The sequence below is a fragment of the Parasteatoda tepidariorum genome, chromosome 1 (assembly GCF_982258835.1).
Source record: "Parasteatoda tepidariorum strain Cologne lab strain chromosome 1, Ptep-v5.0, whole genome shotgun sequence".
NCBI classification, from domain to species: Eukaryota; Metazoa; Arthropoda; class Arachnida; order Araneae; family Theridiidae; genus Parasteatoda; species Parasteatoda tepidariorum.
The window spans coordinates 136,833,631-136,905,719 of NC_141755.1; the positions used below are offsets into that span (position 1 = coordinate 136,833,631).

The 72,089-nt window shown below is 29.3% G+C and overlaps 2 protein-coding genes across 12 annotated transcripts in view; both read left to right on the top strand.

Moving 5' to 3' along the window:
• The window catches only part of LOC147817063 (uncharacterized), a 17,282-nt gene extending 9,875 nt beyond the window's left edge, over positions 1–7,407 (top strand). Inside the window, exon 6 of the mRNA XM_087157739.1 lies at positions 6,489–7,407. Within this exon, the coding sequence (XP_087013865.1) occupies positions 6,489–7,259 (771 nt within the window). The 3' untranslated portion in view covers positions 7,260–7,407. The remainder of the gene's footprint in view (positions 1–6,488) is intronic.
• Positions 7,408–30,257: 22,850 nt separating this feature from the next.
• LOC147817064 (serine/threonine-protein kinase mig-15-like) lies at positions 30,258–57,320 on the top strand. Of its 11 annotated transcripts, XR_015430089.1 has the most exons (10): positions 30,262–30,570; positions 31,387–31,493; positions 32,710–32,912; positions 35,144–35,322; positions 37,803–38,014; positions 39,615–39,678; positions 41,427–41,677; positions 48,121–48,199; positions 50,516–50,596; positions 56,754–57,320. XR_015430089.1 is itself a non-coding variant. In XM_087154323.1 (8 exons), the coding sequence occupies exons 5-8, from the start codon at positions 37,838–37,840 to the stop codon at positions 56,789–56,791; spliced, it is 375 nt and encodes a 124-aa protein (XP_087010449.1). In that variant the 5' UTR covers positions 30,258–30,570; positions 31,387–31,493; positions 32,710–32,912; positions 35,144–35,441; positions 37,803–37,837; the 3' UTR covers positions 56,792–57,320. The 11 variants fall into 11 exon arrangements, 5 of the variants coding, with proteins under 5 accessions (XP_087010449.1, XP_087010452.1, XP_087010448.1 ...); XR_015430094.1 differs by lacking the exon at positions 48,121–48,199 and having other exon boundaries at positions 39,571–39,678; XR_015430092.1 differs by lacking the exon at positions 50,516–50,596.
• Positions 57,321–72,089: the final 14,769 nt, after the last annotated feature.

Here is a 72,089-nt window from a genome sequence, read left to right on the forward strand (position 1 = left end):
TCTGCCGTTCACTTACAATCGCTTTGCTGTAAGAGCCAATGCGTTCTTGCTTTCGTTTGAATTTTCGTAATTAAATCCAACTATGTCAGATGGTCAAAAACTATGCGTATAAAAAATTGCTCCCTAATATCACTTAATAAAAATGGGGGTTTAATACAGGCCCGGACTGGGATCTAAAATCAGCCCGCGGAATTTACAGATATTGGCCCTCTACTTCACATAAACACCGCGTGCGCGAAGTGTACGCGGCTCCTAATGTATCACTTTTAGGCATTTTTTACTTATAAATTCTCATGAACGTAAGTTCATTTATCGAAGTAAGAAAGTAGACAAAAATTGCTTAATAATCCTTCATAGAATATATTTCAGTTTAAAATACATGGTTCTTATGAGGAAACATAGATTGATAAAATCAAAAAGAAGGTGAAAGATGAAGAGTAAATAAAAATATTTATTATACTACACATGCATGAATGCTTTATGTAAATTTTTTTTTAAAAATAGATTTAATGCTTCTTCGAAAGTCATTAAATTAAAATTTAATTTAATGACTTTTGAAGAAGCTCACTATTTTTTTCCAATTTATTTATTATGTCGTCGCTATCTAATGTCATTAATCGATCTTTTTCTATTGCCATTACCATGAGAGCATTCATATTATCCGAAGAAAAAGTACTCCTCATTTGATTTTTAATTACTTTAAATGGGGAGAATGATCTTTTACAAGCCACCTGACTTATTGACAATGTTAGTAAAAATTTTGATGATAGACCAATTAAATTATAAGAATTGGTCAATAAATTGAATCTCTGTAATATCTTGTAGCAACAAATAACACAATTTTTGCACGCACTGCGTGTCTCACATTTTAGACTTACTTCTTCTGTTTCCAAAGTAAAGTCGTTATCATCTTCATTTGAATGATCTTCTCTGATTATTTTATAATCTTCTAAGTCTGAATTTTTCAGTTTTTCCCAATGTGAAGCTAAATTTCTTAGTTCAATCCGCAAATTTTCACCTATAGCTGCTTCGTCAAATTTTAGCAAGAGTTTGCTTAACTCATTTAGTTCGCCAGATTGAAGCTTGTTAAAACGTATTTCAGGGAAATGTTTCGGAACTAGATTGGGCCATTTTCCATTTTCGGGAAACCGGCGTTCCATTGACGCTACAACTGTACTGAAAATAATGTTATGGACGTTTATCTTAAATACAGTGGTTTCCTCATCAAAAACTGCTTCATTCGACGCTGTCTCACCCGGCATCAATTTTCTTTTCTTCAATCTTTTTTGTGGAAACTTCAGTTTCTTCAAATTCCTTATTTGCGCGAATAATAAAATCATGTGTAACTTTTTGTACACCTTCAAAATCTCTCAAAATTTTTTTAGTTCTTAATACGTTTGTGATACCATTCCAAAAGCTTTTAAGATTTCTAAACCGGAGGTTTGCAAATATTGGGAGAGCGGTGTAGTTAATTAAAATATTCTTGAGAATATTTTGGCGGTGATTACTGTTTCATATTTGCAAAATAATTCTAAAAATATTTTTGCCTTTGCAAGGATATCTGGCTTGAAATTTAAATTTTGTTGTATAGTTTCTAAACTTGTAATCAATGTGACATATAACGGCTTTATAGTTGAATCTCAGTTTGAAAATGAACCAAACATTTTCTTTAATGCAGAATCTTTGGACCACCAACGTGTTTCTCCAATAGTTGCAAGACTTTTTTATTTCCGTGATTGTTACTTTGTTCCTAGATGTTCATACGTTGGTAGGATTAACAGAAAAATACTGCGACGCAATTTAGTAATCTGAGAAACGATGCACTTTCAATTAGTGCCTTCGTGGTATCTCCTAAAACTAAATTTAAGACATGTGCATAACACCAAACATGAATTTGACCAGGGGACTCTTTTGAAAGCCATGAAGAAAATCCTTTATATTCATCTTGCATATTTGCAGCCCCGTCAGTTGAATTACCGATGCACTTTGTTATATCTGTATTACAAGACTTTAAAACTTAATCCACTAAAGAAAACCTATTCTGTCCTGTTGAAGATTTACACTCTACAACAGCGAGAAGTCTTTCATATACACGATCGTCTTTCACATATCGTACTATAATTGAGCATTGATCTTTGCATGAAATATCCTGTGTTGTATCTGCTTGTAAAGAAAACAAACCAGCTGCTTGTACTTCCATATTAATATTCCGTGTTATAAGTTGCCCAATTAATTGAATAATTTTGTTAATGGTGAATTTGGACAGAAACGTTAACAAAGACCCTCCGTTTTTACTTTTTTGTGACTCGTGAAGGTCTTTACTGCTCTCAATACAATCTTTCAAATGGGCTTTTAAAGTAATATCATATTTGCTAAGATGAACAACAAATTCCAAAAAGTTTCCATGATCAACGGACATGTCTTCCAGAGTATAGGCAGGCAGCTTCTAGCTTATCGCCTCTGTAACTTAATCCTCATTTCCCAATAAATTTAATAATATCTGGTATTCGTTGCAAGATTTCGCTTCTTTTCCGTACTTGTACTCGATGTAAAGACATTTGATTGCAGAATAGGAAATTATCAAGATTTTCTTTATCTCTTAAAAAATATGCTTCAGCACAATTATGGTGTGAAACACTTCGCTCATGTTCATCGACTATGTCATGAACATGCCTTCTATCTTCCATGCCTCGTAAAAACGGAAATGAACCAACCCAAGGTGAAGCAAACACTAAACATACTGAACAAAACAAAGCATTTTGTTTGTCGCTATATGTCAACCATTTCCTATAAGAATCATCTTTCCGATACATTGCCTTTTTTAACACAGGGTCACTGACGTCTTGTTTCGGATGATACTTAAAAAATAAATCGAGTTGATTCTTTTCAGTATGTATAAAATAATTAAACGAGGGAATTAAATTGCTGTCTTGCTCAGTTTGTAGTTCGATTATAGCAAGATCAGAGGCGTTACTCTTAATGTGCTTTTGGTCAATTTCTGATTTTTGATCATCCACCTGTTGCTCAATTTCTGATTTATGATCATTTTCCTGTTGTTCAATTTCTGATCATTTTCCTGTTGTTCTTGATCTCGATATGAACTATATTAGCAACTTCTTCAGCTGCCGCCACTGTTTCCTCCACTGCATCATTTGATGTAGAGGAGTGCGATTGCGGACATGCAAAGATCAGTTTAACACATTTTTGAACTTCTAAAAGATTCTGCTTCTCCAATCATTCTGCTCCTCCTTTTACTTTGCGCTTCTTGTTTTTATCCATTACTCGGTCACCAAACTCAAGACTAAAGTGAACTTTGATTTAAAAGCCGCTCCTCAGAGTGTTGATCAAATTTGACGCCTTCTTTTGTTATGTAGGAACTGAAATCCAAAAGGCTAAAAAAGTTACATAAATTCTTAAGATCATTTCGGTAAGAATGTTTGATAAAGATATTTAGAAAATTTAAAATGTCCGCAACTCAGGAATTCACATTCCCAACTTTATTTTGATATAGACTAGAGACCCCTATTTAAATACTTGTGATGTTCATGTCCCTCTCAACGTCGCAGGAAAATTTTAAAGAAAGTACAATTTAAGAATATGATTTTTATGTATTTTAATACAGAATTCTAACTAAATTGAAAAGACTTTTATATTTCTCTTGTATAAAATAACAGACATTTATCTTTAGCAGTTTACAAGATTAAGAGCCCATTAAGAATAGCTGTTTCATAAAAATTCCTTAATTTTCCAATCAAAATATGAAAAAATATTGTATAAATATATGCAATATGTATTAGTCAATTTGCTATGCAAACAAATATCAACTTTATTACTATTTTTACTAGAAGACAATGAAGTGTTTAGTATATTCAAATATTATTCAAATAGGTATGCTATTGAATTATCAGGTTAAACCAGTTTTTACTTTTAATGTTTTAGTAGGGTACAAATTCGACAATAGGCCCCCATAACCCCTTCGTCATTATAGACCCCCTTTAAAAGTCCTTAGACCTATTGGGGATCGATACCGATCCTGTGGGAAATCCCTGGAACTTAATACCTATATAATATAGAAATAAAAATTAAAAATAGGTACTTACCAAGTGGAATTTAAGAAACACACAAAAGCAAATAATACATTATATCAAAAGTCTAGTGAAGAGTCACACTGTAGAAAATTCTACTGGATAAAATAAAAGTTCACGTTTGTGCAGCAAAAAAAATAATAAAGAGAATCTTACACAGCACTAAAGACTCACAGTCGGGTATTTATTTATTCGATTTTATCATGTGTCAACAACGACATCTAACAGGATCTCCAGGAACTAATTTAATATTAAGTTATAAAATACAGTGTGATTCAGACCATGCGTGCCACCCATTTTTTTCGAGAATGGAGCGAATAATCGATTTGAAATAAGAAATCTAATAACTAAATCGACCCCAAGGAATTCAATAGTGACATTGTTAATTCCCGCAAGTAGCCAGAAGTACCGGAATTCGAACACAACTTTGATTTTTTAAATAGAAACCTAAATCTTATTCGGCATTATTGGAGAGAGTTTTTGAAAAGTAATAACTTTTACTTAAAATATTTATTAATATCTCTTACTATTTTCCAAGATAATAGATAAGGAAAAATACATATTAAATAGATTTTGACATATTCACTAAAAAAAAATTTTTATCGTCATAATGTCTAATAGCTTCATTAAAACACATTTGTGCTTTTCTTCCCATGTTTTATAAAAATTGAAGCGATTTTGACAATTCAAGTTAATTATTTTTGTTTAAAAATTATGAATTGAAGTAAATAATCCGAATTTTTTCGTATCTATTATCTTGAAACAGTAAGAGATATAAAAAAAAATTTCAAGTAAAAGTTACTTTTTTTCAAAAACCCTCTCCAATGATGCCAAATAAGATATAGGTTTCCAATTAAAAAATCAAAATTGTGTTCAAATTCCGGTACTTCCGGGAATTAACAATATCACTATTGAATTCCAATTTGTCGATTTAGTTATTAGATTTTTTATTTCAAATCGATTATTTGCTCCATTCTCGAAAAAATGGGTGGCACGCATGGTCTGAATCACACTGTATATTAAAACAATATTATTACTACATATATATGTTATTTAACATTATTATTATTTGCGCAATATTATTTGAAATTCATGCAATGTATAAATTTTTTCTTCGCTCTGGTGGCTCGGCCCAACCTGCCCACAGGGTATTTGCCAGATCTGCCTATTGGCCAGTCCGGGCCTGGTTTAATATAACGTATTTTTATAATGTTAAATTTCAATGGTACCCACTGAAACATTGTTAATAGTTTACGAAATTTTCTAGCTCTGAATATTTAAGATTTTTTAGTTCAATAAAAAAAGTGTGTGCTATTGCTTATTAAATAATGCGTTATAAATACAAAATTACTTCGTTTTTTTTTATTTAACCATATTAATCTTAATTTTAATGTATACTTCAAATTCATTTCGAAGACTTATTTTCATCTTAAGTGAAAGAAATGTTGGATCAATTTTTTATGTAGAATAATAAGTAGTTTTAGATTTTAAAATGTAGGAAAGCTTAAGTTATTGATAATTTTTATTTATTTATTCTAGCGTGAATTCAAAGCATGTAATTGTCTTCAGCCTTTTAAAAAAACTTGTGATCCCAGCAAAACTTTCAATTCATTCTTTCAACAACAAAAAATTTGAAGTTAAAAGAAAAAAATTTATTAACTAGATTTTATTAACTTTATTTTAATTGCCTTAATCTATGCTGTAAGAGTATTTGAAATCAAGCATATGCATTCACTTAGTTCTTTATTACAGAAACAGAAATTAAATTTTACAAATGCATATAAGAATAATTTTTCGCCATACCAAAGTTCCTATTTACTCAAAGAATAAAAATATTGAGAAAAAATTTCAACACATCAACAAAATTATCAACATTTTAATTATTTTAATTATGATAAAGAATGTGATATATATAGAATGTAAGATAATATAGATGTAAAGAGCTGCATAATCATTTCTTCAGATATTTTAGTGATAAATAACAACGTTTGAAATTTTAAAACCTTTCTTTCATTTTGCACACACTCTCAAAACCGTAAATTTAATTCACAAACTTTTCACTTATAATTTACAACATTACTTACAAATTTAAATTTTCATACGATATACGTTATACGTGATATCAAAACTAAAAGAGCGTTGAAATAGCCTTAGCGGATGGAGACGACACGTTTCCATTCGGCACATGTGACGTCATAACCAATCAGGGATCGTTTTTGATTGCATCACTCACGGAGGCCTTCTGGGGCAATTTAAATGTTTAATAACTAAATAAATTAACATTTGCCGGAAAAAAAAATCAGATTTTCGGTTTTAGGAGAGAATTTCCAATAAGTTAGGTATGAAAATAAAATAAAAATATGATGTGCTGTAATTGTTATTTATGATTGGTTTCTTTTTCAGGCGGCATTCTACGCCTCATTGGCTGGCCCCTCGGGAGCTGGCTCTTCTGGAGCTGGCCCTTCAGGGGGCCCGGTACACATGAGGGATATTTCGACGCAGAGAAGCTCCGTCACTCCCGCTCATGGCGGTGGACAAAGGTCATCTCTCTTGCGGACGCCGCAGAGGTTGTCTCTGCCTCTTGCAGACAGGGGGAATCTTTGTGATGCCTGCAGAGTGGACCTTTCCGTCATACGGGAGCTTGATGAGAGTCTTTCTCCTGGACGACATGCATCTCTCGATGACCTGCGCGAGAGGCTAAACACCTCTCGTCGTAACGAGGCAGCTGCCCTTGAACGAGCTGAAAGGGCAGAGCGGGAAGTTGAGTATTTGAGAAACCAGCTGGCTCTGGGTGTGGGAGGAGTCGGGGTTGACGATGGTGCGGTAAGTGATGGACCTGGTGGGAGAAGTGGTCAAGATGAAGTGAGGCAGGTGAGCGAGCCAGATTCAGTTCGTGGCTCAAGTCCCAGCCCTTCGTCTTCTCCATCTTCACCTGCCAGCAGTTCACCTTCTGCACCTGTCCCTCGAACTCCAACACCACCTCCCCGCAGACGTCCTAGGAATCCTAGGAGTACCCAGCTTGCCATGCTGTTATCCGATTTCTCGTACTCGGCCCCGCCGTCTCAAGGTCAGTTGGACGATGCACGTCCGGTGTCTGCCAGACTGCGACGTCCAAATCCCTCTGTGGTTTACCGTGAGCCAAGGCTGCGCCCACTCCGCCGCCGGAACAGGTGAGTCTTTTTTTTTTCCATTTTAAAAACTCCAAATAGTAAAATTAAACTTTTTTTAATGAGGGTGCTGAATCATAAATTACTTACATTTTAATTACTTAAATTAACTATTTTTTTTTTCATTTTCATTTTTACCTTTGTCAAAATTCTAAGCAAACATTTTTTTTTAATCAAATGAACATTTTTTAATTGTTTAGTAAAAAACCTGACTGATTTAAAATGCAATATAAGTTTTTTAGGAAATATTCTTGTTTACTAGGTATTTGATTTCTCGCTTATACAAAAAATATTCTTAGAAATCAAAATTTAATTTTTTGAGTGATTAAAATGTAAGTAAATTTATGTAAATTATTTTTCTCACATTTAATTCAAAATTAATATTATGATTAACTTATAAATTTAACGATTCTTTATTGTGTCAATCAGGAGGAAACCATCAGACAGTATGATAAGGAGCTTAATTTTTACATGCAGTTTAGTCAGTGGTAGTTATAAAAAATTTTTGCATTTAAATTTTTACATTTTTTAGCTTAAGAATTACTATGAAAAAATGTTTGATTAAAAAAAAATTTAAAGTTTATTGATTTTCTTTTAAAAGACCTAGATTCAGCACCTTCAATAGTGAACTTTTTAGGCATTTATTGGTTTCCGTTTTTTTTAAGAAAAGGAAATATTAGAAACAGTTTTATAAGTTTTTTCTATAATTGTCTCCATTTAGTATTTAGCATCAGATATATGAGCAGCGAATTTATTTGTATTAAACAAAAGTGTTTTAAAGAATCCTTACAAATGCCCTCAAAAGAAATTGAATTATTGAAATTATTGACCATTTTCAGATGTCACGTAATTTATTTCACTCACACAAGATCCCTATTTAGCTTTTTTGAAGTATGTTGAACAGTCTTACTTTCCTTAAGTTTATTCCTTCATGGAATTTTTTACTACGAAGCATTGTTTTATATTTATTATGTTCTCGTTTGTTTACATTGTTTTATGTTAATCTATCTTTTTAAAGTATTCATCTCGTGAACATTTTAAGAAAAAATATAACGTAAAAAATAAGTTAATATCAGATTTTTCTGAATTAGAAATCTAATATTTTAAAACAGAAAACGACTAAATACATAAGTGTAGAATCAGTAAATGTACATTTTTTTTGTCCAAAACTAAAATCAAGATTTAAAAAAAATTGATTTAGACAGTTGTTCACTACTACTGTTATTTATTTCACTTTTGGTACTTTATGTAAAAAAAAGAAGAAAAAAAAAACATGTTTCCAACATTGTTTATTCTCACAAAGAATATTTCATGAAATAATGAATTTTGGAAAAATGTGGTCTCCAGATGGAAACGAAGCTTTGCACGAAGTTTTTGTTTTATTCCAGTTCCTTACATCTATGTAAAAAAGCAAAGAAAAACTTATGAAAATGAAAAAAAAAATTTTGGCTCATTAAATATAAAACCTAATTTTTACAAGCTCTTGCTAAAGAGAGAGGGGAAAAATAAGTTGATAACGTAACACATTCAAAATGGCTGGTATTGAACATACGCTTAAAATAATAGATTCAGATTATTATTAAAATCGAGGGGCTTAATAAAACAGGATTGCATTAACTGAATGAAATCTCTTGATCAAATATTGGCATTCACTATTTCTATATGAATTTTTTTGTCAACATTTACCGATTTTTAATTGCAATAAATTTTTTTATTCTAAATTCGCTTTTACAAATTACATGCTTTTTCTGGATAATACTTATTCTCACGGATTTAAAAAGAACTTCATAAATGAAAAATTTTTTTATTACTTTTGATATCCATTTAATATTTTTAAATGTATTTCAGCCAGTCAAATTGTTTTTAAACAATCTTGTTTTAAGGAGATAAAGGGCAAGGAAATGTTATTTTAATTTTTTTTTAAAAAAAATAATTCTAAGAAAGAATAGATTTTTGAATTTAACATTATTTTTCAGTTGCGTCAATCTTTTAAAATGGTAACAGAAACTATGTAAAGGTTAAGTACCGTTATACTTTACAGTTAGATAAATATTCTAAAATATATTTTCCTTATTACCAGATGTTGAATTGTAATGAAAAACTGATTCAAGGACAACCATAAAACTTTAAATGCTATTTTATATATTTCAATATAATATATTTAATTAAATTGAAATATATTTCAGTACACTTAATATTCCTTTCAGAAGCAGTCATGTAAATTAACACATTCATTTAGCTTGTTAAAAAAATGCATAGCATTAAAAAGAAAAATGCTCTGAGTGAAACAAAAAAAAAGTTTCACTCAACAAAAAAGAAAAGAAAAAAATTAACTAAATTATTTTTGTCATAATATAATTTTCTCCTTTTTTTGAAAAAGAAAAAAAATATTTGGAGGACTCTAGTCCTTTAAATAATGTAACTCTTTTTCAGTTTTGTTACAAAAATTGTTAGACGAAATAAAACGTCTGTATTGATGAATGTGATAATTTCTTCCGTAGACTCTAGAATTTTTTTTAAATTTTCTCTTTCTATAATTTTAATTTTTCTTCAGAATATTTTTAAATAGTTTGCATTTAGCTTCAGAAAGAAAATTTTTCTAAACATTGCACAATTTTGCAACAAAAATTATTTACTTATTTCATTATTTTTTTTAATACATGACTTGCAAACAATGTCATTTTAATAAATGGCTTTTGACTGCTGTATAATGTACATATGTTATATGAGAACAAAATGTTAATTGTTAATTGTGTTTATTGAGCTATCAAGTTTTTAAAATATTGTATTTGCCATAGCCTTTTTTGCTATCTCTAAGAATGGCTTCTCTAACTTAATTTCAAGAATTTTGTCTTATTTTGTTAATATTTATTGTTCGATAGAAAAATTAAAAGTTTCCATTTTTATCTAAATGTTCACTGGAGGAGGTCAGAAGATAACAGGGATTGAATTTGGTTCGAGATCAGGTAATGTTGGTGGTTCGCCTGGATCTCTTTCATAACTTATATATGAACATTTCATATAAGCTGCCCAGTTGATTGATGAACTGTTGATTGAATGATAAATATCAATTTATCATTGTCATTTGGTCTTTGAAAGAAACATTTTAGGCGAAGTTTGTGGCCCTGGAATGGAAAGTAGCGTATGGCAAAATTTTTTTAACAGTTATCTCTACAAAACTTTTAAAGAGCCCTGCATCGCTCAAATCATTAAAGCATGCCATATGAGATGGCTTGGAAACCTGAAAAGATTAGATGACTCCAACCTTGCAAAGAGGCTACTTGTCAACCCTTTGGCACCAGGAAAAGAGCCAGCCAGGAGGTGGCTGAGTTACAAAGAAAAACACACTTGGTGTGCTAGCTGACAGAAACTAGACAGAACTGGCAGAAATAGTGTTAACTGACAGAAACTGTGTTAACTGACAGAAACTGTGTTAACTGACAGAAACAGTGGTCTCAGATGAAAAGTGATGACGGAGCTGACCAGGATGGCCCTGGTCTCTTCTGGGCTGTAGTGGCGATGAAGAAAAATTGATCGATTCTTCAATTACCATGAGATTGCACAGGTTCATTCCTGTAAAATAAAGCATGAGACATTACCATCGAGTGAATTACGATTCATGATGTAAAAAACAGGAAGATAAGACTTGCCAAGGTGGAAGATAAGACCTGCCAGGTGGTGGCTGAGTTTTAAAGAAAAACCCACATGGTGTGCTAGCTCACAGAAACTAGACAGAAACAGTGTTAACTGACAGAAACAGTGGTCTCAGATGGAGAGTGATGACGGAGCTAACCAGGACGGCCCTGGTTTCTTCTAGGCTGCAGTGCCGATGAAGAAAAATTGATCGATTCTTCAATTACCATGAGATTGCACAGGTTCATTCCTGTAAAATAAAGCATGAGACATTGCCATGGAGTGAATTACGATTCATGATGTAAAAAACAGGAAGATAAGACTTGCCAAGGATCTTATTAATGTGAGCCTCCTCTGCCTAATAAAAACAGCAGCAAATGAATGGTGAACTGAACCATTACTTTTTAAGAATACTTTTTTCTCATGACAAATCTGTGGCTGTTAACTTTTTTTTTACTTTAACGATTCCTCCTCATCTCAATTCTGGATAGATTTGATTGAACTATTAATGATAGCTAAAATTTTATAGTACTCTTAAAATCTACTCAATATTACATTTTGTGTGATGCATTTTTTATTGAAATCTCTGTGTATAGAATTACCAGTTTGCAAAAAAAAGAATTATGAAAAAAAAAAAGAAAAAAAAAGGATTGAATGAAATAAAATAAATTGAAAAAAAAAAGAAAAAAAAAAGAAAAACTTTAAAAAAATTATATATATATGTATATATATATATATATATTAAAAAAAATAATATATATACTTAAAAAAAAATGAAAAAAAAATGCAAAAAAAAAAAATAAAAATGCAAAAAAAAAAAAAAAAAAATGAAAAAAAGAAAAAAATAATGCAAACTGGATATAATTGTTTTTCTTTTCAAATTATGTTACAATTAATTTTATATTGTCTTACCTTCAAGCTTCTAACTCTATAGTTTGAAGCTTCGAATTGTCTAAGCTTCTAATTGTTTGCAAATAACTTCAAATGTATATTCTTGTTCTCATAAAAAAATGTGATGTTTGCAAGTCATTGAGAGTTTCAGAATTTTTTTTAACTCTCAATTCATTAATAATGCATTAATTTAAGTTGAATTAACGGTTTGCAAATTGCAGAACAACAGTTTTAAAGATTTTTTTTTCATGAAGATTCATAAATTTATTTCATTGAATCATAAATATTAAATTTCCTTTTTCCTTTCTCTATAAAAAAATTTTTTTTCTTCATTTTTTTTAAAAAATCAATTAATTTTACTCAAATATGTATTATATAAGAAAAAATGCTCTTAGAAAATAATCAAAGTAGGAATAAGCAACATGTTACTTTATTTTTCATCACCATTAAAATATAAATTTTTAATTTCTGTAAACATTTAATTTCTAATAAAAAAAATTATGAATTATAATATATATTTTGAATTTCAATTTCAAATACTGCTTATATAGACTGGATAAAACTGAATATTAACCCTTAACTGTCCAAAAATATTTCAAGCTTACTCTTCTCCACCAATTGCGGAGATAAAAATTTTATTGTTAAAATTTGTTTTTAATTATTATTGTAAAGATAAATTGTAATATTAATTATGCAAATTCTTATACTTATAAAAATATTTAAAAGTAATAAGGAGTTGTAAAGATTTTGAAGTAATTTTTACCACCAAATTAGTATCTTTGTCCCAGTTGCCATTCCACTTAGAGAGCTGTCCGTTAAGGGTTAATTGGTTTCACATCTAAAATTTAATTATTTAATTCTTTATTATTTTGTAAATTTTGTTATCTAATTTTGAAAATATTAATTGCAATTATTTATAATTTTTTTACAGAATTATGAGTTTCAGGTTTATCATTTTAAATCATTAATACTTGTACTGAAATATATTTCGTAAAAAGAATATTATGAAGCATGAAATCAAGACATTTGAATACTAAAAAAATGTCTGCGAATATTATATGGTCTATGAATAAAAAAATGCATAAGAATTATTAGAATCTTTGAATCAGTTTAATTTTTCAACATTTGTTGTTAGTTAATCAGATAGAATATTTTTAGTTAGCTGGTGAAAATGCAGCTGAATGGTTAGTAAAAGTAAATACTGGTTAAACTGTTAGGAAAGTTTCAACTTTCATAGTTGAGTTTTTTCTTAAAAATTATAAGTGCTTAACCTTTTAAAAGTGGACGTTATCTTTCTTTTTTTCAAAAGTTTTAAGGTTCGAAAGTTCGAATGACAATTTATCATTTTAACTTATTAGTGAGATTCAGCAACTAAATTATGTTAAATTTTAGTAATTTTTATTTTTCTAAGACTTTGAAATGCTCGTCATGTGTTTTTGTTTTATAGATTTTATAAATATATTTGAATATATTTATAAAATCTGAAGGCATCTTATTAACTTTTATTTGTTTGAAAAATTTGATTTTTGTTATTATGGTTATGGTTGAAATACACAAGTATATAAAAAAATATTAAATGCTATATCTATGATTTAAATTCATAAAATCTTCATTCATTGTTATATCACTGATTTGAATCAGGCTTCAGTAAACACTGATTCCTGCAGATTGAGTCAATTTTTCCAGTGAGACTATTCAATCCACTATAAAATCAAATTCGAGATTTTAAATTACTAATCAAATTAGTTAGTGAATGTCAAAATTGACCATGAGTAATTCTCACGGCTTGAATAAAAACTTTAAGTGTGCTCCGATTCAACAACACAAGCCAACTATGTTGAAAAATAGATATTTGCATGGCTTTTTTTTTAATAGAAGATTCTGAATTAAAGATTGACAAATTGTGTCAGAATTACTTAGAAGAAAGAGCGAGAAAGAAAGAGTTTTAAATTTTTTGTGTAACATCATACTTTCTTGTGCAAAGCATTTATTCAGCGTGTTATTAAATTTCCCTAATCTGCACTTGAACTGATTTCTGAGATAGCTTCTATGAGACGTTTCTCTTTCGGTTCGTTTACTGAAATCCTCTTAATTATGACCATGGACTTGCTGGTATAGCTAATTAATTTCATGAATTTGGGTTATATATTTATTTACAATAAATCACAAAAATATACATGAACGGTAGAATATAATTTTCCGGAGCGCTACTGTTCCCTTCTAGTTCATACATTCTCTCTCATAGTTCAGCTAATACTAACTAAAAATCCTCTTTCTCACAAGAAAAAGTCCTTCTCTCCAACCCCAATGTAGGGGACGGCACTTCCCTTTCCTTCTGACCCTTAGGTCAGGGGTCAATCAGGATCCTGACACCTCCCCTCATCTAGTTGGACCTACTTTCCTGGTCGTACGAGTGAAACCTAAAAACAATGCTAGCCCATCCCTGCACCAAAAAAACAATAAGACGCACACATTTCCGCGCGCAAAAGAGATTGGCCTCATCGTACATCAATAAACACCAAAATTACACTAAGTACACTTAACAAACTAATAAATACAAAATCAAAACATAGTATAAAAGCACCTAACATTTTTACAATCAAAACATTAAAATCACTTTTATCGGGCCAAAAATAAAATATCCATGACAAAATCTCTTTATCACATTCCATAAAAATAAAATCCTTAAAGTCATTTCCAAAATCCCTACCAAAAAAAAAAAAAATAGTAATTAGCATACAAAATTAAACGTCCAAACTGCCCAAACGTCCACTCTTTCATGTGCATCGACCTAATCCCCTCGAACAAATCACTTTCCGTAATACTCCCTCTATGATTTCATAAGTGGCTAGCTAACTCTTTTGCTCTATTTTTCCTTTCAGAACCTTCTCACTCCACCCTTCACCTCCTTTCCTTCAAATCCAAAATCAAACTTTCGGGACTCCAGCCTCTCCGCTGATTCTCCGGCGCCTAAACATCCCACCGATTCATTTAAATTGACAAAAGGTTTAAAATCCTGGGTTTAACTTTCCTCATCCTGTTAACCGCTCAATCCCCAGTATAGTACATCTTATCCACTCTTGATCATATTCCCGTTCTCGTTTTAACCATTCCAGTTCACGTATCCTTCTATGCAACTCCCGTTTCCTACCTTCTCTTAATTCTCGTTCCTGCTCTTTTTTCCTCTTTATTCTATCCTCGCTTTCCCTATCTTCTTTTAATTTTTGTTTCTCACTTTCCCTATCTTCCGTTAATTTTCTTGTTCCCCGTTTCCTATCGTCTATTAATTTTTGTAATTCCTTCATACTAACCTCATGCTCCCGTTTCTGTTTCCGTTTCCACTCCTCTTTAATTCCCCTCAAAACCTCTTTAGTATATTGCTCATCGTAATCCGAACTCCCGGTGATCACTGCTTTTAACTCAACAAGCTTGACGTTCTCGGGACCCGTTAGCCCCAGCTCCTCAGCTAGAGCTATCAGATCTTCCTTTTTCTAATACTAACCAAAAATTCTTTTTCTAATACTAACTAATACTAACTAAAAATCCTTTTTCTAATACTAGCTAATACTAACTAAAAATCCTTTTTCTAATACTAGCTAATACTAACTAAAAATCCTCTTTCTCACAAGTCCTTCGTTCCACCCCCAATGTAGGGGACGACACTGTCCCCTTCCTTCTGACCCTCAGGTCTGGGGTCAATCAAATGCGTGGGAGAGGAATCAGGATCCTGACAGCTTCTAATATAGAAAATAGAAAAAACAATTCAGAAACATGTTTTTTTTTCGTAAAAAAAATATTTATGAAGCAGCATTTGTGCATCCGAAGTGAGTCAGTAATGTTTTTACTTAAACGCAAAAGATATCAATTTAGTATTGAACGATTATTTCTTTCAAAAGAAATATCTTCTTAAAGTAAATAAAAAACAATATTTTTTTAACTGAATACTGAAAAATACTTCTGTAACTAGCAAAGCTTTTAATACAAAGATCAGTTGTAGATATTTCTATGAATAAAAATTGTGATAACTTTCAGTTCTCGAACTTTCACAAATATAATTTCATAATTTCAAATTAAAGTGAAAATGTTTGAAAATTGATGTAATTTTATCTAGCAAAACACGTAGTTTAGATCATCACACGGAGAGATACTTTCATATAATTGTCGAATAAGCCACTTCAAAACTAGAGAGTTTACCTTTATACAGAATAAAAAGGAATTTCAGAACCAAGTATTGAAATCCCAAACTTTAGTTAATTGATCGTATTGCACGCGTTACCTACGCTGACATAAAATGAATCGAAATGAAGGCTGTTCAACCTTTGCTTGATTTGAATGTAAAAATCCGAGTTTGTTTTTTTTTATCTTCAGTTTGTAATAAAAAAGAAAAGCATTGTACTTTCAACGATTTTACATGTTTTAAATGCAAAGTTGAAACAAAATTATAAAAAAAGTGAATTGCGTTTTTAAATTACAAATTCTTTGATTTATTTAAGAAACTAACTTAATTTAAAGAATTTATTAATTATGTTTTATATAAATTTTTTTTAAAAAAAACCTTTAAAATACCAATATTTCTTTCATATAAAGAAGTGTAAACCAATCTACAAATATTTAATTATTTTTTTTAATAATTAATATTTCTATGTAAATTGTCCAGGTGTATTTTTTACAGTTTATAGACCTCAACAATTTTAAAATAATATTAAATCTTCATATTAAATGCTTAGAAAATTGAAAATCCGCGTACTTAATATTTAAAATAAATTATTTATATTCAATATAAGTTAGAACTATTGAACTCAATATTTATAATGAATTTAATGTTTTTTGAATTAGCTTTTTCTTAATGGAGACAATTATATATTTTATTTTTGAAATTATATTAGATATTTTGTTGTGTGAGAAGTAATTCTAAAAATTACTTATTAAATTTATATTTAAATTTTAGTTTATGTTCCTAACTGTCTCACTTGCTACACGTCTTGAGGATTTCCTTTAGAAATATTTAGGTTTTGGAAACTTAAAAAAAAGATTGTATTTTTCAATCTCATAACGAAAGTGCCAACTTGTATTTATTTTTGAATTTTCATATACCCACTGAATTTTTTATATTCAATCAAATAGTATATATAAAAAAAGTTCTTTTCAAGAAAGACTGAAACCAGAGGGGCCAACTATTGCATTTATCCTTAATAATTATAATTTCACAGTCAAAATTTCGATTTAATGGTTGAATAATAAAAATTTACTTTTTTAGAATCTCAGTAATAATCAGTGTAAAATACGTTTTATTCAATATAATAATTATAGTCTAATAGTAAATTAATATAATTATAGTGTATAATAATAATTATAGTGTCTTGTAGAATAGTAAATTAATGTAAATTTTTATTATTTAAAGAGTTAACTATAATATAGACTTTAAAATTGCGCAAATTTGCATTCCTTAAACGCTAACTACATACTTTATTGAATTATCATACTTCTGATTGAATGTTGGCACCTCTGGTATTTTTTTAAGAATTGAATTAATTGGTATTTTTTTAAGAAAGAATTGAGCTATTTGGAGTTTTTAAAATTTCTACATTTGTTATTTATTTATGTTTATAGTTAATAATTTGACTTGAAAGCATACAGAAAAAGTAAATTGCTGAAAAATTGAAATGTCAAAAAAAAAATATGGTAACCAGCAATTTAAGAAAAAAATAAATAAAAAAAAAAAAAAATAAAAAAAATAAAATAAAATAAAATGAAAAAAAAAATTTAAAAAAAAAATAATAAAAAAAAAAATTTCTTAGAATTTTAGTTTTGCAATTATTTTGGTGAAAATACCGATAAAGGAAATTTCACAAATTATAATTCAATATTTCGAACAGGCTAGTTCATGGCCAGTTAATCCATCCTAAAAATTCCTTGGCTCAACCTTGAAATGTTTGATTCCAAAAATTTTATTTTTATATAATTTTTAGAAGAAGATAAATCTCTTCTAGACCATATAAGAAAATCTCAATTTTCCCCTTTACCATTAGTGACTACTTTATTATTTCCACAAAAGATTTTTTTTTCTCGCATGTTAATTCCCGGAGCTGGGAATGAAAGTTAAGGCATGCGTTGCAAATTAAAATTATCTTCATATTCTCCACACAAGCCGTTTGGTTTTACCCTCGAAAAGTTGCATTTTCTTAGAATTTACTTCTTTTCATTGTTTTCGTCCCAGAATCCATAGTGAGAATGGTTTATTTGCTTAAAATCTCGCTTTTTTTTTTTTTTTTTTTTTTTTTTGGCCTACATTGAAAATTTTTTCTTAAACTTAATTTAAAATCTTTTTCTTTAAATTAATATCATAAAAATGGATTTTACATTTTGTGTAAACTAACGAAAATATAATTTTGCAATGAATAAATAATGAAACTATCAATATGATATGTAATCTTATTTTTTCTCCAATAATGTATCTTCCAAAAAAATTTTATTTGAAGAAATTTACTTTAAAAGGAGAGGTACTGAATTTAAAACCTGGATTTATTCTTTTATAAATTAGAGAGCACAAAGTCCTGCTCGCTACCAGTCATCAATCTCGGTACTGCTTTCGAAGTCCCTTTTAGCTTGCTTTCCTTTGTTAAGTGCCTTAAGAATTTATTCTTCCATATTTTGATATAATTACGAAGCTACTACCGATAACGAAACTAAAAGTCAGGATGCTAGATTGAATAGTTATGAGTTCACAAATATGCATTCTGGAATAGTTAATATTAAAATATCTGGTCTCCTACAAAGGCTGTAAAAAAATGTTCAAAAATTGTTAATTTAAAACAAAAGCAATAATTTAACAAATTAATACCTCTGGGGGCACTGGATGGGACATCGATCGCTCTGTGATTCAGGTCAAAATTACAATCTGTGGATATACGAATGGGTCCGCCTAATAAACGGGTGTGACGTATGGGTGTGGCAGAAGACGAATTCTAGGCCACTGGAAAACAAGAACAATCGCAATCATCTGCCTAAACAGGCAAACCAGAGAGAGAGAGAGATGGCACTATAAAGAAAATGAAACGCATTTTCAAAAATAGGAAATAAAATAGAAATCATATCGGTTTACGTTGTGAATGCATTATTTTCCTGAGAAAACACTTGATACCAAGAGACTGTCGAAGATTATATTTTAGGACGGTTTCCAATATTTGTAAGCTAAGGAATCCTAACTGATTGAGCTTATTGTGGCAATTTTATTTTTTTAAGTTTCAGTTCGGGAGTTTAATAATAATAATAATAATAAATATTTTTCCGCGAATCTACTAACCGAAAAAAAGACTATTATTTCGAAAAGATTTAATGTGTAGAATAAGACATTTTGAGTTGTTAATTTGTTCTGAAAATAAATAATTAAAATCATGAATTAAAGTTTATACTGGAAAATGGTTAACAGAAATATCCTGATAAAACGTCTTGGGGTCGGCGTCTATACATTAGCATTTGAGTTTTAAATTATTGAAAATTAGCATTATTACTATCTTAAATAGATACCAAGTTTGACCAAATAAGCCAATTGACACCAAATCAGGGTTTTAAGTTGCAGCCTTCGTATTCTTATAAAAGCTGACTCTTATCAGAGAGAAAATGGTCACTAAACTTTACAATTTACAAATGCATAAAATGTCCCTTTTTGCAGGGGCGTAAGCGATAAGCTTTCCTAAAATTTAAGAAGCTTAAAAAATTATGTGACAAACATTAATTATCGAAGCAATAAAAAATAAGAACTCTCTTGAATAAAAATTCTCTTGAATTCTCAATTGTGCGTGAGTTCGAACCCCGCCTGCCGAAGACTCCCCGTGTAGTAAATGGTGACTGATGCACGTTAAATCTGTCGAGTCACAAAGTCCTCCATGTTCCTATAACAAATCAATACCTCTGGGGGTACTGAATCGGAGATGGATCGTTCTCTGATTCAGATCAAAATTACGATCTGTGGATGAATGAATGGGTCCGCCCTATAAACGGGTGTGACGTATGGGTGTGACAGAAGTCGAATTCTTGGCCATTGAGGGCGTCACTGGAAAACAAGACCCCTCTGCCTTAACAGGCATACGAGAGAGAGAAATACTTTACTTACTTGTTCTATTCAATACTCAAGAAAACTTCTCTTTTCTACAAATGTAAGTTTTCTTCCTTCTCCATTCGCTAAGGAAAAATAGGAAATAAAATTTCAATTATTTCACAGAGTTCAATATTCATATCTTTTTGCTTAATTTTTCTATTCTAGAAAAAAAAATTAAAATAACATGTTTTTGATATTTTTTTTAACGATACTTTATTATTTTTCAGAGAAATTCACTTTTTTATGATAATTTTTTCTCTCAAATCGATGAAGATAGTTTTGTTTTAATTTGATCAAACAAAGAGTTCTGAATTTTCTGGAATTGAGAATTTTATAAATTTCTGAAGATATTTAACCTCTATATAATAAACGTCGTAGAGTTGTACAAAACTAATGCTTTATGGAGAATTCATTATAAGTCTAACTCTTTAATATTTATAATCATCACTAAATACCAGTGTTAAAGCTATTAGCTAAATAAACTAAATAACGAATAAGTTAATGAAGTTATATCTAGTAACTAAAAAAATACAATAAAAATGCAGTAAATCAAATTCCCATTTAAATAACTACTATTAAGTACTACTGAAATTGTTTTTACAAAAGAAATTTTTAAAAAAATCGATTAATTCAAGCAATAAGTAATATTAAAAAATAATGATAAATAAGAATTCATAATATTGTAGACAGAAAAAATTATTGAATGGATAAACCAGAAGAAAAAAAAGAATTATAGTGAAAATCTTCTTGAATTAAACTCATTGTTTCGTTGATAAGTAAGTAATATACCGCTAGGAAGCAGTATCATTAACGATGATTTTACTACTATTCAAATTGTGTCTTCAATTCACAAAATTGGTTTTTATTATTTTAAGGGAAAAACATTCTTAAGGTGTACTTCTAATATATAAGTAGCCTTGCACTATTGAACCCAATCCAGAAAGAAAGGAAACTCCTGGATCCTTCGTGGGGGACATTTTGTTGAAATTAACTCACATTTGAGTTACAGAGTGGAAAACCACGAAAACCTCTCACGATTAGCCTAACTGCTAGGGGACTCTAACCCATGATCCATCTACCGCTGAGGGTATTTCACTTCAGCGCTGTGGTTTGTGTGAGCCGGATGCGTATCGACTAGCCCTCGCTGGTATTCGAATCACCTCATTTTGAGTCGAGCACTCTATCCTCTTATGTGCGGCAATTTTGTTTTATAATCATCGTTGAAAAGCCGACCCAATTTTGATTTACGAGTACTAATTTTCAACTCCATAGACTTGTAATTTTATACCTAGTCTCGAAGACACGGGAACTGCGGGATAAAATATTGGGAAGAATTTGCTTTAATGTAGGACTCATCGATGGAACTAATCCCAAATTTACTTTACATGAGGAGAAAAACTACCACGGTTAGCCCGATGGCAAAGGGACTTTAACCCATGAACTGAAGATACTCTAAGTTAGCACTGTGGTCGGTGCCAGCTGGGTGAGGAATTCGTATCAATCCGATATCGCTTGGATTCGAACTCGTTTTACTTCATTGGAAAGCGACGACGCATCGGGTCCATGAGGCAGCAATTGATGATTTCTCATATTCCTGATAATGTCTGTCGAGTACTTTCAATCAAGTCTTAAAGCGTTTGTACAGCAAGGAATGTGCCTTCAACTTATTATCAAAACTGATAGAGTGTTTTAGAGACCTATCAAACCTCAAAATGAACCAAAACTGGAGAGGATCGAAGCAATTTTATAATAAACTGTAAAAAAAATGGCGTTGTAAATTCTGTAAAGTAACATACTTCGTAGGGTTAAGTCGCAAGCCTTGAAAATTGAAGCTTATTTTTGAAACATGTCGACTGTTATTTTCAGTCTGTATATTTTCTGAAGAGAATGAAGTTTTTTTAATCAAATATATTTCCGTTTTAGTTTATTTAATCATAATAAAGTTGTATTTATAGTTATTAGAATGCATTTTCTATAATATTTGTAGAAATGAATTTCAGGAATAAGGTGGCTGGTTCCTGTCTGTCAGGAATCAGGTAAATGTTCGATTATAAATTTATTTATTTACTATTCATTCAATTCTTCAATAAATGTATTTATACAAATAGAATGCCGTAAAAGAAAGTAGCTCTACGAAGGAGGAAGGGAAGAAATTTAATTTCTGCAAACCTTTATGAAGATTTAAAGAAGCTAGTATATTATTTTTCAGATAAGAAAATATATTTTTCATAGATGATAACAAAGGACGATTCTTTCTGTGTGTTATACATAAAATAATATGAGGCAATTTGCGGCATCACGATAAGGATAAAGTAAAATTTCTTGTAAAAAGAGTTGTAAAAATGTATTAAAATTAATTTTTTTTAATGTGATGACGTTTTGCTGAATAATTTTTGAAATCATTTTCCTTTCAATGTCGGTTTATATTCTTGGTTATGTTATGTATATAAGGGGCATTCAAATGAAACCTGGTGACTAGTGTAAAGTAGCGATTTTATTATCTCACAAATGTAGTTATGCACAGTACACATACTCAAAAATAGTCGCCAAAACTGGCACACATTTATCCCATTGCGACACTAGCTGGTCTATTCCATCTTTGAAGAAGCTAGTAGGCTGCTGTCGGATCCAGGCCTGGACCCAGTCACACACGTCGTCGTCCGTTGTGAATTGATATCCTTGAATAGCTTGTTTTAGAGGTCCGAAAACATGAAAGACACACGGTGAAAGGTCTGGCCAGTACGGTGGATGTTCCAGCGTTTCCCACCGAAACTCGTTGTTCCTGCTTACTCGCCTGCATGTTCCGTCGCGCACGATAACTTGTTATAATATTGATTTTAGATAAATAATAAGCAGCCAATGTGTAAGCATCTAATAATTTGTTTCTAACAATTAAAATTTTTGAGTAAAAGCTGAACACACTTAAAAACAATATTGAGTCTTCCCGATGAAATTATGAATCATATGAAAAACTATGAAGGTAAAATTGGTTATTTAAATTCAATAAATAAAAAAAAACTATAGAATATAAACTATTGATTTCATTTTATTTCTGGAGTGTTTTTATAATGGAGACAGTTGTGTAGATGTTTTAATGCTATATATTTTGTTTTCTGAGCAATTTTAAAATATTTCTTATTTTTGCTATTTCAAATTTGTATCAAAACAGTGAAAAACTTGCTACGTATTTTTAAATTCCAGTTTTTATCCTATTATTGATTTTTCATCTCATTTGCTTTGTGATCTAAAAATCTTCTTTCTAAATAATAAGGAAAAGAGGAAGAAAAATTCTTTCGAAAATGTCATTTAAAGCATTTCAAACAGTTGAAGTATTTTAAAAAGTTATATATATTAAAAAGATGATCTGGAATTACAAACATCTCGATAAATTACGACTGCTTTTTTTTACGATATTTCTTCAATGCTTTATTTATTGTACAATTTCACAACTGTCTTCCCCTTTAGTAATAAATTTCTTGAAACTGGTAACTTAGTGTAATATTATATTATTCCATTGTAAAAGGTAAAGCTAGGAGCGAAAGAATATTAATACTATTCCAGTAGTTTTACAACAGAATTCTTTCATTTAATGAGCACAATTTGATTGTTCAGATATAAAGCTATTTTAATTTATTTTACTAAAATCTCTGACAGTTCTATGAACTACTTTTAAATGAAACTATTTCTGAGAAGCTTCGCCAACAAACCTACGTTTTTTTCTCTCTCTAAAAACGATTAGTGTTTAAACAAAAAGACTATATAATTACAAAATAGGAGATAGTCGTCTGTTACTTAGAAGACTATTTCATTTTAAGAGTTAATTTTTTCTGCTTTTTTGACTTTTTGTTAGAATAATTTTTTTACTCAAGTCTTACACTTCTATAATGTTTTAATTGCAATCAAAATTAAATCCTTTTCCAGCTTTATGCTGCTGAAATCCTTTTATAGCTTGCTCATAGCTTTACCTTACTCTTGAATTTAATTAGTTTTATACATGACAAACATGTTCATGACAAACCGGATCATAAATAATTATTATTCATTTAAATTTAAGTTTAGAATCCTGGGCTATTTTCAATTTCTTTTTATTTAGAAAATAAACTTTTTTTGTTCAGCTGTTTTTGTACACGATTGTATGATAAATTCTTACTGCTGATTGCACATGCTGGTGATTGTATGAACTGGTGATTGTATACAAGTGATATACTCAGAAGTGTCAAACATTTCGAGTTTTCCATGATTATTATTGTTTTATATTGAAAATTTAGTAACAAAAATTGCAGTTTTTGACAATTTCGTAACAATCTCTTTCTGTATGACAGCACTTAATGCTTTGCTAACTTACTATTATTTTTAATTAAGTAATACTTTAATGATTAATAAAACCTTCAAAAGGATGATTTCATTCACTAATGTTGTAAATTGTTTCGTAATTTGGCATCTTTACATAAGTGTTACTTATTTTATTCAATAGTAAATTAATGCATAATTTAATTTATTTTATATATCTATATCGAATTAAAGAATAAATACACTTTAAATGTGAGTAAATTTAAATTTCATAAAGGCTGACATGTATATATTTCTGTTATGGTTTTTCTGATAAATGATAGCGAGATTGGAAAGTTCATAAGTCTGTATACTGATGGTAACTGATTTTATAATGGAATTTAGATTAAAAACTGTATTTTTGACTTGTAAATAACAAAAAAATTTTAATTTTCACTTTAGGCTACAGTAGACTTCCAATTGAAAATTATTCTTAGTTGATTCTGACTCATTTTAAATAAATATTAAATAAATATAAAATTAATGATTTAAAATAGTTTAATTAATATATCCGTAAATACATCCATAGAGTTCCTTTTATATAAATAATATATTGCACAAATAAATTTCTTGATAAAACTTTAAAAAACAATGCATTTAAAAAAAAATTTTAAAAATTGAAAATTTTAATTACAGAAACATTTATTAAGATATTTTAAGAGAAATGCTGACAACCTATTATGATTTTGTTCAAATGTTTCAATTTTTATATTTAGTTCATAGTTAAAGATAATTATTTTGGATTGCCTGCTGTAGCCTGAATTTGTATGTTTTTCTAATATGTTTTTATACTTTAAAATTTGAAAATATCGAATAATTTTAATTTGTGTCAAAAGTTTTGTCATTGTCCATTTAATAAAATGATATTGTTTGATTAAAAAAATGATTCCTTCTTGTTTGTTTATAGTGCGATGTCTTTATTTTCGAAGCTCAGTGGATTCATACTCAGAAACTATAGTAGACACTAGCCCGATTCAGAAATTAATGTAATGCCTAATTTAAATAACGACGTAAAATAACAATTGAGGAAACTTTAAGAAAATAACCGGAATATGCGTTACACGCAAAGGGAAACCACTAAGACGATGTGCTCTATGACTTTCAACTTTTGTTGGATGAAATACTCAATTAGACTCAATTTTTGAAATAAGGTAAAAAAAATACTTTTTTAATGGCTACACGAGTAATTAAAAGTAGAAGAATAACAAAAAGAGTCAAATAATGGGACAACTTTATGAAACCAATTGTGAGTTATCTACGTTAACCAAAGTCTTTTTAAACAATGGACTGTTCCGTCATATCAGTTTTAGAATATTTGTAAAAGATGATAAGAATAAAAGTGACAATCAATGGGAAAAATCTTTTGTGCCGAATCATTATCGAGAACAATTAAAGCAAAGGTGCCTTGAAATCAATAAAAAGCAATCGGATTTGCAGCTGAAATACAATTACTCACACTGGGCATCGCGTTTCAGTCTTATTTGACAAAAGAGTTTTCGATGATTTATTCATACCTTTTGCTCTAATCAATCTTCATAACGTTTTCCTCAGTTGTCATTTTGTATGTAAGTTCTAATATCCTGAACGCGTGCGATTTCCCAAAAAGTAAATCTTAGAAATTTCATTTTAAATCAATGTAAAAGCAAAGTATTTTCTTGATATAGCATAGTGAAAGATATTAAGGACAAACTAATATCTCATTTATAAATACATCAACGTTACAATTGATAATAAATAAGTTGTTTTATGTAATACTAATTCTCACAGAACAGAATTACATCCCTAGTGACGATTTTCCCCCTGCTCCATGAAACCCAACTGCAGTTAGGTTAAATACTGGCTTAACTTGTGATCCCATGAAAACATGCAATATAGGTCCAAGAATGGCCTATATAGAACCTATATTGTCTGTTGTTGCCTTTAATTCAAGGGGTGGGATTGTTCTTGTTTTCCAGTTGACCCATTTATGGCCAAGAATTCGACTTCTGCAACACTCATACGTCACACCCATTTATAAGGTGGAACCATTCTTCCATCCATCCAATCATTCATTGACTGATCGTAATTTTGACCTGAATCAGAGAACGATCAATCCCCAATTCAGTACCACCAGAGATATAATTTGTTATGGTAGAATGAAGGATTTTGTAAAACGAAAGATTTAATGTGCACCAGTTACCATTTATTACACAGGGAGTCTTCGGCCGGTAGGATTCGAATTCCCGTTCCCACGAACGGAAGTCCAGCGCTCTGCCAACCAAGCTATCCCGGCCTGATGCCTATATTAGCTAAATAATGCATGCAAAATATTAGGTGAATCTGACAATTCTATGTAGGCCGATATTCGTAGCAAGGTGACTGAAAAAAAATCGAGTCAATCGGAGCCAAGATAATGTTGGTCCAATAATTTCCAAGTTATTTTGCTACTAGGGATGGTCCAGTTAAAGTGTACCATTTTTATTTTGATAAGGAGTATTTTAGCACTGGTAGATAATTTTTAAAAATCTGCTACATGAACATTTAAAATATGCTTATGTAAGAATAAGACAATAATTACAATTACAGTAATCTCCCTAAAAATTAAAAAGGGTAGTGTGACAAAAAAAGAGCACCTTCAAAGGACATTAATCTTGCAAATTATCATTTCAATCATATTTAGCTAGCAATAACAATTATATTTATCTGCACATTAACTTCTAGTCTGAAAATAATTTGCAGTAAGTTATTGTATTCTGAAGCTACTTCAATCTCTTTTCTTATAATATACATTTCCTGGCCAAACTATTAGACGCACTCTAAGATTCTATGTAAAATATTAATCATCAGATGATACTAAACAGCTTTATTGTTTTTACGGGACTAAAACCCGTTTGCACTTGTTTACGTCAGTGTATCCATTGGTTAAATTAGGCGATATATAGCGCAAATTGAACGATTCTATAAATTAGACGATATATTAGATAAATATAGAATATTTATTACATCAGGTATTATATAAGTATATTATAATAAATATACGAAATTATGTAGTATAAGTATACTATAATAAATATATTATAAGTATATTATAATAAATATACGCACTGTAGTTTTTTAATAATTACATATTTTCCACGAGTTTATAGGCAATATTTTTGTATTTAAACATACATGTAATGGGTTTTTATTCAGGAGATTTTCTATAAACTTCCTATTTATATTTATTTTTTAACGTATTACAACATTAACCAATTGATACACGAACATAAACAAATGCAAATCGGCTTTAGTCACATAAAAACAATGAAGCTGTATAGTATCACTTGATAATTAAGATTTTACATAGAACCTTATAGTGAGTTTAATAATTTGTGAGACAAATCACATAAAAGTATCAATGTGACTTTAGTAACACAACGATGTGAAAGGGATCCCATGTGACTTTAAAGGTAACAAATTTGCGACAACGTTTCTCATTGACTTTAGTCCTAGTTATGTATGGTTGTGACTGCAAAGTGTCAGTAATTAAGTAGCCACTGAGGTCTCTTATGAGATGTCGCAAAATAAAGTAACACCAAAGTCACATTAAGACCTATTAGGAGTAGTATAAAGCGGTTATTTAGTGTGACTTTGACTACTGTAACAGTTTTTGACTTTATTGTGACGTCACTCTGACAGTCTGTGCTATCTGGGCACTCACATAAGCATATATATATATATATATAATATTTTAGTATCATAATTTGGAATTAAAATGCGGCTTGGACGAACAAGAATAGTTATGTTTAAAATTACCAGTGACGGGGATATACTTTATTCCTTCAATAACTTACGTAAGCCTGCATTTATCACTCTTTACTTCTGTACTTAAACAATAAGGGCAGAGAGCTTTAAGAATTTTTAATTTCTTCGTGTGGTTTTGCGTATATTATCTTAAATACCTCGTGAAAGTGATGACTCTATGCTAGCAAACGTATTAATCAATAACAATGTTTTTCGTAAATGAAATATCGTATTTTCGATATTCTGCCCGAGCCACATAATGCGGTGATTGTACACTGTGTCACCACAGTATCCGCATGTCTTACTTTCCCCTACCCCCATAATTATAATAATATACAGTTATGAGTTATAGATACTCCTTAATTGCGGCTTGAATAAAAATAGTGGAATTGTTGCCAGTCGCATTTTTACCATAACGACGAAGGAAGTAAATGTGACCTTGAATCCCCAATTTTAACTACAAGAGAGGACCCAAAATCGGATATAAAATAAAATTACAAGAGAGGACTAGGATGGCCTAGTTCGTAGTGTAGTAAATAGTGACTGATGAACGATAAATCTGTCAGATCACAAAGTCCTCCATGTTCCCATAACAAATCAATACCTCTAGGGGTACTGATCCAGGAGCTCTCTTGTCTTCTGGATTGTGATCAAAATTACAAGGATAAAGAATTGAACATTGGTAATCGAAACCCAGAATTAGGTCGGCTGTTCAAAGACGATCATGAAATAAAAATGATAGTATTGAGCAGTGGTGGGTCAGGGGATAGAGAGCTCGCCTCCCGATCACGTAAACCTGGTAGGATACAATGGCTGGTCGATACGAATTCCGCACCCGGCTCTCACCAACCACAGTGCTGATATCCTCAGTAAAATATCCTCAGTGGTAGATGGATCATGGGTTAAAGTCCCATTGCCGTCAGACTAACCGAGATAGGTTTTCGTGGTTTTCCACTCCAATGTTACGCAAATGTGGGATAGCTGCACCAAAGAGTTCTCTACGAAAGCACATTTCTCTCAAAACCTGATCCAGGAAGTTTCCTTGTTTTCTAGATTATGTCCAAAATCCCTAATTTGGATTAACCCTAAATTGGATCGACTGTTCAAGTGAAGGTTATAAAGGGAATTTACAAGGATTATAGATGAGAGATAATTATGAATTCTTAGAGCAGATAACTAAGGCAGATAATTCCAGAACACTTAGAGCAGATAACTAAAAAAATGGTTTTTAGTATTAGATTAGCAATTTTTATTATCAATTGAATACTGATAACGTTTCAAAAACGATAATCAAAGGTAATATCTTAGCAACTAATATTTTTCTGGGAATCGGCGAAAATTTTATTTCAGTCAAAATTGTTTACGAGTTGTTTATGAAAATTGGAGTTATATTCGAACATTTGAACTATCAACTCCACTGCAATTTAGGCAGGGAAAGATTTCTGTACAGTGATCTGTAGCCGAATAATTGCCAAGTCTTGGCAGCTTCCGGGCAGAGGGCAGCGAGAAACCAAAAGAAATGTCCCAGAAATAAACCTACTCGAAATTTAAATCTTGCAGCCAATTCCGGGAAAACATCTACATGTTTTTTTTTTATTTTTTTGAAATTTTCCTGTTGAAAATCAATTTGGTGCCACTGCAATTGTAGTTGGCGTGTCAGATCACATTACGGTAGTATCGCTTTTAACAGAGAAGGACGTCACTTAATAATATCCAGGGTTTTCGTGTTCACTGTATAATAAAAAATATATACCAGGTTGTTGTTGTAGTTCATTTTACGTCGCACAATGGGCTATTGGCGACTGTCTGGGAAACATCTCTGAGGATGACCCGAAGACATACCATCACAATTTCGATCCTCTGCAGAGGGCATGGCACCCCCGCTACGGTAGCCCGATGACCTGCACTCAAAGTCGAGCACTTTACGGTGGAACAGTTTAACGAGAGGACCAATACCGCACACCTTCGGTCCCTACGCAGACTGATCCAAGTGGTCACCCACCCGCACACTGACCGCAACCAGTGATGCTTGATTTCGGCTATCTGCTGGGAACCGTGTCTTTACGATCCGTTCATTGTGGGACTTATATATACCAGGAAATAGGAATATTTGGAATAAAATCCAGGGTAAAAGTGGGATTCGACAAGCTACCTCTTCGCTTAGAATGGAATAAAGCGATATATTCTTATTTCTGCTCCCTTTCAAGATGTTTACTTAATAGTTTGCTGCGCGCTTTTATTTTACCCCTTATAAAATTTGAGTTCCAAGGAAAACTAAAAACGTCATAGAAAACAAGTAAGCTAAAAGCGTAAAAATATTTTCGCACAATCTTTGGAAATTGGTTTTAAACCAATACTTTATTTTTACCATTTAAATTTGCTATTAGTTTGGATTTTTAAATTAAAGAATTCAATTAAAATAGAAATGCATTTTTTTAATAGTATCCCCTACCTATTTCAGGGTGCACAATCTTTTTTAAATTCACGGCTACTTGTATTTCTGGTTAACTAATGAAAGTTCGCATGCTCGAGTATTTAGGCATGTTGACGACATTTATTGTAATTTTTATATAAATAATATTGTTTTTGACACTAAATTCTTCACGTGAGTTGACTTAGTTACATATTTGCATATTATTTGGCTGCTTCTTTTGCTTGATCTGTTGAATGTGCCTTGTGAATGAATAAATTTAACTGAATTGTAATTTCCCTGTTAATGTTAATTTGTGTGGAAGTTCTGCTGTTTGTTCTGTTGAATGTGCCTTTTGAATGAATCGTAACTGATGTGAAAGCCCTTGTGCCTGTTCTGCTCGATGTTCCTTGTAGATGAATTGTTGAAGTTGAATTATTATCATTCAATTAAACAAAAAATCCATTTATATAACATTCTAGAAAAAGTAAATTTTAGAGATTTTATAATCATTTAGAAGAAACTGGTATTACAATAGAAAAAAAAGATCAATGTTTATTTAAATATTATTAATCCCATCGTCTTAAAAGTAGTCGGCGTACCCCCAAAATGATCCCTAAGGTGACTCATGGATCCCTAAGGGGTCCATGAACCACAGGTTAAGAAACCCTGTTCTAGACCTCAAAACTACTCTAGTTTGTTTTCCGTCTGGGGTCCACATGACAGCAACAGTTCTTTTGTCTCCAGTCATTATTTCTAAAATAATAAATACAAGTAGTATTCAAATTAATTTAAAGACAACTGCTAACTAAAAGCAGTGCAGCAAATTTGAAATACCAGTTTCTTCTAAATGATTATAAAATCTCTAAAATTTCCTTTTTCTAGAATGTTATATAAATGACTTGAGAATTGGTATGAAATTTACATTTTTAAAAAATCCTCGGATTGTTATTTTCATGTTGGTAACTGTGCCTATTTATGCACTTAATTTAAAATGTTTTTTCTTTCCAGATGACAAAAATATTGAACATCTTTTTGGAGGTTGAGATTACAAATATAAAAAAATTGATGGTGGTATCACTGGTAGTCAAAAACAAAACAGATTATCTGATTTGATGGTTAGTTATTATTTTAACTACCTTTCTATTTTTAAAATTTTCTATCTTTGCATTGCATTTAAAAAAATTATTTTTTCTTCAAAATACACAAACTTAAATGATTTAATATAATGTCTACTTTATTACACATTGCTAACCTTTTTACATTTCTTTTTTAATGCAATAATGTATCATTTTATTTAACATTAATTTTATGCATTGTTTATCATTTTAATGCAGTATTGTTTCGTGTACTAAATATTTCTAGTTATTTAAAGTATTTATCCAGAGAATGATATATAAGTTTCAAGTTTATTTGTGAAAATTAAAAATAATATTATCCTCAGAACTATAAGAAAGACAAATCTTGTCAGGGATCTGTCCAGGCCGAATTTACTACCGTTTAGCGGTACCTTCACAAATTCAACTTTAGAAAAAACGGTTGTTTCACAAATTCAATTTTAGGAAAAACGGTAGTTTCACAAAATATTTTTTCTTAAAATTTCATTTTTGTATCTCTTAAGAAACGATAAATCCATATTTTTGTGTTGATTTTTAAATATAAATTTTAATTTTTCACAAATTATGTCTAAATTTTCACAAAATAGCTACCTCTCAGAAAAACCTAGACAGACCCCTGCTTGTTTAATAGAGTAGCACTTAAATAGAGTAGCAGATAGCTCTTAGGGAACAGTTTTAGTAGTCATTTTTGTTACTGTCAGTTGTTTTGAGGATGTCAAATTTTTGTGGCATGGTTTGTTACTCTAATTCATGTATTAACAATTTTAAAAAAAATACATAATATTACTTGTATTCCTAGCTGAAAAAAATGCTATTTGTTTGCAATAAAGAGTGTTCTAAAAGTCACCCAATCTTTGAGTTTTATGTCATTTGATTAATAAAATGCGGATATTGAAAATAAAATGCCAGTGTTTAGACTATTAAAATTTCAAATGCGCTATCACACATGCAATTCTAGGTTGGTTTTTTGTTGGTTGTTTTTAAAATCACAATTTTTGATTTAAAACTTGTGTTTTCAATTAAAATTATTTCCTGCTTGAATTATGGAACACACTGTAGTAAAACAGTATTACTCTTGTAATAGCAATAAAATCTGCATAAACGTGTAGCTGACTAGAAGCATATTTGCTATACTTTAAATTCCAGAGATTTTAAATTTTCTCTCCTTTTTAATTGTGTTTAGTTCTGAAAACTAAAGCTCTTTTGTTATTTGCAGTGATAGGGAGCCAACGGATCGGAGTTCATCAAGCGAGCTGTGATCGAGGTCCTGGACTCAAAGCTCTCCTGGTAATATAGGGATGACCGCTAGCACGTTCTATGGGTGTTGTACCTGACCTCTTGCAGCAGCATGCTTCGAACACATCTGATCATCAGTCTTCACCACAGCATAGGCTTCAAGACTCAACAATATCAGATGAGGTATTACTTGTGATTTTTATAACTGTTGTGTTACTAGAATTGTAGTAAGACTTAATTATTGTGAACGAGTTGTTTTTTTTTGTTTGTTTTTTTGAACTTTTAGCTTTTTTAAGATTACTGTGTGTGAAACCATCACAATGAAAGCTATCAAAAACCTTAAGAATTGCTTTTATGTATTGGTATAACATTAATATTGATATTTTAAATAGCTAAACTTATGAGAAAAAGTGTATTAAAAAATTCCTCTTTTGTTACAGTTAAGAATTCAAATTATATAAAACAAAATTTTCACCATTATTATGCACTATTATCTAAAATAACCAGTGTATATAAATAAACTTTAAGTATTGACCATAGTATAATAAACAAAAGTTCTTCTGAAAACTCTTTTTATAAAATTACTGACTAAAATTTATATTTTAACACAGATTTTTTAAATTAAAATAAGAGTTAATTTTGAACTATAATCTCAATTTAAACATAATTGTTAACTATATTACTATATTTAAGTGTGTATATAATTTAAACTTTAAAATGCATGCATGAGTTAATATTTAATATAATATATATATATATGGTGACTAATAAAGCTCTTGCTGTCTTTGCTTTGCTATTGAGTGAAAAGTAAATTAGTGTGTAAAGTGGACAAAAATCCTGTCGGTTCAGAGTAGGAATATTAGTTGTTATAAAAGCAGGTACACCATACACTGCTTATCACTAGCTGCATGAAAACTCCGAATATGTCAAGTGTCAGGGGGTAGTGCTGTGAATAAGCATACTGTATGGCATTGGTTTCAAAAATTAAGGTCTATTTAGAAGGAATCTGGATCCATTAACAAACCCTTAACAAAATATTTTAACTTAAAAGTGGACCCTTCACAGATTTGTTTATCTTCATTATTGTTTTGCTAATAGAATGAACCTTTCCCAGGAAGCGGGAGGGGGGGGGGGGAGAAAGACAAATGCAAAGGAACTAAGTATAGACTAAATACCAAATATTTGTGTGTTGCATTTCTAATTTAGTAGCAGCAATAGCTGTTTATTTTTGAAAATTTAATTTGTTTTTATTATTATTTTACAGTGTTGAGCATAATCTTGTATCCATTTACAATTTAAAAACTCATTGTAAAGAATTTTTGCAATAACATGACCCTATTTGCACAAATTCACAAAAGCAGGACCCTGGTTGAAAGAATGTGACTTAACGTTTATTTTTTATTCACAAATTACGATTAATTTTTTCACAATTTTACAAAAACGGACCTTTCACAAAATGTCTGGACAGACCCCTGGAAACATCTAGTTGGTTTGTTACTTGATACATTTATTGCACTTAAAATATTCTTATTTGTTTTTAAAGCATAATTTTTTTTCCTTCTGTTTCCCCATTTCTTTAATGTCACCCCTGCAAAATATTAGTTAGAATTAAGAAATTCCTTTTTTCCTATTGTGACTTGTATAGCTGGTTCATTCAATATGTATTTTAAGTAAGATATTCTGGTGACTGAAACATTAATGGTTTTTAAAGTTAATTATCAGAAAATATACCCACATGTGCTATTAATATGTGATTTTTTTTTAATAAAATATTCGCTTAAATTTTATGTGTTTCTATTTGAGAGAGTTATGCTTTTTTAAGTAGGAATTATGATAATTTTTTTTGTTTGTTTTTAGAATTTATAAATAACATATTTTAAATGGAACAACATAATATAATATTCCAGTTTTAAGTCTCATTAAAATTTTTGTGTATGGTTATCTTTTTTAATAGTAATTAGTTAGGTTATTGGAAAGAGAAATTACCAAGTTTTTAGCATTCACTATAACATATGTAACTACATATACATTCATTACATAACTTTTGCTGAAAATATTTAGTTTTTATTTTAACTGAAATGAAAAGTAATATTACTTATGTATAAATTTGACTTTCGCTTTAAATATTCTAAAGAAATCAGTATAATAAAAGTATCTTAATTTTCATTGCAGATATATCAGGAAGTAAGTGTTAAAAATTTTTTTATATGCTATTGCAGTTGCACTAAATGTTAAAATAAAATCACCACTTTTTTTAAAATAAGTATTGGCTTTGTTTTTGTGCTAATTTTAAATAATACAGCATAAATTAATATTTATAGTTTCTTGATGCTTGCTTTTTGTATTGCTTTATTGTCTGTTTACCTCTTAGTTTTATTTTTCTAATTGAATAACTTTATTCTTTTATGTAACAGTATAGGCAAGCTGTTGGAAAGGTCCCTCCTCAACTACAACACAAACAGCGCTCTTTTCTCACATTTGGGTTTGGTGATGGTACTGGTCCCTTTCCATCTCCAAGGAGAGAGAGCCATGTTAGTGTCAATGTTACACCATCATCGCACGAGTCATCTGATGACACTCCAGAAATAAGAAAGTACGATTCAACTCTGATATTCTATGTGCTGCCTTATGGAGTGAGAATCGAGCACTTTTTTTTAAAAATATTTTCTCCGTCTCTTTTTTGATACTCGATTATTTAGCAAAGTAAATTATGTAAATATTATTCCTGAAACCTAAATTCTGCTACTTATTAGTTCTTATTTTACTCCTCATAATGTGTTCATTTCCAGGGATGAGATTTTTCCGCTTTTTAGCGGATTTCCGCTTTTTTTACTTTTGTATCTCGAATATCCGCCTTTTTATTAAAAACTGCGATTATCTAAAAGTTTCACTTTAAAAAAAAAATTTTTTAAGTAAATATTTTGCCTTTTCGAAAAATTTAGCCGTTGAATTATTGTATTTATTTCTGATTTTCAAAGATAAACAGAAAATTCAACCTACATATCTGTCAATCCTTCCACATTTTTACATTTGTGCTATTTTCGCCACTTTTAAGCGCAGAAGATACGATTTTCCTCATTTTTACCCGCCCGCCAGATGGTTCGTATTTTCATAATTCAAACGTCGCTGCTTCAAACAAGCTTTTTAAAAGTCTCAAGCCCGGAATTTGCTAACATTTCGATTCTTATTCACTAAATTTGAATATACTACAATATAATTCGTATTTACGAGATTTAAAAATCCAATATCACTATATGTATTTACACGTTTTTAAAAACATATGTAACGATTCGTATTCACTGGAGTTTAAAATCAATTATCGCGATTCTTGTAAGAAGTAGGGTTTTTTTTAAATTAGTTGCTATAAATGTGACTGTTTTTCTATCAACAATTATTAGTATATGTAGACATATTCAAAACTTGCATTCTGTGCTTGCAAAGTAGAATGTGACAGAGGCAGGTAAAGAAAGAGAAAATAGGATTTGTGAAAAGATGTTTGAAGATGGGCTAACGACTAAATTAATCACCAATCTGTTTCCCCTCATTCACAAGCTGCATTACGAGAAATTTGACCTTGTTAAAGGATTTTCTGCTTGTTTTGTAAAACCTAAAGCATTTGCAGCAAATTAAGCAAAAAAAAAAAAAAAAAAAGATTTAGCAAACAAAAGCAATTACTTAAAAAATTATTAAATTTTTTGTGGAAAAAAAAGTTTATTAACTCAGCACCAAAATTTAAGAAATAATAATGCTGCTGTTATTTATGATATAAAATGCGAAATTCTTATCATATGAAAAATAATTATCTAAACAGTTGCTGATTATCATGTAATTTTTTCAAACTAAAATAGCAATTTTTTTTGTTTGTTATCTTAAATTGTCAGGAATTTATTATTAAGCGATTGCACACGCGTAAAATTTACTCACGTGGAAATTCAGCTTTTTTGTCTTTTGGCCAATCTCATCCCTGCATTTCCTTTTGAAAACAAAATCCTTTTTCTCAAACATCAAAAGCTTTTATCCAAATTACCTGATTTAGTTTTAGTGCTAGATTAGTGATAAAATCAGGTGTGAGTTTTTTTAAAAAACCGTGATACATTTAGAACAAGACTGAATACATTATAGCCCTTTATATTGACATAAGTTTGTATGTATTTGCATATTTTAACTGCTGGCTTTTTTACAAAGAAAAAGACTATAATTGTTTTAAAAATTTTTGGATGGCATTGTTTTGTATATTTTAAAAACTAGGCTTTTAACCATTGATATTTTTCATATAGATTTTATGAGTTTAACTTCGTTAATAATTTCATTATTATTTTCATTAATAGTTATCAAATTAAATTGTTTTATTTTAAAATATGATTGTTATTTCAACCTTCTTAAATAAATGAGTTCACTTACAACTAAATAATTTCACTTCAAGCAGCGGATCTTGCCTTTTCAAGGTAATTTACCAGGCGATGATCGTTTCTGCTGCTCGCAAAAGAAATCAAAATAAATAAATAAAAAACTGTAAAAACATGCCATTTGTTTGAAAGTCAAGCATTCAATAGTGAAATATTTTTTTTAATAATTCTAAAGTCTTTGATGGTGTTTATTTTTAGTGTGAAAAGTAAACAGTAAACCTTACGTTATTAATTTATTAATAAATTATCACTCATTATTATTGCAACACGATGTTTAAATGTTTTATTGTGTATCCTTCTAAGTTTTCTCATGGGTAACGAACAAGGACATTAAATTTTTAATATGGCATAATAAAATTATAAATTATTTTGTAGAAAAAAATTAATTAGTAATTTGCTGATATTAATTGGAATTAAAGCAGGTTAACATTTATTAAAATAGATTAAAAGCTGGTTTAAACTCATTGCATTGTGTAATTTACTTATTTATTTGTTAGTGCTACTAACTGTGACTTAAGCATTAGGTGGAATTTTTACATTGCTGATAGCAATATTTTATCACACTGTTGCTCGGAATTATCATTTTTTGTATTAATTTCTTTTTGAACTTAATTTTGTAGCTAAAATTTATTTTATTGTTTTTTTAATATAAACTGTTGTTACTTAGGAGTAAATCTACTGATTGGTACAGAGAATGGACTCATGCTTCTTGACCGTAGTGGTCAAGGTAAGGTGTATCAGTTAATATCGAGGAGAAAATTTCGGCAAATGGAAGTCCTAGATGGCCAAAATATTCTTGTCACAGTGTCTGGCGAAAAATGTAGAGTACACATATATTACCTCTCTTGGCTGAGGAGCAAAATATTGAGAACTGATGGAGTGAGTATTAGCTAGTGTCTTATCAGTTTAACACATATTCAAGTTCAGGATTGTTTTTTTATATATTCCTTACAGTTATATTTTAGTTATTAATGAATTATTTTTTATTAGCTTATAGGGAAACTGAAATAGCTTTTAATGCATGTTTTATGATTCAGCTTTTGATTTTAATCAATGTAATTAATTTTTATTTGATTTCATTTATTTTTTATTATTAACGGTAACCAAATATACTTTTAAGCTTATTATGAGTAAATCATTAAATTTCAGATTTCAATATTAAATACAAATTCGTTTTCATCTCTCCCAAACTTTTTTTTTGTCCTATTTAGAGAAGAAGTTATAAAAGTTTTAAAAACCCATTTCCTTATAGGGAGCTGCAGCAAGACTTGCCTTTTAATAATATACAGTGCCTGTCACTTAATAAAGCATCATTCGTTCTTAGGAAGTTTGATTGTATTAAGTGGCTAATTTTATTAACTGGTATTCTACATTTAAATTAAAAAAAAGGGTTTCAATATTAAACTTTACAAATACTACAGTGGCTAAATTAATTTCTGTATTTTTGTTTAATTTAAATGTCCTATATTATTAAAAAAATAGCTTCAATTTTTTTTTAAAGATTTTGTTATTTTATAAGCAGCATTTTAAAGATTCAGCTCTTTTAAGGCTTGTAAAAGTTTTTATAACTTTTATTATTTCATTGAGAGTTAAATTGGAATTGATGTCAAATTTATCTTTGACATTCAAATGTTGAGAATATAGCTAGTTAACAAATTTAATTAAATGTACCCACTATTTTTATTGTGTCTAAATAAAATAAAAAAAGAGCACAGACTGGTTTTTATTTTACTTGTTTTTTCGATATTTTAGCACCACTTTTTTGTTTGATTTAATAAATGATGAATATTTTTTAAATGTGTTTATCTCATTAAATATTTTAGGAATTTAATTTTTTTTTTTAGTTTATTTTTTTAAATTTTGCTGCAGCTATTCTCTCAATAGTAAAGCTTAATGAGTCAGTGATTTAAACTGATATTGAATGATAACTGTATTCAATACTTTTTCTTAACTCATCAGCAATTTTTGTTTACATTCCTTTACTCTTCTCTTCCCCGTTTCATTCTTTTTTAAATATAAGTGCAGTTACTGCAGCTAAAAACCTGTTTTGTTATTTTCTCTATTGGTAAGTGTGATATTTTAAATATTTGTTTGCCTTATCTTATTGAAATTTTGCATAAATGCTCACTATATGCTGTTTGTCTATAGTATAGAGTTAGGACTAAGTTAATAATTTTTTATTTTACACCTATACCTAAATTTGTATTTTTGATTATTTAGATTTATTTAGGTCTAAAAAAATGTATTTTAGACCATTTTTTCTAGTGGTTGCTATATTAGTGGTAAATTATTTAAAAGTTATTGTTATGCTTAATGAAAAGCCCCAAGTTCATTACAATAGCATTAAAGCCAAAAAAAAAATTACTAAAATGAGTTTTTTTTATTTAAGTTAATATTTTAAGAAGTTAATTTTTTGCCCATTCTTTTTTTTATAGTTGATGAAAACAATTTACTTAACAAAACTGTGATCATATTTTAGATTGAAAAAAGAAGTGGTTGGATAAATGTAGGAGATCTTCAATGTGCTATCCATTTTAAAATAGGTAAACAAGAATTTAATGCATAAGTGTTATGTTATCTAAATTTTGTATTTATGTCCATAAATTTATGTGTAGTGTTTATGCTTATAATTCAAAAGAAATACTAGATAAATATTTATTTGGCACACGTTAAAGTTAACACTGTATCAAAATTTTATTCAGCTATGCACTGCTTCTTAGTATGAATTAACTTATCACAAATTTTAAAAAAAGAAAGAAGAAAACTGTTATTTACTATGCTTCGTAGCATACTTGTAGCTCTATTTTCTTCTATTCTCAAGTTTTATGTACATACAGTCAAACCTTGTTTAATCTTGTTAAGTCTTAAATCTCTATTATGAATTAGAAATGTATCGAGTAGTGGCCAAATATTTGGCCAAACAAAATTGACCGAATAGCAACACTTTTTTTTTTAATTAAAAGACATGAATATATATTTTTTATATTGGAATAAGTTTAGTCATTATTGAAAAATAATCGAAACTTAGCTGTATAATTGATATGGGGTAAAGGGGAAAAAGTTTTAATAGAAATGTTTAAGTTAGTAAAGATAATTAGATACTAAAATAATTAGAAATATTTAAGATAAAAAAAAAAAACTAACTGCTATTGAAAAAATAAGCTAAAGTTGTAAAGGTGAATAAAAAAGAATATTCTCTTAATTCTTAAAACAAAACTTTAATGTTAAAAATAATATTTTCTGCAAAAAAAATTATGCATAAAACATTAAAAGAGGTAATGTCTATCAGAAAAGTTTTAAAGAATGCAGCGCTATTATAAAAACACATATAAAAAACAAAGATTATACACAAAAGCAGAATAGAAAAACTGAAAATTGATCGTAATTTTTGAAAGAAAATTTTAATGCTTAACATTTCAGTTTTCCAAATACTGTATTTTCAAGAAAAGTGAAGATTAAAGTCTAGTATAAACCCTCCTAATTGCCTTGTCATAATAAAAGCGTCTGTGAAACTAGTTTTTTGTAGTAAAAAAAGCTTTTTGTTATATCCCCATTATAAATATGTAAGTTAATATATATTTGATTTCATATTTATTTATGTGTGAAACATATAATTATAATTGTACTATAATATATATCTAGTTTTTATTTCCGCTTTATATTAAATAATTTCTTTAAATCTCATAATAAATACAACCAATTACTTCAAAAAATAGAATAAAGTTATAAAGGAAGCTAAAAATATTTTAGTTCAGATGAATTTAATTAAAAAATGTTCTTACTTCAGGTGGTCTATCTTGAAAAATCTGGCTAAACACCCTGTTAAAAAAATTATGTTAAGCATGTTCACGTTAACGAGGTACCACTGTGTATTTATAAGTGTGTTTTTTCTTTTAAAAAAACAGCTTGCAGTGTTTATATTTAGATTATTCATTTTAATGACTCAAACAGTGATGAATTCTTGTAAAGTGTCTACTTTTGACAAAAGTATGATTTCTTTGTTTAGTGATGTTAATATTTAAAATTTCATTTTGAATTTTATATTCACATCAATTCTAATATGTATAACCTTAAGCGTAAATCCATTTCAAAGCATAACAAATATTATTTATAAACCTGTTTGTAGGTTTTTCATTAGACTACTTATCACAGCATTGTAATGATGATTAATTCTAATTAAGAGTCCAGTTCTTACCAGAATTTGATTTCTTTATTTTATAATTTTAAGAACTTTATGAGTAATATATCACTACTATACCAAAGTGTGACTGTTTTTATAATTTTTTCCCAGTCGAATTTGAAAGAATAAAGTTCCTTGTTATCACCTTGAAAGAAAGCATAGAAATTTATTAATGGGCACCAATACCGTATCACAAATTCATGGCCTTCAAGCCTTTTGCAGACTAAGCTCACTGGCCTGCTCTAATAGATATGATGATTGAAGAGGGTGTTTGGCTCAAAGTAGTGTAAGGTTCTACTGAAGGTTTTCATGCTCTAGATTTGGATTCTGGTGCTGTCTACGATATTTATATACCCGCTCATGTGAGTAAATTATTTTGATATCTTTCTGAGTTTTAATGAATTTTTTTGTAACTGATGTTTGAGTTTTCTGTGGGTCTCTAAACTATGATCTGGTGACAGATCTTCATATCAGACTCGCTACCGTTTAATATGATCATATGGTATTTATTTGAATTGAAGCTGTACTCCAAATTTTGAACACAGATTTGTGAAAAATAAAAAGTAGCGTAGAAAGGTTTATTGATAACAGATATTTATCAAATTAATAATAGGAAGTAATAATAAGTCAATGATTGATTAAATTAATTGTTCACTTTTTAAATTTTTACAATTAAAAACTTTTAAATAGATTAAATACACACATGAAACTATAATTGTTCTAACTGTATCATGCTCCGAAAATGATTGGTCACTCCCACTGTCACAACTGACTTTGGAATTGGTGCTGGTGTCGCTGTTTTCCTACAAAGAGTTGTCTATTATGAAATCCTATGCATTTGTTATGCAGACAATCATGTTCAGGATCGATTGAACACTAAAGATATACCTATGGAACGTGACTAGTGCAGTGACCAGAATGGATCGTTACATTTTTCCATTTGAAAGGGGTAAAAACTAAATTTCTCCCATTCAACAAATTTTTACACCTTCGACTCTAAGCTGCATTTGATTTTCAGTAACATTGAAAAGGAAAGGGTGGCTTATATTGCAATAAATATGGTATTTTAAAAATTGCAACTTTAGTAAACTTAAGAAAATAATAATCCAAAGAAACACAATGACTAATATGTTGGTTAAATAAAAAGAAGTTTTTTTTTCTGAGTTAATAACATATAATAGATTTAAAAGTAACAAAAGTTTTCTCTTTGCTTTATTTAGGACTTGTTTTATTGATGTTAAATTTAGTTCTCAAGCTTGTAGTTATCAAGACATCATTGAATTATGTGTTTTTGTCTTTGATTTCTTAGTAGTTTACCTTATTCTTTTTCTGATATAACTAGAGTAAAAGTATAGTTAAGTGAGTAAAGTTTGTACTCTTTTTGTTAGAGTACTAGACTACATGCTATTTTTACTAGACTAATAGTTTTAATATAATATTTAGCCACAGGAATCTGTTTCTGTGTTCTTGAAGATCACTTTAGTTCATATCTTGACATTTTGTGGCTGATTGTCATGATGTACATAATAACGTGGAAGATATTTATTATAAATTATACGAAATTAGTATTAAAAACTTACAATAAGTGGCATACTGCAACGCAAATATCCCTCACTCCATGGTTTGTTTGAAAATTTGCATAGTTTAAAATTACAGGGTTTTAAGAGATAAGTTGACACACATGCTCTGCAACTTTAATGCTTAGCAAAATATCAGTACCAGACTTTCAAATGAGTTTGAAAACTTTATTGCCTGTAATATAATAACAAATTTTCAAAGTAAAGACCTTTGCATTTAATGCAGAGTTGTATGCAGGTCACTGAATTTTATATGTATGCATGGCGCAGTTGACCTAATATTTTGTCCCATTCCTTATGCAAAGATCTTTTTAGACATGCCAAAATTTTGAGGTGTCACGCAAATTCTTATCACCAAGATAAATCATAGGAAAAATTCATTGGAGTTAATTTCGTGGGATTTGATGACAATTTTCAATCTGTAAGAGATTCAAGGAAATGTAAATTTTATGCATAAAGTTTTGTATTTTATTTTTGCTGATAGTTTGCACTTCAATAACTAAATTTTTATTTTACATAAAATTAAATTTTTTAAAATCTTTTATTTAGTTTACTTCAAAGCTCTTTTCTTTAAATTAAATGATAGTTTTACATTTTAAAGGCCTTATAATCACTGTTAAACATTTTCTGCATATATTTCCACTTCATTAAGCACCTTGATGATTTCTTAATTGAATAATAATATTTTTGTTGATCTTTTTCTTGCGCTCCTTTTGGATAGTTTCGCAATTGGGTATGTTTTAAATATGAATACATTATTTAGCTTTTAGTAGGCTTCATGCGCTCTAATCCTAATTTTTGATGCAGATAAAAATATCATTGCTGCTTGCTTTTAATATATTTCTTCTCACGTTCCTGAACTAGCCACCGCATTCTCCACATTTGACATGCTTGTATTTCTTCATGTGGGGTCAAATATAAAACAAGTAACCTGTAGAATCAATAGTCTTGAAGCATCTAAAGATCTGGTTGCCACTGAAAATGTGCTGACTGTTTTTGCTCATGTACACCAATTCATGCGCCACTTCTTTGAATCTTGTTGATACTCGCTCTATCAAGTAATTTTATAATTTGATTCTAAACTGGTTGCAAGCTATTAGGAACTGTTAATAAATCTGTTAATATTAGGAACTGTTAATAAATCTGTTAATATTAGGAACTATTAATAAATCTGTTAATATTAGGAACTGTTAATAAATCTTTTATCTAACTTGTTTTTCAATTACTTGGGAGTAATACTGCATTTAGCACTTTTAACACTGCATTTGAGCATATATTGTACATTCCTATACAAAATCAGTTTATTTAGGTCACCTTTAGCTGCCTTCACATTTTTGACTTCATAGTTTTGAACCACCCTGTAATCTTATGACTTCCCCTAAATAAACTGATAATTTTCTGATCAAATACTAGTTTTCTTACCAAAACGTTATTCTTGATAGAGAACTTTGTGAATTAGCTAAAAATAAACTTTAGTTCTTATATTTAAAGAGCTGACTCAGTTATTCAATAATTTAAGCAACTTGGGGTGTAAATATGTATCCTTTGACTTAAAAGTAATGAAATGTGGATTTTGAAGCAGAATAAGAATGGAAACTTTATTAAGTGTTGCAATTTATTTTGCCACATTTTTCTACTACAACTCTAATCTCTACAATTGTGAAGCTATTTGTTGTAAAACTCTTTAAGTATAAACCTCTAATATAGATAGTTTAGCTTTAACCTTTTTCTGGGGGAAGGGGTGCCTGTGGGATGTGTTTTATTGTTTTATGCAACACTTTCTCATAAGGGTAGAGAATGTTTTCTACATTTCCCACCTATAAGTTTGGGTATATATCTACTGTTTTCTTTCCTGCTTTTTTTTGTAGTTAATTTAAATTTTGTAAAAAATATTTTTGTTTAAAAAAATGTTTTAAAGTTATTTTTCAACGATAATTTCTTTATTGCTATTTTAATTTAACGAATAGCAATTTTGATTATACATAAAAATATCAAGTAATCATAGCCGTCAAAGTAAATTATCTCAAATTGAAATAAATATTGAAGTAAAATATTTTAAATAAACTCAAATAAATAATATTTTTCGGGTTTCTATTCTATTTTTGGTATAAATGTGGTGCTTATCGGTTTTTTTAAACTTTTGATTGTAATTGTTGCAGACAAGAAGAAAATATTTTACTATGAATTTTAATAAAGATATTTATTTTGTAGGAAAAATTCAGATATATATTTACATTTTTTAGCTGTAACTTCATTCATGATTTTGGCTATATAAGGATTTCAAAGATTGCGGATTTTGAAATTGTAATTTATAATACTGTATTTTTTATGCTTTATTTGTAATGAAATCATAAATGGTATTTTTTTTCTTCCTAATCTTTTTTCTTTTGTGACAATTTTCATGTTCCTCCCCTCTCATTATGCTAGATACAATTTAATTTTAAGTTAGTTTTTATGAAGTCTAATAATATCTCGTTGGTTTATCTTCATAAGATCGAACTGAATTTTTGAGAACATTAAAATTTCATAAATCTATTACCTGAATTTAAAAAAATATATAATTTCTATTATAGTTTCTACATAGTTTCAGTAAGATGCATTCTTTTATGAAATTTGGTACAAAAGGAAAATGACATGATGTTTTGAATATGAATATTTTATATGAATTATTTGCAACTGAAGCACAATAATTGAAATATTTGTGTATTACTTGTTGGGGAACTATTTTAAAAGAAAATTCTTTGGAAACCAAAGCACATATGTGATACGAACTAAGAGATTAGAGGAATAAAGTTCTGAGTGATATGTTATAAATAAATTTAGAAACTGGCTAAAGCATTTTTTTTTTTATAGTTAGTGATTTAAATTACGATATATGCTATTTAGAAAATTAAATTAAATTAAAAATGTTGTATTAATTTTTGTCAATGATTAACCAAGTTATTGTAATAATAGTTTTTTTATGTATTACACAATTTATTTAATATAATATTGTAAATAAGATTAAGGGAATTTATTTGATTAAATAATTTTCAATAGTAACGATCATTCTTACTGAGAAGAGAAGATCAATCAAATTAGCCAGGAATTATAGTAGAATTATCTTCGTTTCCCCCTCTTGTTTTTATTGTTATTATCATTAATAGTGAAAACATAAAACCGGCAAATAAAGTGGTAAAAACTATTTATCATTGATTGAAGTGACGTATTTTCATAAGTTGAAAAGATTTAACAATTCTAAAGATAAAAAATACATTCAAATAGTTATATTCGTAGTTAAATTACATGTCTTTTAGTACATCAGAAATGATTTAAATTTCTTCTATTTTTACTTAGACTTATAGTAGAACAGTGACAAATTGTTTAAAATTTGTTTTAATATAAATATGTTAAAAAACAGCTTGTAAAATTTTTTTGATAGAAATTAAACGTGAAATGCTTAATAAACGTACTAAAATTACAAATATTAATTGTAATGTATTAAATAGTTATTATTATAGGTAGTGATAATTATAGCTATTAAAACTTTTGTATGTTATTGTAAACTAAGACTTGATTCTTTAAATTTTGCTTTTGCAGAAATTGTTGTGAATGAGGGATTGATATAACAGCAAAAAAGAAAAAGCTGTTTCTATTATTTTTTCCATTCATTAATTTTTTTTAACATAAATGTACCTATAGACATTGAAATATTATTTATTGAGATTCTGCATTGATAAAGTTCAAAACAAAAAGATTGACAAAGTGTTACATGGTGCTAATGAATGCTTGAAGGTGCATAAGTTATAATAACATAGGACAGGTTGATAATTTATTATAGAAAACGGTATGTGAAATGCTATTTGTTCAATTTTTATGCTGAATCTAATAAAACCACTGAAAAAGGTTTTCTGCACTTTTAAAGTTATACAAAAGCACAAGAGTCCCTCTCTGGTGGTCCTTGTACTATCCCTAAATACGATAGTCAAAAAAGTAGTGAACGGTGTTTAAGAAAAACAGTGGGAGTATTCTTTCATTCCCGTCACCATTTTTTTACGAACAGAGGCTACCTCTTACAATTTCCTCCCCCAGTCGCAGAAAGATGCACCAACAGACCTAGATGTCTTGTCGATCCCTCTCCCTTCTTCCTCTCTCCCATATCCCCAAAGTTAGCAGGGCTAAACAATGTCCATGAAATTCATGACCCGGAGGAAGTCGACCACCAAAAGTGGTTTATTCAGAATGTCCCCTTAGTCCAGACCAAGACAGTCCAGGATATGATGGGGAGAAGTCTGCATGTTGTGGCATGTCGATCCCTCTTGAAAAGGTTAATAAATAAGTATGATATGATAAGCAGTTAATGTTGTAATAAACAATACACAAAAATCATAACGAAGTTTGGAATTGAAGTAGCTCCCTGATTAAATGTTTTCATGATTTGTATTTCATTGCAATTATGTTAAATAATCTGAAATGTTTGCTAGTGTGCATGTATGCATAGAGAATAATGAATGTCAGTTATATATACTTTTTAAAATTCTGGTTTTAATATATGAAGTTCCTATGTTTAATCCCTGTATTCTTGGGTTATTTAAGGTTATATCAAACTTTGTAAAATATAATTAAAATCTGTTTTATAATAAAAAATTGCATTCATAATTTTTTTTTTTTTAATTGTCTTTAAAAGACTTAAAATACTAACATTAAACACTAAATTTTAAAGCATTCTGCTGCAGTGGTAACAAAAAACTTTTTTTAACAGGAAATTGAAACTAATTTGGAATACATGTGATTTTTCACATGAAATATATATTAAAATGAACTAATTTTGGTTTTTTAAATATGTGTGACAATTAAAAAGAATTGTTAGTATCATTGAAACATTTATTGGGGCCTAAATTAGAAAGGCATTTATGCAAGTATTTTTTTTTTATTATTATTATTTAATTTTCTTTATACTTGCTGCATCTTACACATTTGTATTGTATTATTATTTTATATTATTTATTTATTTTTTGCCGATGGGCCTTTTTTTACACAATATTTTTTCTGCTAGATTATGCAGAATCTTTTTTTTTATGTGTATGATTTTTTATAGATATAATTAGTTGTTTTGTAATTTTATGTCAGTGTTTCTTTTTTTTAAGTACCCTTTTATAAATATATATCTGCTCCTTTGTTTAGTTTATTTTAATCATTGTCCAAAACATTTCAAAAGTTTTTAATATTCATGTTTATATTTCTTTTAGTCTCAGGACTCCATTATACCTCACACTATAGTCACTCTTCCTAATTCCAAAGGCTTGCAACTCCTTCTTTGTTATGATAGTGAGTATAATTTCAATGCTTAAAATTTATAACTGAACATAAATTGTTTTACATTTGATTCCAGTTATTTACTGCTCATTTTAAGAATTTATCAAATTAAAAAGTATTTTCTAACTATATAAACTGTAATTTATTGTTAGAGATTTAAAATTACTGATTATAGTTTTATTGTACTTATTGCTAATCATATGTTGCATTATCAGTTTAAAAATGTACCCAAACAACTAGTTCTCCATTATTAAGAAGACTTTCTGTTTTCTATAATATTTGTGTATGTTAATTTGGTTAAAAATGATAGTTTTCTTAATTTTAATAATTTTTCACACAATGCGACAAAATGTGCTATGTCGAGCAGATACTAAAAAGTAACTGAATATTTAATATGTGTTTGAGTTTAATCTGTGCATTTTACATCACACATATAAAAATTTAGTATTTCTTTCAAATATTTCAGTTTACATTAAATTGTTCTGTGGAATCTTCATTATTATAAAATCAGAACTTTTTGAGATTTGCAGTTTCATTCTTTTGAATGTATTGAACCTGCTGTCAGCACAGTTTCAACTGAAGCCGAAGAAATGCAAGGCACTGCATTCCTTTAGGAAAACTTGGGAAAGATCCCACCATTAAATTCTGTATGCATGCCACATTTGTTGTATTTCGGACAACCTGTATAGAATAAGTTGTGATGAATTATGAAAGATTTTATTTTTTTTAACAATGTTATATATATATATATACATATTGAGCCATTAATATTAACATTAAATGTACTTATACAAATATACTTCTTAAAAATATATGTAAATGTACTTATTCTTGTTTATAAAGTGACAATTTTTATGTTCAGACTATTTTTTAAAAAAGGTCAATTTTTATTAAAAGATGATTATTAACATACTCTTTCTTAAATGAACTGATAAAATTGTTAAAAGATAATAAATTGATAAAACGATTAAATTGTTGTTGAGCTGTTTGTTTTGGATACAGCTAAAAAACATATGTAAGAAAATGAACATAGTTTGATCTATATGTTTTACAAAATTGGATATAGCTCAAAATAAGTGTTAAAAGTTTTACAAATGGGTGTTTAAAAAAGTAAATAAAGCTTAAAGTGTATATTTATAAGAATTGTCTCAGCACAATGATTCTTTTGCTTCTATGCTAATGCTTTAAGTTTCCATCATATTTTTGTATTATAGGCACATGTCCTATCACTGCACTAGGAATAATCCTTATGGATTAAGATTTTGGACTGCTAGGTTAAGTTGACTAGGATCGTTTGAAAAGTTGCAATTGTAACTTTTCAGTTGATCTCAGATGATGAGTTAAAAAATAAAAACAAATATATTCTTCGAAAACCTTTTAATTTCTCAAAGCTAAAAGTCTGAGGTTCAGAAAATTACTTAACTATTTTCAGAATTTGTAAAAGTCTGTTGAAGAACTACTTATAATTAAAATTACATATGCAGAGATTTATGCATTATGAAATTATTTTAGTTCCAGGTAATTCTTTTGAAAAATAATTATAACAGTAGTATAAAAATCTGAATTAAATGCTTGTTTTCTTCGACACTCACATTAAGTTGTTTAAATGCCTATCTTCCTTGAAATATTTTGTCCATTTTTTTTTTTAAATATCCATTTCGAGCTTTATTTTCTTTGCTAGAAAAATACAACCTGACTGTTGATCACGAAAATTAAGATTTCTCAAGATCCTTCTCTTTATTTCTATTTAAGAATTACAACTTTGTTAAGAGTTGAACAGAAAAAAAAGCTTTCTTTTCCAAACATCCTTAAAAATGTTAGTAGTATATAATTAAACATCTTCTTTGCTTTCTAGCAATAAAAACATGCAAATGCAAAGTATTACATAAATTAGTTTGATTCTTAAATGTTTTAAGATGTTTAAAAAATTGTTTGCAGCATAACAGTTGGAATGGAAAATTTACTCAGAACGTTCAAGAAGGTGTTGATAGTTTTTAATGTTTGACAAATTTTTTTAAATAATTATATTTTAAAGTGGTATTAACTATATTTAGTAATTGTCACGAGATCAGTGCTTGTTCTCACTTTAACGTTTTTGTTATATTTAAAGAACTCAACATACTTATCTTTTAAAACTTAAGGCATCTCCATTTTTTTTAAAAATTTGCTATGTATTTTTCTTTCTCTTATCTTTTACTGTATTTTGAAATAACTTTTAAGATAATGATTTTTAGTAGAATTTTTTCCATCCTATTTTTTGAATAGTTCTGTTTAGGTACTGAAATTATTTATTATGAGTTAAAATAAATTGTTTATTTTTATTTCTAGATGAAGGAGTTTATGTAAATTCTTGTGGGAAAGTTAATAAAAATGTTGTTCTTCAGTGGGGAGAGATGCCAACATCTGTAGGTAAGAAATATTTTTTCTTTTTGATTTTACCTTCATTTATCTATTCTGTTTGAAATAATTATCAAGTTTGAAATGTATAACATAATATTTATTCATTTATTTACAATACATACAGTAGGGAACCGATTATACGGAACGATCGGGACCATCGCTATTCTGGATAACTGATTTTTCCGGTTTTCTGAATCGCTACAAAAAGCCATTTTTTTTTATTGTTAAACCCAACTAAAAATAATTTTTTTTTTGGAAATAATCTTAAAAAGAAGAAAAAACGATGGAGTAATACACTAATGATTATTTCCAAAATGAAGGTAAGGTAAACATATTTCAAAAAAGAAAGAAAAATCCTAAAATCTTATGAGGAAAAAAAATTTTTTTTTAAAAAAAATAGCGGGAAAATTTATAGAATTTCGTTCCGGTTTTTTGATTTTCCGGTTTTCTGATTTCCGGATAACGGGTTCTGTACTGTATTATTATTGTAAATTAAAAGAATAATGGATTTAAATGTAACATTTTATTCAGTTATGATAGGAACAGTTACATATTATCCTGTATAATTATATTTCCAAATTTCAATCTTGAAAGCTATTTTAAAAATATTCTTTCAATTGTATTGTATTATCTGCAGAACAGTTTTAGCAGTGGGAAGTTAATGGCTATTTTATAAAGGTAAAAACATTGTAATAAAACTTGAACTGTTCTTGAGTTTTATGTTAATGTTTTAGGCAATTGTAAACAAATAATCTATTTAAATAATTTGATTTCTGCACAAATGCCAAAGTTATTAAGAAAAACATATTAATGATTTATAAAGAGGAGGATTAAATGAATTCTTAATCAATTGAAGTAAATATTTTTCCATGATAATACAGACGAAAAAGGAATGAAGCTATTATAATCAAAGATATGCTTGCTTTTTATTTAGATTATGCTTTTACAATGTTCTTAACTACCAAACAAGAGTAGTAGCTACAGTTTCTGAGTGTAAAGTTTAAAAAATTGCTTTTTATTAGATTATGCTTAAAATACGCAGCTCCTCAGAGCTTCAACTAAATTTAGTTGAAAAGTTTACAGATCAAATCAATTGAGCATCTGTAGTCTTTTTTTTATCATTAATGAGATCCTTACTGGATGAATTTTTTATTTTTTTACTATTCATATTAAGTATGGTCATTTACATAAAAGTTAGTTAAATGAACACAACATGACATCTCTTTTACTAATAGTTTTTGCATTTAGCATTATGGAATGATAAAACATACACATATATTATGAAGATTTTGAAGCATTTTTAAAAAAAATTGGCATCTTTAACTGAGTTAAAGCTAAATATTTGAAGGAATTTATTTACAATAAATAAACCTTTAAAATAATAATTAATTGTGGATTTTTGTTCTTAAAAATTATGTTATTGATTGTTAGTATGGCCTGTTTTTACTTGAAATAGGACTTAATTAAACATGACATTGTAAGAAAACTACTCTCATGCATAACTCTAATTCAACTTTTTGTTTTAATTCCTGTATAAATGAAAAATTTTATTAATAGAAAAGAAAGAATATTTTTGGGCATAACTGAATATTTAGCAAACTTGGCCCAGAACTAAATAATAAAAAAAAATTTGATTAGGCACAACGGTGAATTAATGAATCTACATTAGTATTGAAATAAAAAGTTAGTCGTTACATTGATCAATGAGAAAAGAATAAAATATTTTATATTCGCCATTATAAATATTAACTAATTGATTTAATTTAATTATAATTTGATTAAGAATGAGTAAAACAGAAAAACAAGTTTAAGAAATTAAAGAAATTTTAAAAGTTAGGAAATATGTGATGCCCATTGTGGCCTCGCAACACTATCTTGCTCTAGTGAGTTATCCTGACTTAGAATGAGAGAAAAATTTGAATATTTTAAAAGTTATTCAGCTTTTTTAAAACTTAGTGAGATTTTTATGAATGAAAATTATTTAAATCAAAGACTTATTCTTAGCCCAGATAATGTAGCATTGTTCAAATATTAAAATATAAAACCGTTTTCACAAAAATGTGTCTTTACTTCTTATTGATGTTTTACATCGTTTTCAGAACTAGCATGGATAATAATATTGGCTAAAGATAGGTCAAACATGACCGGGGCTCCCATGGGCCTATTACAATTATTTTATAAAATTCTACTTTTAAGTGAAACTTTTCTATGTTTCCATTCTCATTCAATGTTTTTGCTCACAAAATCTAATTTTTGACATAGCAAAAATAAAAAATAAAAAAAAACTAAGTTTTCTGATAAAAAATCGCATGGTATAAATAAAATATGAGATAAATTTCCATTGAAATTTACCTAGTATACCTGGAAAAGTCAGGGAATTTTTTATGAAATTCACTGGGAACTAGGATGTCTTAACAGTTGTTGCAAACTCACAGCAGTTATAAAAATAGCTTGTTGTTCAGAAAAAAAAGAGCTTTATTTCATTTGACGACAGAGTCTTTTAAAAATACCCTAAAACTTAATCAGGGCTGATTGTGCTCCGGAAAAAATCCGGATTTCCGGATATTTCTCTAACCGTGATTTGGAAGTTTCCGGAGATCGAAGGTTCGGATGTTTCAAAAAATCATTGATCACAAAAGTTTTTGGAAATCTAATTTTCAAAGGTGGAACTTAAAAACGCAGTTTACTTTATTTGTTTGTAAGGAGAGCTACTTTATAAGCTTATATTCAAGATTAATATTCATTTTTTATCAGTAAATAGTTATTATAATCATAAACTCAAGAAAGAAAGACATATTTGTAAATTTCAATTACTTCTCTAAGTCATCATAGGTATGTGTAAAATTTTAAATATATTTTATGTGAACTAAATTAAGTATAACTTTAGTAAACTAAGTACAAAAACACCTTGTTTAAATTTTTTTCTAATGTTTCGATTTAAACTTCTTTTTTTTTTTAACTCGAGAAATTTTCCGGAATTTTGCCTTGGGCTCACAATTACCCCTGTGGTCAATGACTATTTAAGATGAATACAAAAAATTACTTATCCCTGATGGTTACAAATTATTGTAGCGATTTTAAACAATAAAATGATACAAAATGCAAGGGTATTAAAAATACTTAAGTACATTTTTAATGAATTTCCATTTAAGATTAAATAAAATATTAAAATTCAAAATTATTACACAAAAAACGGCCAAAATTTTAGCATCTAAAATTGTGTATACAATTCAATGTACTAAATTTAAATTAAGATTGTAAAATAAATAAAAATTACATTGTATTATTCTATTTTCATTTCTGTCATTAGGAATCTCAAGCTGTCTTTACAATTCTTATACATATTTTAAGATGTATGCGCTTAAGATGTATTTTCATATGTTTACAAGTTTTAAGATGAATGGTAATAGTATAGTTTAAGATGTATAGACATTTTTTTTATTTTACCCTGCAGCATAGCTGCCAACTCTACTGGATCTATCAGCAGACTACTGGATTTTGCCATTTTCTTCTGGCTTTTCTCCTGATTTTTGTACATTTTAGATCTATAATTGAGTTTTCAAAAAATCGCCCATTAAAATAGAGATTTTACTCAATTTATTGCTGGGTTGAATATTTTAAAAAGTATTACTAATACATAATGAAATGGACCTCGCAGGAATCAGTTTAAGGCTTTTCTTTTTCTTTGCTCTAAAAATTTGTTAATTTTTTTCAGAACTCCCTTTTTAAATTAAATCTTTTAATTATCAATAATTATTTACTTGTCTACTACTATTTAAAATTTTGAGTTAACATAAAAAAATTTCAAATTCATTTAATGCCAATCACAAAGGAAAAATATTGCAGACCATTTATAGACATTATGGTTATAAAGTTTTTGTATTTTGATGACAATAAAAATCCCTAAAATTCTCTATATGTAAAATATTTAGTATATTATGCAGCAGTTACCGTGAAATTTATAATATTTCTTATCCATCTTGATTGCTGTTCTGCAGGAAACAAAATATTGTTACTGTTGTAAAAACTTTTATATATTTTGTACAAAGACTTATCTAATATAAACTAATCAAGAACAAAAATTTTCAATAATGTTAAAATCAACTCATAAAGGGTCAGGATGGTAATGGCAGCAATAAAAATAGTTCAACTTACTTTATTCAATATACCTAAGCAGGATTGCTAAATATTTCCATACAAATATTCTTTTTTCATTCTAAATCAGCTGCTACTGAGAATAAGTGTTATATGAGTTACTAGTGGCCATGAAACTGTTGAAAAGGCTAGGAAGTCAAATTCAGTGCAAAAATATTTTTAAAATGCAGTGAAACATAAGGAAAAGACTTAAAATTTTTAATATTTGTGGTAATCATAGTTTTTTTTTTTTCCTTCATGATCAATTTTTATTTAAAGAATGGATAGAGCATGAAAGACCTTTTAGTATTTATATTTATCCTGATTAAAGGAAGGTAGCATGTAGCTCTGTAAAGTGCATGTAAATGACGAATAAATACAAACAGAAATTAGATGAAAATACTTCCTTCTGTGTCTTCTGTTAACAGGACATTAAATAGCACAATTCCAGAAAAGCCGTTCCCAATTTTTTTTTTTTTGCTATGAAGCCCTAAATGATTAAATAGTCCGGTAATAATTAGGGTAAAAAACTTTTTTTTTATTTTGAACTTTTAATATTTAAAAGGAGAAATAAATTTTTTTCATCGTTTTATATTTAATAATCTTAATTTAGGTTTTACTCGTATGTTTAACAGTTGAATATACACTGTCTTAGAGATGAATCTAGTCTAATTGAAGATTTGTTTTTATATTGCTATTAAAAAGCTGTTTTTAAATGTTGAAAATAGTTATTAGGGAAACATATTTCTTTATTAAAAAAAATTCTGTTATTTTATTTTGATTTGATAAGCGCAATGTTAAATACTATTGCAAATTCTTATAAATGCATGTTTTTTTCATACTTTTATAAAATTGTTGTTAGAAAAATTATATATTTTTTTAAAAATTTTCATTTCCCATTTTTTGGCATATTACTTTAAATATAATTACAGATTTCAAAAACTGTTCAAAAAGTCTCAACTGTCAGAACTCCTTCACGGAACCCCTAACATCATTTGGAAACCATTGTTCTAGAGTGTGATCCATATATATATATTTGAATTTGCAAACTATTTTTAATGTATTTTGAGATATTTTAATTGAACTCCAGCCAACTGAATCCATGAATTGTATCATTAAGAATGAGCCATAATTATGTTATTAAATAATATTAATTAATTAAAATAACTTTCATCTTGAATCGAAACAAAGATATCTCCCTTGTACAATAGCCATCCTTGTACATGAAAATATTCATTTTTATTTTATTTTATTTATTTATTTATTTCAAATGATTGACTGTGAACAATTTTGGTTATGGATAACTTGAGCTGAGATCCTAAAGTATTTGTATTCAGTTAAAACTTTTCATAGTACTGCCCTGATATCTTGTGTCCGGTCATTCTAGACTAGCTCTCTGTCAATTTACATAAAGGAAAGTCTGGCATTTCAATATTGAACAAAATTAGTCATGAAATGTCATGATTTTAACTATTTAAAGGAAAAAAAATCATGGAAAGTTCATAGATTTAGGTGGCCAAAAAATCTTATTTTTTAAAACGGAATCCCCCTTCCCCAATTTCACAGATTTCCTATGCTCCAAATATCTGAATTAGTAACAAAATCCCCACTCACAGTCAGATTTCAATAAGATATAAAATGTTTTTTTTTCCTTTCCTGTTCTTTATTAAATTATGGTGTTCTTTCAAAAAATGAAAGAAAGAACAACATTTCTAGAAGGAATTATCTTTTAAACTCCAGTGATTCAGAAGGGCTTAAGAATTTTGAACTATAATTTCTTTTTAATAAAAAATAATTAGGAAAGAATAAAATTATTACTTGAGAGTGGTTATAAATGAAATATTTTTCGACTCTTGCTCAGTGATACTGAGATTTTTTGGTTTAGGTATTGTTACAGAAATCTACCTATTAAATTTTAGACTTATTAAAATTTTTTTAAATGATTTAAGTCTTAAAGAAATATTCAATGCTAATAGTTTTAAATTTAGTGTTTTCAATGTTAAGTTTAACTTTTTCTCTCTTATAATTTTAGCTTCGTCTGGGCTGCTGGATAATGCAAATGGAAAATGACGTTCTGGTAGAATACGAGGGCCCGTAAGTTCAATCCTGACAGAAAACAAAACAACTGATGTGTATATGCTGTTAGATTCTCTTTAAATCTGCCGAAGCTGAAAGTCCTCTTGTTGTTGTGCAGAAGTTTGAAGAAAGGCATATCTCTGTGTGATTCATCCCTGCTGTGTGTTTGTGTGGTTGCTGACAATTTTATAAAATCTTTCAATAAAGCAGATTCATCAGTTTATTGTTCTGATATATAGTTGCACATAAACAAAAAATTGCAATTGAAGGGAAGAGAACTGCATGAAATAAATTACTGTAAAGTTTTGGAATTCTTTTTATTAGAAAATAATAATAAAAATGATAACACATAGTCCAACTGTTGCTTTTTGCAATAAAAATTATTTTATTTAAGGACAAATATGTGTTCTTACGGATTATATGTTTATATTAAACAATGACGGTAAGAATATATTGCTTTTATAGTTGAGTGAAGTTTATATTGTGTTTTGTTTTAAAATAAAATAATTAAATTGTGAAATAATGTTTGTCATGATTTGGTTTGATTAATTTTTTTTATTCTTAGCTACTGCATTGGGTAATTTATACAGCAACTTTATAATAAATCTTCAAAATTTTAGAAAATGGGGTAGGCAGATATGTGTTCATTAATAAAATTTAAAAAGATATAATGTTGGAAATTTTTTTATAGTCATGATAGTAATGTTTAAGTATTTTGAAATTGGATGAAGTTAAAATTCGGTTTCTTTAAAATTTGCAACATATCGGAAACAATTTAATTTTAACATCATTGTTAAACATTAACTCCAGCTTATGAGCATTCATACTACTAGCATTGTATTTTTCACTTAATTTTGAATTATTTTGTTCAAATTTAAGATAAGAAGTGAATATTTTTATGATGTTAAAATAATGATAATAGTAAAAATTTCTTTGGCTTAATATTTAAAATTTAGCTGAACATTTATTTACATTATTGTTAAAGCAAAAAATTTAAACCAACGTAGAGTAGAATCTTGTTTGTTTAAGTTTTCATCAGTAAGGCTCTTTGCAAAGCAAGTTTTTACATGCATAATATAGTTTTTTTTTATGGCTAATTGATCAATACCAGAAAATTGACTCTAGCATCTGCTTAATTTTTTAAAATTTATTTTCTGAAAAGCTCTGTTTAAAATGTTTACATATTACACCTGCTTTTTTCTAAACCTATTTATGTCATAACGCATAATCTATAATCAGCGAAATAAAAGCAATGGAATTGTTTCAAACAAAAATCTGAATTTTTTTTAATTTGAATTTTCAAACAAAAATCTGAATTTTTTTATAGCAACGTTCTCAAAAGAGTAATGGATTGTAGTCAAATTTTGATCATTCATGCTGAAAGCAACTTTTAAAAAATAATGTAAAAAATTTTATTATATTTTCGTCTCATTCTTGTATGCAAGTATATGTTAGTGCAAATTTAATTTAGATAAAACATAATATTTACTGACAGTTTTGAAATTAAATTGTTATGTAAATTTTTTGCAAAGATTGTTGGTTTAGTACACAACACCTTTAAATAATTATCAAATTGATGAAAATTTCTGAAGTGCCCATAAAAGTTATTTTTACATTATAAAAAAATATTTACAATTTTCATAGTATTAGTTGCTTTCCTGGTTTCTCTCCGTGGAAAAATTTCTAGGTTGCGTTTGGGTTTTGTTTCAGGTGTTTTGTTAAATAAAATTTCAGATACTGAAAGAATAAAGCTACGTAAGTATTTCTACATTTAATTTCTGTAAAAGAAGAAGGGACAGAAAATGTGTAAATTTATTGAAGTAAGTAATTTGAATATTTTTAAATTTTATTCTTTATTGTGTCAATTATTACAAGAAATGAGCACTTAAAAATTGAACAATTTTATTTTAATATTATAAGAAGAAAAAAATTTTAAGTTTAAATTTCCACTCAGTTCAAATGTAAATATATAACTTTATAATTATGTAGTGTGGTTTTTATTACATAATTTCAGAATATAAATAATTAATGTTAATTGTGAGATTAAAAATGGCTTAAGTTACAGCTTTTATAAACAAGTTTTACAAACTAACAAATTCAATTAAAAGTTTGATAAGAAAGGCTCATTCCTAAAAAAAAAATTAAGAATACATTTTTAAATTAATGATTTTAAAATTATTAATGATACAAAATTCATCAAAAGACCCATTGTATGAAGAAAAGGAAAAAAATAGCAATAAAAGTTGCAATATAGTATTTCTTAATTAAATTTGAAATATTTAAAAAAATCAGCTGAACATAAGATATACTTTGGAGTAAGAAGGAGGAAAATGGATGGTTAGCAGAATTCGCTACAATTATTTTATTTATTATTTCTGTATCGCTAAGAAAATAATTCATGGAATGACATTATAAAACTATTGTTCTATGCTTTACTGCTTCACAGCAATACAGAAAATTAAGTATAAAATTATATCTCCCAATTATTCTACTACCCAAGGGCGCCGGCAGCGGGGTGCGAGAGGGTGTGCTTGAACCCCCTAGCTTTTTTTTTTAAAAAACACTTAAAGAGATACAGAAAAACAATTTTGTTATAAAAATGTTTTATTAAAAATATTTTTATTGAAAAGCAAATAATTAAGTAATTATTGATACGTAACAGTTAAAAATTTTTTTAATCAAACAAGAATTTAAATCGTCTTGTTTGCTGTCCAAACCTGTTTATAACTTTTTCAATGAATTCTGAGTCATCTTTGATTCTTTTCTTATGCACACTGAACATGCACAAACTTGGCAGATATCTAAGCTATAATTTTAAATTTCATTTAATGAAATATAAATAATATTATATTTTCTATTAGTTATTTAGTTTAACAAAGGTGTATAACACAAACTGACTTATCACAACTGTAAAACTTCATCAACACAATAAATACCAATGTTAAGCGTGCACAAACAAACACGTTAGTATACGAAACTACTGTTTGTAGTTATTTGTGTTTCAAACTCAGTAGCTAAGCCAGCGCCATCAATACAGTTTTTCGCGGCAAAATTTGCAAGTACAAGAAATTCGTACTTTTATTTTAAATATCTTGTTAACAATGAAGAAATGTATTTTGAAAAAAATTAACAGAATAAAGTATATGTAATAACAAAACAAAATGTAATAACAGAATATTTTAATTTTTTTTTTTGGGGGGGGGATAGTTTGTTAGAGGGTTGCATCCCCTTTTATATTATTCTGCCGGATCCATTGCTACTACCTCTTACTTACTCCAAAAAATAAAAAGCGACGCAAGATAATATCAGAAAATATATAATCTAATATTATATAGCATCAAAACTAATGAAAAATAATATTATGGCGAACGCTAGATAATATTAGTTCGCATAGAATCTAATATTATAAGGCAGAGCAAACAGCGACCTCTTGTATCTTTCTAATATTAGAAGTTCTACAAGATAACGTTAGATTTTACCGATTTTTCTGATATTATCTAATATTGGGTGCTACTTGGGTTGTGATGTCAAACTTTTATCGTTGGCTTCAATTCTAGAAGTCACAGTTTTTCGAGATAAGCTTACAGGCTCAAAATTATTTTTCATATCTGGACATAAAACATCACTAACTTGGAGCATACATTGTTTAACAAACTCCCCATCACCTAGAGATTTATTATTTTTAGCAGCATTGTATGTTACAATACAACTTGCATGCGTAGCTGCTTCTTGGACAGAGTTTATCATCGAAAAAATTTTGTCCGCCTGATAATTCTCTAAGAAGACTTTCCGTATTTTGTCGTCTTTCTTATTCAGATATTGCTTCGTAAATGGCATTCTTCTGCTTGACTGTAATATGCCGGTCAATGTTGTATTCGTTAAACACTGCTACATCTTCATTGCAGACAAGAGATACTGGTTTATCTTTTGCAACTGTAGAAAAATATTTCCAAGCTCACTCATCATTGAACTCACAGCACTCTGAATCAACTTTGCGTTTTTTCACAGCCATTTTGGAGTTAAAAATGTTTGTAAATAACTCAAACAAGCACTATTGTTTATATATTTAATAATTTCACCATTATTAACAATAACGTTATATGTGTTCAATCTTTCCACATGTAATTAAGAGTGTTAGAACTCGCGCCGGGAGTTGTTGTAGTTAATTTACGTCGCACTAGCGCTGTACGATGGGCTATTGGCGACGGTCTGGGAAACACCCCTCAGGATAATCCGAAGACATGCCATCACAATTTTGATCCTCTGCAGAGGGGATGGCACCCCCGCTTCGGTAGCTCGACGACCTGCACGCGAAGTCGAGCACTATACGGTAGAACAGTTTAACGAGTTAACATACGTCGGTCCCTATGCAGACTGATCCAAGTGGTCACCCACCCGCACACTGACCGTAGCCAGTGACGCTTGACTCGTTCCGGGAGAAAAATCCACTCGTTGGAGCTTTAACTGCGCAGTGTGCCACATCTGAAGTGCGATTCACATATATTAGATTCCGTATGTTTGCTCTTCGATAAAGACAAAAAAAATTCAAAAAATTTTCTTATTTTTTTAAGTTTATTTGAAATTATATTATTTTTTTAATGTGTTTTTCGATATTCAGGAGGGTTCGGAATATTCCCCGAAGAGAATTTTTACAGGCCAATTAGGTCAAAGTGGGCCCCTAAAGGTATATTACGAAGATGAGAGGAGAGAGCTTTTGAAGTGAAACTGCGGTAGGCTTCACGCATCACCGTGGACTGGAAGGAAGGCCACCGGATCAGCAAGTTTGCTGCTGGAGGGAGGGGTCCAGGGTGCGAATCCCAAGGACGGACAATTTTTCAATAAATTTTCTTTCTTTTTTTTGTTTATTTTAAATTATATTATTGCACTTTATTCAATTTAAAATATTGAAAAGAAGTTAAAAAAATAATATAAATTTAAATAAATAAATAAATAAAAATTATCCGAAATTTTTCCCTTTATTAGCTATTATTCGCTATTTCCCATAGAAAAAATAGTTTTTTTTTATATACAGAACACTTGATTCACAATAAAATATCAAACAATATATTTAAAAAAGTAATATATAAAAAAAGAAAAAATTTGAATGTCGACCGACGCAAGGTTTCGAACCCATGGCCCCCGGAACAACAAATCTAACTTGCCACACAGCTTTACCAACTGCGCCATGCTTCACATGCATACCCCGCGAATATTTAACTTAAAACACCTCCTCCCGATTAGTAAACAAAACTTATTTTGGCAGATTGTAGGCCCACTAATTGGTATATAAAAAAATCCTTCGGTACAATTGTTCCATGCATTAAATTCTAATTATGGGCGGAGATTGAAATTTATAGGTTAATATTATAGGGAGTTACGGGGTGTGATGTGTGCGGGCCTCCTGATATGACTTCTGTCCCGCTTTCAGCCTTTATTCGCTGTTTAACAAAGAAAAATATTTCTTTTCACGTATAGAAGACTTTATTCGCTTTAAAATATTGAAAAGAAGTTAAAAATATAATATAAATTAAAATAAGTAAATAAATAAAAGTTATCCGAAATTTATCCGATTATAAGCTATTATTCGCTATTTCCCAAAGAAAAAATAGTTTTTTTTATATACAGAACACTTGATTCAGGTTAAAATATCAAAAAATATATTTAAAAAAATAACATTTAAAAAAAAATTTTTTTAATGTCGACCGCATCAGGGTTTAGAACCCATGCCCCCCGGGACAACAAATCTAACTTGCCACACAGCTTTACCAACTGCGCCATGATTCATATGCCTGCCCCGCGAATATTTAGCTTAAAACACCTCCTCCCGATTAGTAAACAAAACTTATTTTGGCAGATTGTAGGCCCACTAATTGGTATATAAAAAAATCCTTCAGTACAATTGTTCCATGCATTAAATTTTAATTATGGGCGGAGTTTGAAATTTATAGGTTAATATTATAGGGAGTTACGGGGTGTGATGTGTGCGTGCCTCCTGATATGACTTCTGTCCCGTTTTCAGCCTTTATTCGCTGTTTAACAAAGATAAATATTTCTTTTCACGTATAGAAGACTTTATTCGCTTTAAAATATTGAAAAGAAGTTAAAAATATAATATAAATTAAAATAAATAAATAAATAAAAGTTATCCGAAATTTATCCGATTATTAGCTATTATTCGCTATTTCCCAAAGAAAAAATAGTTTTTTTTATATACAGAACACTTGATTCAGGTTAAAATATATTTAAAAAATAAATATAAAGAAAAGAAAATATTTGAATGTCGACCCACGCAGGGTTTCGAGCCCATGCCCCCCCCGGACAACAAATCTAACTTGCCACATAGCTTTACCAACTGCGCCATGATTCATATGCCTGCCCCTCGAATATTTAGCTTAAAACACCTCCTTCCGATTAGGAAACAAAACTTATTTTGGCAGATTGTAGGCCCACTAATTGGTATATAAAAAAATCCTTCGGTACAATTGTTCCATGCATTAAATTCTAATTATGGGCGGAGTTTGAAATTTATAGGTTAATATTATAGGGAGTTACGGGGTGTGATGTGTGCGTGCCTCCTGATATGACTTCTGTCCCGTTTTCAGCCTTTATTCGCTGTTTAACAAAGAAAAATATTTCTTTTCACGTAAAGAAGACCTCATTCGCTTTAAAATATTGAAAAGAAGGTAAAAATATAGTATAAATTAAAATAAATAAATAAATAAAAGTTATACGAAATTTATCCGATTATTAGCTATTATTCGCTATTTCCAAAAGAAAAAAAAAATTTTTTTTTTATATACAGAACACTTGATTCAGGTTAAAATATATTTTTAAAAAAAATATAAAGAAAAGAAAAAATTTGAATGTCGACCCACGCAGGGTTTCGAATCCATGCCCCCCCCCCCGGACAACAAATCTAACTTGCCACACAGCTTTACCAACTGCGCCATGATTCATATGCCCGCCCCGCGAATATTTAGCTTAAAACACCTCCTCCCGATTAGTAAACAAAACATATTTTGGCAGATTGTGGGCCCACTAATTGGTATATAAAAAAATTCTTCGGTACTATTGTTCGATACATTAAATTCTAATTATGGGCGGAGTTTGAAATTTATAGGTTAATATTATAGGGAGTTACGGGGTGTGATGTGTGCGTGCCTCCTGATATGACTTCTGTCCCGTTTTCAGCCTTTATTCGCTGTTTAACAAAGAAAAATATTTCTTTTCACGTAAAGAAGACCTCATTCGCTTTAAAATATTGAAAAGAAGGTAAAAATATAATATAAATTAAAATAAATAAATAAATAAAAGTTATACGAAATTTATCCGATTATTAGCTATTATTCGCTATTTCCCAAAGAAAAAATATTTTTTTTTATATACAGAACATTTGATTCAGGTTAAAATATCAAAAAATATATTTAAAAAAATAATATTTAAAAAAAGAAAAAATTTTAATATCGACCGCATCAGGGTTTCGAACCCATGCCCCCCGGGACAGCAAATCTAACTTGCCACACAGCTTTACCAACTGCGCCATGATTCATATGCCTGCCCCGCGAATATTTAGCTTAAAACACCTCCTCCCGATTAGTAAACAAAACTTATTTTGGCAGATTGTAGGCCCACTAATTGGTATATAAAAAAATCCTTCGGTACAATTGTTCCATGCATTAAATTCTAATTATGGGCGGAGTTTGAAATTTATAGGTTAATATTATAGGGAGTTACGGGGTGTGATGTGTGCGTGCCTCCTGATATGACTTCTGTCCCGTTTTCAGCCTTTATTCGCTGTTTAACAAAGAAAAATATTTCTTTTCACGTAAAGAAGACCTCATTCGCTTTAAAATATTGAAAAGAAGGAAAAAATATAATATAATTTGAAATAAATGAATAAATAAAAGTTATCCGAAATTTATCCGATTATTAGCTATTATTCGCTATTTCCCAAAGAAAAAATAGTTTTTTTTATATACAGAACACTTGATTCAGGTTAAAATATATTTTTTAAAAAAATATAAAGAAAAGAAAAAATTTGAATGTCGACCCACGCAGGGTTTCGAACCCATGCCCCCCCGGACAACAAATCTAACTTGCCACACAGCTTTACCAACTGCGCCATGATTCATATGCCTGCCCTTCGAATATTTAGCTTAAAACACCTCCTCCCGATTAGTAAACAAAACTTATTTTGGCAGATTGTAGGCCCACTAATTGGTATATAAAAAAATTCTTCGGTACAATTGTTCCATGCATTAAATTCTAATTATGGGCGGAGTTTGAAATTTATAAGTTAATATTATAGGGAGTTACGGGGTGTGATGTGTGCGTGCCTCCTGATATGACTTCTGTCCCGTTTTCAGCCTTTATTCGCTGTTTAACAAAGAAAAATATTTCTTTCCACGTATAGAAGACTTTATTCGTTTTAAAATATTGGAAAGAAGTTAAATATATAATATAAATTAAAATAAATAAATAAATAAAAGTTATCCGAAATATATCCGATTATTAGCTATTATTCGCTATTTCCCAAAGAAAAAATATTTTTTTTTATATACAGAACATTTGATTCAGGTTAAAATATCAAAAAATATATTTAAAAAAAGAAAAAATTTTAATATCGACCGCATCAGGGTTTCGAACCCATGCCCCCCGGGACAGCAAATCTAACTTGCCACACAGCTTTACCAACTGCGCCATGATTCATATGCCTGCCCCGCGAATATTTAGCTTAAAACACCTCCTCCCGATTAGTAAACAAAACTTATTTTGGCAGATTGTAGGCCCACTAATTGGTATATAAAAAAATCCTTCGGTACAATTGTTCCATGCATTAAATTCTAATTATGAGCGGAGTTTGAAATTTATAGGTTAATATTATAGGGAGTTACGGGGTGTGATGTATGCGTGCCTCCTGATATGACTTCTGTCCCGTTTTCAGCCTTTATTCGCTGTTTAACAAAGAAAAATATTTCTTTTCACGTAAAGAAGACCTCATTCGCTTTAAAATATTGAAAAGAAGGTAAAAATATAATATAAATTAAAATAAATAAATAAATAAAAGTTATCCGAAATTTATCCGATTATTAGCTATTATTCGCTATTTCCCAAAGAAAAAATAGTTTTTTTTACATACAGAACACTTGATTCAGGTTAAAATATATTTTTAAAAAAAATATAAAGAAAAGAAAAAATTTGAATGTCGACCCACGCAGGGTTTCGAACCCATGCCCCCCCGGACAACAAATCTAACTTGCCACACAGCTTTACCAACTGCGCCATGATTCATATGCCTGCCCCTCGAATATTTAGCTTAAAACACCTCCTCCCGATTAGTAAACAAAACTTATTTTGGCAGATTGTAGGCCCACTAATTGGTATATAAAAAAATCCTTCGGTACAATTGTTCCATGCATTAAATTCTAATTATGGGCGGAGTTTGAAATTTATAGGTTAATATTATAGGGAGTTACGGGGTGTGATGTGTGCGTGCCTCCTGATATGACTTCTGTCCCGTTTTCAGCCTTTATTCGCTGTTTAACAAAGAAAAATATTTCTTTTCACGTAAAGAAGACCTCATTCGCTTTAAAATATTGAAAAGAAGGTAAAAATATAATATAAATTAAAATAAATAAATAAATAAAAGTTATACGAAATTTATCCGATTATTAGCTATTATTCGCTATTTCCCAAAGAAAAAATAGTTTTTTTTATATACAGAACACTTGATTCAGGTTAAAATATATTTTTAAAAAAAATATAAAGAAAAAAAAAAATTTGAATGTCGACCCACGCAGGGTTTCGAACCCATGCCCCCCCGGACAACAAATCTAACTTGCCACACAGCTTTACCAACTGCGCCATGATTCATATGCCCGCCCCGCGAATATTTAGCTTAAAACACCTCCTCCCGATTAGTAAACAAAACATATTTTGGCAGATTGTGGGCCCACTAATTGGTATATAAAAAAATTCTTCGGTACTATTGTTCGATACATTAAATTCTAATTATGGGCGGAGTTTGAAATTTATAGGTTAATATTATAGGGAGTTACGGGGTGTGATGTGTGCGTGCCTCCTGATATGACTTCTGTCCCGTTTTCAGCCTTTAATCGCTGTTTAACAAAGAAAAATATTTCTTTCCACGTATAGAAGACTTTATTCGTTTTAAAATATTGGAAAGAAGTTAAATATATAATATAAATTAAAATAAATAAATAAATAAAAGTTATCCGAAATATATCCGATTATTAGCTATTATTCGCTATTTCCCAAAGAAAAAATATTTTTTTTTATATACAGAACATTTGATTCAGGTTAAAATATCAAAAAATATATTTAAAAAAAGAAAAAATTTTAATATCGACCGCATCAGGGTTTCGAACCCATGCCCCCCGGGACAGCAAATCTAACTTGCCACACAGCTTTACCAACTGCGCCATGATTCATATGCCTGCCCCGCGAATATTTAGCTTAAAACACCTCCTCCCGATTAGTAAACAAAACATATTTTGGCAGATTGTGGGCCCACTAATTGGTATATAAAAAAATTCTTCGGTACTATTGTTCGATACATTAAATTCTAATTATGGGCGGAGTTTGAAATTTATAGGTTAATATTATAGGGAGTTACGGGGTGTGATGTGTGCGTGCCTCCTGATATGACTTCTGTCCCGTTTTCAGCCTTTATTCGCTGTTCAACAAAGAAAAATATTTCTTTCCACGTATAGAAGACTTTATTCGTTTTAAAATATTGGAAAGAAGTTAAATATATAATATAAATTAAAATAAATAAATAAATAAAAGTTATCCGAAATATATCCGATTATTAGCTATTATTCGCTATTTCCCAAAGAAAAAATATTTTTTTTTATATACAGAACATTTGATTCAGGTTAAAATATCAAAAAATATATTTAAAAAAAGAAATAATTTTAATATCGACCGCATCAGGGTTTCGAACCCATGCCCCCCGGGACAGCAAATCTAACTTGCCACACAGCTTTACCAACTGCGCCATGATTCATATGCCTGCCCCGCGAATATTTAGCTTAAAACACCTCCTCCCGATTAGTAAACAAAACATATTTTGGCAGATTGTGGGCCCACTAATTGGTATATAAAAAAATTCTTCGGTACTATTGTTCGATACATTAAATTCTAATTATGGGCGGAGTTTGAAATTTATAGGTTAATATTATAGGGAGTTACGGGGTGTGATGTGTGCGTGCCTCCTGATATGACTTCTGTCCCGTTTTCAGCCTTTATTCGCTGTTTAACAAAGAAAAATATTTCTTTCCACGTATAGAAGACTTTATTCGTTTTAAAATATTGGAAAGAAGTTAAATATATAATATAAATTAAAATAAATAAATAAATAAAAGTTATCCGAAATATATCCGATTATTAGCTATTATTCGCTATTTCCCAAAGAAAAAATATTTTTTTTTATATACAGAACATTTGATTCAGGTTAAAATATCAAAAAATATATTTAAAAAAAGAAAAAATTTTAATATCGACCGCATCAGGGTATCGAACCCATGCCCCCCGGGACAGCAAATCTAACTTGCCACACAGCTTTACCAACTGCGCCATGATTCATATGCCTGCCCCGCGAATATTTAGCTTAAAACACCTCCTCCCGATTAGTAAACAAAACTTATTTTGGCAGATTGTAGGCCCACTAATTGGTATATAAAAAAATCCTTCGGTACAATTGTTCCATGCATTAAATTCTGATTATGGGCGGAGTTTGAAATTTATAGGTTAATATTATAGGGAGTTACGGGGTGTGATGTGTGCGTGCCTCCTGATATGACTTCTGTCCCGTTTTCAGCCTTTATTCGCTGTTTAACAAAGAAAAATATTTCTTTTCACGTAAAGAAGACCTCATTCGCTTTAAAATATTGAAAAGAAGGTAAAAATATAATATAAATTAAAATAAATAAATAAATAAAAGTTATACGAAATTTATCCGATTATTAGCTATTATTCGCTATTTCCCAAAGAAAAAATAGTTTTTTTTATATACAGAACACTTGATTCAGGTTAAAATATATTTTTAAAAAAAATATAAAGAAAAGAAAAAATTTGAATGTCGACCCACGCAGGGTTTCGAACCCATGCCCCCCCGGACAACAAATCTAACTTGCCACACAGCTTTACCAACTGCGCCATGATTCATATGCCCGCCCCGCGAATATTTAGCTTAAAACACCTCCTCCCGATTAGTAAACAAAACATATTTTGGCAGATTGTGGGCCCACTAATTGGTATATAAAAAAATTCTTCGGTACTATTGTTCGATACATTAAATTCTAATTATGGGCGGAGTTTGAAATTTATAGGTTAATATTATAGGGAGTTACGGGGTGTGATGTGTGCGTGCCTCCTGATATGACTTCTGTCCCGTTTTCAGCCTTTATTCGCTGTTTAACAAAGAAAAATATTTCTTTTCACGTAAAGAAGACCTCATTCGCTTTAAAATATTGAAAAGAAGGTAAAAATATAATATAAATTAAAATAAATAAATAAATAAAAGTTATACGAAATTTATCCGATTATTAGCTATTATTCGCTATTTCCCAAAGAAAAAATAGTTTTTTTTATATACAGAACACTTGATTCAGGTTAAAATATATTTTTAAAAAAAATATAAAGAAAAGAAAAAATTTGAATGTCGACCCACGCAGGGTTTCGAACCCATGCCCCCCCGGACAACAAATCTAACTTGCCACACAGCTTTACCAACTGCGCCATGATTCATATGCCCGCCCCGCGAATATTTAGCTTAAAACACCTCCTCCCGATTAGTAAACAAAACATATTTTGGCAGATTGTGGGCCCACTAATTGGTATATAAAAAAATTCTTCGGTACTATTGTTCGATACATTAAATTCTAATTATGGGCGGAGTTTGAAATTTATAGGTTAATATTATAGGGAGTTACGGGGTGTGATGTGTGCGTGCCTCCTGATATGACTTCTGTCCCGTTTTCAGCCTTTAATCGCTGTTTAACAAAGAAAAATATTTCTTTCCACGTATAGAAGACTTTATTCGTTTTAAAATATTGGAAAGAAGTTAAATATATAATATAAATTAAAATAAATAAATAAATAAAAGTTATCCGAAATATATCCGATTATTAGCTATTATTCGCTATTTCCCAAAGAAAAAATATTTTTTTTTATATACAGAACATTTGATTCAGGTTAAAATATCAAAAAATATATTTAAAAAAAGAAAAAATTTTAATATCGACCGCATCAGGGTTTCGAACCCATGCCCCCCGGGACAGCAAATCTAACTTGCCACACAGCTTTACCAACTGCGCCATGATTCATATGCCTGCCCCGCGAATATTTAGCTTAAAACACCTCCTCCCGATTAGTAAACAAAACATATTTTGGCAGATTGTGGGCCCACTAATTGGTATATAAAAAAATTCTTCGGTACTATTGTTCGATACATTAAATTCTAATTATGGGCGGAGTTTGAAATTTATAGGTTAATATTATAGGGAGTTACGGGGTGTGATGTGTGCGTGCCTCCTGATATGACTTCTGTCCCGTTTTCAGCCTTTATTCGCTGTTCAACAAAGAAAAATATTTCTTTCCACGTATAGAAGACTTTATTCGTTTTAAAATATTGGAAAGAAGTTAAATATATAATATAAATTAAAATAAATAAATAAATAAAAGTTATCCGAAATATATCCGATTATTAGCTATTATTCGCTATTTCCCAAAGAAAAAATATTTTTTTTTATATACAGAACATTTGATTCAGGTTAAAATATCAAAAAATATATTTAAAAAAAGAAAAAATTTTAATATCGACCGCATCAGGGTTTCGAACCCATGCCCCCCGGGACAGCAAATCTAACTTGCCACACAGCTTTACCAACTGCGCCATGATTCATATGCCTGCCCCGCGAATATTTAGCTTAAAACACCTCCTCCCGATTAGTAAACAAAACATATTTTGGCAGATTGTGGGCCCACTAATTGGTATATAAAAAAATTCTTCGGTACTATTGTTCGATACATTAAATTCTAATTATGGGCGGAGTTTGAAATTTATAGGTTAATATTATAGGGAGTTACGGGGTGTGATGTGTGCGTGCCTCCTGATATGACTTCTGTCCCGTTTTCAGCCTTTATTCGCTGTTTAACAAAGAAAAATATTTCTTTCCACGTATAGAAGACTTTATTCGTTTTAAAATATTGGAAAGAAGTTAAATATATAATATAAATTAAAATAAATAAATAAATAAAAGTTATCCGAAATATATCCGATTATTAGCTATTATTCGCTATTTCCCAAAGAAAAAATATTTTTTTTTATATACAGAACATTTGATTCAGGTTAAAATATCAAAAAATATATTTAAAAAAAGAAAAAATTTTAATATCGACCGCATCAGGGTTTCGAACCCATGCCCCCCGGGACAGCAAATCTAACTTGCCACACAGCTTTACCAACTGCGCCATGATTCATATGCCTGCCCCGCGAATATTTAGCTTAAAACACCTCCTCCCGATTAGTAAACAAAACATATTTTGGCAGATTGTGGGCCCACTAATTGGTATATAAAAAAATTCTTCGGTACTATTGTTCGATACATTAAATTCTAATTATGGGCGGAGTTTGAAATTTATAGGTTAATATTATAGGGAGTTACGGGGTGTGATGTGTGCGTGCCTCCTGATATGACTTCTGTCCCGTTTTCAGCCTTTATTCGCTGTTTAACAAAGAAAAATATTTCTTTCCACGTATAGAAGACTTTATTCGTTTTAAAATATTGGAAAGAAGTTAAATATATAATATAAATTAAAATAAATAAATAAATAAAAGTTATCCGAAATATATCCGATTATTAGCTATTATTCGCTATTTCCCAAAGAAAAAATATTTTTTTTTATATACAGAACATTTGATTCAGGTTAAAATATCAAAAAATATATTTAAAAAAAGAAAAAATTTTAATATCGACCGCATCAGGGTTTCGAACCCATGCCCCCCGGGACAGCAAATCTAACTTGCCACACAGCTTTACCAACTGCGCCATGATTCATATGCCTGCCCCGCGAATATTTAGCTTAAAACACCTCCTCCCGATTAGTAAACAAAACTTATTTTGGCAGATTGTAGGCCCACTAATTGGTATATAAAAAAATCCTTCGGTACAATTGTTCCATGCATTAAATTCTAATTATGAGCGGAGTTTGAAATTTATAGGTTAATATTATAGGGAGTTACGGGGTGTGATGTATGCGTGCCTCC

Bases quoted from the DNA above. Each gene is read 5' to 3' on its own strand.
- LOC147817064 (XM_087154323.1), top strand. From the start codon at position 37,838: ATGCTTCTTGACCGTAGTGGTCAAGGTAAGGTGTATCAGTTAATATCG. The intron at 38,015-48,120 runs GTGAGTATTAGC...TATTTCTTTTAG, and splicing joins AAATATTGAGAACTGATGGA to TCTCAGGACTCCATTATACC. The intron at 50,597-56,753 runs GTAAGAAATATT...TTATAATTTTAG, and splicing joins AGAGATGCCAACATCTGTAG to CTTCGTCTGGGCTGCTGGAT.